The sequence below is a fragment of the Lissotriton vulgaris genome, chromosome 9, assembly GCF_964263255.1.
Source record: "Lissotriton vulgaris chromosome 9, aLisVul1.2, whole genome shotgun sequence".
NCBI classification, from domain to species: Eukaryota; Metazoa; Chordata; class Amphibia; order Caudata; family Salamandridae; genus Lissotriton; species Lissotriton vulgaris.
The window spans coordinates 947,330,831-947,402,919 of NC_141697.1; positions in this window are offsets into that span (position 1 = coordinate 947,330,831).

Here is a 72,089-nt window from a genome sequence, read left to right on the forward strand (position 1 = left end):
CAGAAAACGATATATATCCTGCAGATTGTATTCACACTGCTAGACACTAACAATGACCTATAAATGATATTGCCTTGCATGGAAGCGCACGAGCACCGTCTAATAATACTCGACTCCCTGCCCTACGTGTACTCAATTATTTCTTGAAATAAAAGGATAAAAGGTGCACCTCTTTTACTCTGAGCTTCCAAGAAACGTGAAGTTTAGTGTCAGATTTATCCTATGCTCGCATCAGGAGGCCTACAGAAAAAAAACCTTTATGATGAGAAAAAAGAACTGTAGAACAATGTTGCACATTCCATGGTTAATACGTAATTGTTTTAGAAGAAGACTCATTCAACACCCATCACAATACAAGCAGAATGTTTGGAATGCTACTAAATTGCAAGTGCTTTCGTGAAACAAATGCGGTTTTTGAGAACAATGTAATGTGAAAGTTAATTGGCAACAACTGTGAAAATATGAAAAAGAATGAATTCATTTTTACATTATGTCTATTATAACAAAGGAACCAGCTTTTGTGCAGTAGTTGTGTTTGTGTATCGATGGATACGTGTTCAGACAGATGAATCATGAGAGATCAGGAAGAATAGATGGATGAATGAATGCAAACGAGCAACAGAATGGAATAACAGATACACTGACGAATCAATGAATGACAGCATGATTATGGATGAGTGACAGTGAGGACTGATTGATGAGACTGGTGATTGATTCATGAATGGGAACTAGGGCGGATGGAGAACTGAATGAATGTGTCCACAAGGATTGTATAATTATGAATCAAGAAGCGAATTAGCAAGAGGGTGGATGATGAGTGAATGCGTGGGTTGGGAAATATGTGTGAAGATGGATGGATGATATTGGGTCCGGTCTACAGTGGACACCCGGTGGAAGTCTCCTGTGAACATTTGCAAAGATTGGGCAGGACTGTGCATTTCACTGCACACTTTTCCATGTGTATCAGCCAAGAAGTCACCGGATTTACAGGCAGTGTTGAAACAGGACATGACGCAATATTTCTCAATATCACAAAACATGTATGCATATAAATTACCACTGTGAGGCGAATGGCCAGTGTGGCAACAGTACCCATCTGATATCAAATGTGCCTAACTGGCAACAAGGGACCTTGAACATGATATACCATTAGAATTGACACTAGTTGTAACAAGCATTGGCAAAGACAATACATTTTGCCTCTGTGAAATCTATCGGCTGTGTATTTTTTTTTTTACTTGTTGCACCATTGTTTAAAGTTAAAAAAGGTCTACGACGGCGCCAATGTTCACCGCATCATACAGCTTTTTTTATACGTTAAGCCATGTTGCACAGCAGCCTGCGATGCTAAGCAACACGTTAAAAAAGCATTGGCAAAGCCAACGGACTTCTTATATGCAAAACCTATTGGCTCTGCCAATGCTTGTTTTGAGATTTTTCAAGCGCTGTGTAGACAGAACCTTTTTCTTGTATTAGGTGGAGGAAAGGGGAGAGTTGTGGAGGGGAGAGAGACAAGGAGAAGGGAGGGGTTGACAGTATGTAGCAGCGCTGAGGTGAGAGAGGGCAGAGGGAACAAATCAACCACGCCTCAGGGCGGAGCTTGTCTAGGAGCAGGGCCAGCTGTCAGAGTTGCGCGCCATGTTGCAGGGTGGCTTTAGCCCCCCCCCCACCCCCCCATGGTAGAGCATGCAGACCAACTCCACGGCCGCCTACTTGAGTGGTTTGCAAGCTGGGAGGGGGGGGGGGATTGGAAGAAGGGAGCCTGGCTCCAGTGTTAACAAAACAAGCAATATAAATGCAATAGGTCTCGTCTTCATTTAGGTTAAAGTAATTTTGTTTGTAGGTGGCTTTTTATTTTTTGCTTTTATTATTGTTTTTCAAACTTTCTTGTACATAACAAGCATGTGTATGCATATATGTATATGTATGCATGCATTCATATTTGTATTTATATAGATATGCAGATGTTAATATATTTATGTTTATATACATGTATGTAAATATATATGAATACTGACGAAGGGAGTTGTCTCCCGAAACGCGTTTGTTCTAAATAAACCCCCTTGCTGATATACTGCTGTGCTCGTGAGTGCTATTTTCCTGAACCCGGCTGGGTATTGGCAGGAATTTGGAGCTGTTATATATATATATACACATACATATATATATAAATGCACATATATACATATATATGTGGAAAGAAAGGGTTGCCCCATGGTGGGAATGCACTTACGGGTAGGAATTGATGCCACCGCAAGGGCGCGAGCCGCAAACAAAGTCCTTTTCCTGCCAGACGCGTTTCGGGCCAACACCCTCTTCAGTGGCAGACCATGTGACATGACGGCAAGCGGCAAACACCAGTAAATACCCACAGTAATTATACGCAGGTGTAACACCTGAAGCAATGCTTTCTGGGACTGGTAGTTTATAAGTAGAACCCAAGTGGGTCGCCGCCGCCATTCACATGTAAAAAAGTATTAAAAGGATTGCCAATGTCCCCGCAAGCACCACGCAAGTAAAAGGCACCTCCCGTACCACAATACGCTGCCCAAATGAGGCAGCTGTGGACCCGCAGTTTGTACGCGGTAGTGCAAACCCGCGACCGGGCCGGCCGCTAACAAATGGAAAGAAAGGGTTGCCCCATGGTGGGAATGCACTTACGGGTAGGAATTGATGCCACCGCAAGGGCGCGAGCCGCGAACAAAGTCCTTTTCCTGCCAGACGCGTTTCGGGCCAACACCCTCTTCAGTGGCAGACCATGTGACATGACGGCAAGCGGCAAACACCAGTAAATACCCACAGTAATTATACGCAGGTGTAACACCTGAAGCAATGCTTTCTGGGACTGGTAGTTTATAAGTAGAACCCAAGTGGGTCGCCGCCGCCATTCACATGTAAAAAAGTATTAAAAGGATTGCCAATGTCCCCGCAAGCACCCCGCAAGTAAAAGGCACCTCCCGTACCACAATACGCTGCCCAAATGAGGCAGCTGTGGACCCGCAGTTTGTACGCGGTAGTGCAAACCCGCGACCGGGCCGGCCGCTAACAAATGGAAAGAAAGGGTTGCCCCATGGTGGGAATGCACTTACGGGTAGGAATTGATGCCACCACAAGGGCGCGAGCCGCAAACAAAGTCCTTTTCCTGCCAGACGCGTTTCGGGCCAACACCCTCTTCAGTGGCAGACCATGTGACATGACGGCAAGCGGCAAACACCAGTAAATACCCACAGTAATTATACGCAGGTGTAACACCTGAAGCGATGCTTTCTGGGACTGGTAGTTTATAAGTAGAACCCAAGTGGGTTGCCGCCGCCATTCACATGTAAAAAAGTATTAAAAGGATTGCCAATGTCCCCGCAAGCACCCCGCAAGTAAAAGGCACCTCCCGTACCACAATACGCTGCCCAAATGAGGCAGCTGTGGACCCGCAGTTTGTACGCGGTAGTGCAAACCCGCGACCGGGCCGGCCGCTAACAAATGGAAAGAAAGGGTTGCCCCATGGTGGGAATGCACTTACGGGTAGGAATTGATGCCACCGCAAGGGCGCGAGACGCGAACAAAGTCCTTTTCCTGCCAGACGCGTTTCGGGCCAACACCCTCTTCAGTGGCAGACCATGTGACATGACGGCAAGCGGCAAACACCAGTAAATACCCACAGTAATTATACGCAGGTGTAACACCTGAAGCAATGCTTTCTGGGACTGGTAGTTTATAAGTAGAACCCAAGTGGGTCGCCGCCGCCATTCACATGTAAAAAAGTATTAAAAGGATTGCCAATGTCCCCGCAAGCACCCCGCAAGTAAAAGGCACCTCCCGTACCACAATACGCTGCCCAAATGAGGCAGCTGTGGACCCGCAGTTTGTACGCGGTAGTGCAAACCCGCGACCGGGCCGGCCGCTAACAAATGGAAAGAAAGGGTTGCCCCATGGTGGGAATGCACTTACGGGTAGGAATTGATGCCACCGCAAGGGCGCGAGCCGCGAACAAAGTCCTTTTCCTGCCAGACGCGTTTCGGGCCAACACCCTCTTCAGTGGCAGACCATGTGACATGACGGCAAGCGGCAAACACCAGTAAATACCCACAGTAATTATACGCAGGTGTAACACCTGAAGCAATGCTTTCTGGGACTGGTAGTTTATAAGTAGAACCCAAGTGGGTCGCCGCCGCCATTCACATGTAAAAAAGTATTAAAAGGATTGCCAATGTCCCCGCAAGCACCCCGCAAGTAAAAGGCACCTCCCGTACCACAATACGCTGCCCAAATGAGGCAGCTGTGGACCCGCAGTTTGTACGCGGTAGTGCAAACCCGCGACCGGGCCGGCCGCTAACAAATGGAAAGAAAGGGTTGCCCCATGGTGGGAATGCACTTACGGGTAGGAATTGATGCCACCGCAAGGGCGCGAGCCGCGAACAAAGTCCTTTTCCTGCCAGACGCGTTTCGGGCCAACACCCTCTTCAGTGGCAGACCATGTGACATGACGGCAAGCGGCAAACACCAGTAAATACCCACAGTAATTATACGCAGGTGTAACACCTGAAGCAATGCTTTCTGGGACTGGTAGTTTATAAGTAGAACCCAAGTGGGTCGCCGCCGCCATTCACATGTAAAAAAGTATTAAAAGGATTGCCAATGTCCCCGCAAGCACCCCGCAAGTAAAAGGCACCTCCCGTACCACAATACGCTGCCCAAATGAGGCAGCTGTGGACCCGCAGTTTGTACGCGGTAGTGCAAACCCGCGACCGGGCCGGCCGCTAACAAATGGAAAGAAAGGGTTGCCCCATGGTGGGAATGCACTTACGGGTAGGAATTGATGCCACCGCAAGGGCGCGAGCCGCGAACAAAGTCCTTTTCCTGCCAGACGCGTTTCGGGCCAACACCCTCTTCAGTGGCAGACCATGTGACATGACGGCAAGCGGCAAACACCAGTAAATACCCACAGTAATTATACGCAGGTGTAACACCTGAAGCAATGCTTTCTGGGACTGGTAGTTTATAAGTAGAACCCAACTGGTGTTTGCCGCTTGCCGTCATGTCACATGGTCTGCCACTGAAGAGGGCGTTGGCCCGAAACGCGTCTGGCAGGAAAAGGACTTTGTTCGCGCCTCGCGCCCTTGCGGTGGCATCAATTCCTACCCGTAAGTGCATTCCCACCATGGGGCAACCCTTTCTTTCCATACATATATATGTATATATATATATGTGTGTGCGTAGATAGGTAGAGAGAGAGAGGGAGAGAGTAGTAGAGAGAGAGTGGATAATGAGTAGTAGAGAGTGAGTAGTAGAGACTGAGTAGTAGAGAGTAGTAGAGATTAGTAGAGAGAGTCGTAAAGAGTGAGTAGTAGAGTAAGTAGTAGAAAGTGAATAGCAGAGAGTGAGTAGTAGAGAGTAGCATAGAGTGTGTAGTAGAGTAGTAGAGAGTGAGTAGTAGAGTAGTAGAGAGTGAGTGGTAGAGAGTGAGTAGTAGAGATTAGTAGAGAGTAGTAGAGAGAGAGTAGTAGAGAATAGTAGAGTGAGTAGTAGAGAGTGAGTAGTAGAGTGGATAGTAGAGAGTGAGTAGAGAGTTTTAGAGAGAGTAGTAGAGGAGCAGAGAGTGAGTAATAGAGAGTGAGTATTAGAGAGTAGTAGAGCATGAGTAGTAGAGAGTGAGTAATAAAGAGTAGTAGAGAGTGAGTAGTAGAGAGTGAGTAGTAGAGAGCAAGGAGAGAGTATAGAGTAGTAGGGAGCAGAGAGGTGTAGAGAGTGAGTAGTAGTGAGTAGTAGTGAATGAGTAGTAGAGAGTGTGTAGTAGAGTGAGTAGTAGTATAGTAGAGAGTGGGTAGTAGAGAATGAGTAGTAGAGAGTAGTAGAGTTAGTTGTAGAGAGAGTAAGTAGTAGAGAGTAGTAGAGAGTAAGTAGTAGAGAGTAGTAGTGAGTAGTAGAAAGTAGTAGAGAGTGAGTAGTAGAGTAGAGTAGTATAGATTGAGTAGTAGAGATAGATGTAGCAGAGTGAGTAGTAGATAGTAGAGAGTAGTAGAGCATGAGTAGTAGAGAGTAGAGAGTAATAGAGTGAGTAGTAGAGTAGTAGTAGTGGAGTAGAGAGTGAGTAGTAGAGTGAGTAGTATAGAGTGAGTAGTAGATATTAGAGAGTGAGTAGTAGAGAGTGAGTAGTAGAGGTTGAGTAGTAGAGTAGTAGAGAGTGAGTAGCAGTGAGTAGTAGAGTGTAATAAAGAGTAGTAGAGAGTGAGTAGTAGAGTAGTAGAGAGAGTATTTGAGAGTGATAGAGAGTGAGTAGTAGAGAGTAAGTAGTAGAGAGTGAGTAATAGAGAGTAGTGAGTGAGTAGTAGAGTGAGTAGTAGAGAGTAGTAGAGAGTGAGTAGTAGAGAGGAGATAGTAGTAGAGCGAGTAGGAGAGTGAATAGGAGAGCGTAGTGGAGAGTAGTAGTGATTAGAGTAGTAGAGAGTGAGTAGTAGAGAGTAGTAGAGAGTGAGTAGCAGATAGTGAGTAGTAGAGAGTGAGTAGTAGAGTGGTACAGAGAGTATTTGAGAGTGATAGAGTGAGTAGTAGTGAGTAGTAGAGAGTGAATAGCAGAGAGTGAGTAGTAGAGAGTAGCATAGAGTGTGTAGTAGAGTAGTAGAGAGTGAGTACTCTACTACGACACTCCTACTGAAACGTGCTGGACACTGCTGCTGAGGGCTTACCGTGCCTCTTCATCCAGACCTCGCGGAACCCGCTTCGCGGGTCCCGCAGCGCTATTACGGACTGCTGGGAGCTACGGACTGAGACAGAGGATCTGCAGTGAGCAGGCAGGCAAGGCTGCGAGCGTCAGGGGCCGGACTTCGTATCCCAGAAGTCTCGGCTACCCTCGCCTCCCGCCATCGGGCCGCTCTCCTTGCTTGCCACGCCCCACTCCCTTTGTGAAAAGGACGCTGCACCTGGACGCACCCGGACACTCCTACTGAAACGTGCTGGACACTGCTGCTGAGGGCTTACCGTGCCTCTTCATCCAGACCTCGCGGAACCCGCTTCGCGGGTCCCGCAGCGCTATTACGGACTGCTGGGAGCTACGGACTGAGACAGAGGATCTGCAGTGAGCAGGCAGGCAAGGCTGCGAGCGTCAGGGGCCGGACTTCGTATCCCAGAAGTCTCGGCTACCCTCGCCTCCCACCATCGGGCCGCTCTCCTTGCTTGCCACGCCCCATTTTCCCCTCATTAGCCCACATACTTAAGAAAAGACATTCCCCCGCGGCGCGGGAGCGCGCGGGAGCGTCCAGGGAGAAGCCCGGGACAAGGGCGGGACCGTCTGTGGCCGTCAGGGGCCGCAGGAGGCCGGGCTGGGCCACCCCTTTGATAAGTTGACTATTTTTGTGGGGTTCGGTTATAGTTAATTGTTACCCTTACTGGTTACTTTTGCTTGGAATCATAGATTGTTATTTTATTAATTTTATTATTATTATTTTGTTCTAAAATGTCTTCCTCAACCCCTAATTGCCTCCCTGACCGTGTGAGTATTTCTATACTCGGCCCTCTTGATACATTTTTTGCCAAATCAACTAAGGATATTGATCGTGAGTTATTACTGGCGGAAAGAAGGGCCGAACGGCGCCTCTCTGTTGAGGCACTTAAGAGACAGGCTCCTTTCTCTAGTAAAGTGACACTTTCCGCATCCACAGCAGAACAGGCGGAGATGGATGCAGAACTTTTTAATACAGATAGCATTCCTCAAATTTTCCAGGAAAGCCAGCCACCCTTGGGGGCCCGAGATTTGACGGTGGAAAGTTTGAGCGACTTGTCCACGGTAATATCAAACAACCTTATAGACCTTAACACCCCGTTGCCCCCGGAAATTGATACCCATTGTCATAGCAATGTTATACCTCCCCCCTTGAAGATACAAACAGAGGTTATTACGTTGCTTCCTTCCCCGCCCACCTCTATAACGACCAATGTACATCATGATCAAAAGCGTAAAAGTGACATATCTTCTCCAGTTAGGAAAAGAAGGAAGAAGGGAGGGAAAAATAAAAGTAGGTATACCAACCCGTGGAAACCTTCCGAGATGGTAGCCCCTAAACCAACCTTGCCAGTAGATATAGGCGATAAGGCAACAGAGGGGATAGAAGCAATACAAAGGAATGTAGACAGGGAGCACAAAAATATTTCTAATGATGAGCTCCTGGAAGCGGTTGAAAAACTGTTAAAGGTTCTTTTCCTTCCTCTTGTAGAAAGACTAAAAAGGTTGGATAAAAAGCTAGACTGCCTCCTTCCGCAGACTATGCCCCCAGAGAATGTAACACCAATTATCCCAGCCACTATAACTATGGAAAAAAACACTAATAAGCCAACTAGTCAACATAATTCCCCTAACAAATCAAAAATGTATCTACTAATAAAAACCCTGCTCCCACATCAGATACACCAGTAAACCCAGCTTCTAAAAACATGGCTAAAGAAAAACCTCCTGCTGTGGTCTTGAAGCCTACCCAAATTAATAAAACATCTACCTCACAAACAACTCACACTAATAAAGCTAAATTACACTACAAAAATACGGTACAATTACCGCCAGAGTCCTTTGGCTTTGTTATTGTTTTAACAGGAGTTCCAGTTGTTACGGAGGGAGATATTGAATCGAACACAAGCTTAAAAAATAAAGTGATTCATTGGTTGCGTATGAACAGGCCATTACCTGTACACTTGAATGGTGATATTGTATCAGTTAGAAGGTGCCAATGGGTAGGCATACGTCCTAAGGATATAGAGGGTGACCTGATTATAGTGAATTTTAAGGACCATAGGGTGGTATCTTATATAAATGATTGGTTTGTTAGTGGTAATGATGGTGGAGTTTCCACACAAAATCTGACATATTTCTATCCTGAAAATATGATGCTTCCTACAAACAAACCCCGGCAGAGATATGGCTTGGATTTCATCCATCATCAGAAACCACTCACAAACAACCCAACTTTCATCTACTCTAATAGAAATACTAGATTCTACCCTAGGGTAAACCACCCAAATTTGTACCCTAGTTCAAATAATCACTACCCCACTAATCCTAGGGAATTCTGGAATATTCCATTGTCAAACATGTTCTATCCCTTGACTCAAATGAACTTAAACGACTGACTGTATTTAACTGAACAACAAAATATATTAGTTGGGGATAATAGATCAACCTTTTCCCCTTTCATGGAAGATAATATGTCCATGCAGGTCTCGACCTATCACCATCGTATCCTAGGTAGAGATAGGAAACTAACAGCTAATGATGATACTAATTGCATAGAGACCTGTGCAAATCCTCACCTGGAGCAAAGATGGGGGGACAGTACAGATACTCGTAGAGTTGCAAACACGGGCGATGATGTGGATGTGGGAAATGATGGTAAAGATATACATACATATGAGGCTGTTGATTTGGGCACTAATGACATAGGAAATAGGGTAGATGAGTGTGCGCAAGCCCTTTCTCCAGATAGATTGCATGTGGTAAATGAGGGTAACTGTGAGAAGGTTAGCAATTTCCGTGTACTTTCTTGGAATATAGCGGGCTTTGGCCAAAGGTTGGAAGATCCGGCCTGGGTAGAATTTGTAGATTCTTTTGACCTAGCCTGCTTACAGGAGACTTGGAGTATTGTGGATTTGAGTTTGGATGGTTTTCAAGCACTTAACATCCCAGCAATACCATCGCAATCAGGGCGAGCTAAGGGTGGGCTTATGACAGCAATCTCTGTAAAACATAACTTAAGATATGTTAATAGAGTGGTGGAAACACTTTGGTACCAATTACTTATCATTAAGAATCTTTTTATTGAAACTGTTCTTCTCATTAATTGGTATTATAACATATTTGATTCTAATGAAACTGTAATTATTGATAATTTACAGGAAGAGATTGCCAATGTGAGAAATAGAGTCTTCCCTCTCCTTAATATATGGTTAGGTGATTTTAATTGTGAGTTATGCAAGTTTAGTGGGTCCAGGGCCTGTGGCATGATGGATTTAAATGACCATCCTATGGCCCATTTCTCTCACACAAAACAAGGGGAGGCCATAAACAGTATTCTAATAAACAATCATTTATGTATTCTCGATATGATTAGTTTTTCGGGTAATGCGAATATACCCACCTTCCAAGGCACGAGGGGCAGAACAAGTACAATTGATTTTGCAATTGTATCTATGGAATTTTTTAACTACTTGAAAGACTTTAAAATTGAGGCAAATCCAGCTAGCGATCATAATCCCCTAATTTTGAGTCTTACCATTGCTTCTGACCTAAAACTGTACCAGGAACAACCCATAGTATACTCTCAGAACCAGGGTGTCACTGTAAGGTGGAATAAAGTAGCCGTTAGGCAATTGGAGATGGATATTTTCAAGGATAACGTGGCCCAGATAGAAACCTGCCTATCATTTAATCTTGACCCAGTCCATATAATTACGAGTTTCGAGAAGCTAATGGAAAATGTAGCTACCCATCTACTTGTAAAGGTAGGGGGGAAGAATCATCAACACCAGGGGCCCAAATGGTTCAATGCTGAATGCTCTGCAGCTCAAACTACTTTAACTAAAGCATTGGCCAATTTCTCTCATCGACTCAAGTGTTAAAATCTTGGGAAGAGTCCTCTTAGGAAGACTGACCCTGATTTTAGAAAGGAAGGGCGTCCTATCTAACGCACAATATGGCTTTAGAGCCAAAAGAGGAACCTTAGATCAGTGCCTAAATCTAGAATTAATCTTAAATAAATATGTAACCGCCAAGGGGGGGCTCCCTGTACATGGCCTTTATGGACCTCTCATCAGCTTTTGACCTGGTCAACAGGGCAAAGTTGTGGAGGATCCTTCTGGCCATGGGCCTCGACCCCCCTTTGGTTGGATACCTAGCTGAGCTACATAAGGACCTCGTGACCTCGGTCAGAGTAACTAGGGAAGGAAGATGCACTTGTCACTTTAAGTCAGAGAGGGGGGTCAGGCAAGGGTGTATACTTGCCCCCTCCTCTTTACCCTTTATATAAATGATTTGGAGGCAGTCATGGCAACATCCCATATTGACATTCCGCGTACAGGCGAGACAAAGATACCTGTCCTCCTGTACGCGGACGATGCTGTTCTCCTGGCACGCTCCAGAGTAGCGTTAAATAAACTCCTCCTATCTTTTGGAGATTTTATGTCCTCGCTGGACATGAAAATCAACACAAAGAAATCTCATATAATGATTGCTGGAGCCGCAGGCAGGAAAAGAAAGTCGAAAACATTTTACTGTGCTGGTAAAGAGGTCAGGAGAGTCCCTTCCTTTACATACTTAGGAGTGACCTTTGACGAAAAGGGCACCTGGGGTCCTCAGCATTCAGCCAAAGCAACGCTGTTGCAAGAGCGGCAGCAGGGTTGCTAGGCTTTGCTAAAAAACTAGGCGCCCGTCCCATGGAGAGCATCATCATCATATCATCATATCATCAAAGTCTATAAAGCAAAATGCTTGTCCGTTGCCCAGTATGGCTCCGTTATTTGGGGGTACACTAGCTCTGATAAAATACAGAAAGTAGAAAATAAATTTCTGAGATCTCTGCTTTCTGTCCCCCAATCGACTTCGACCTTTGCACTACACACAGAGCTAGGATTGGGCTATATATCTGACATTCTAAAACTAGCCCCAGTGATTGGTTGGATGAAAACTTGGCTTAACCAGGAGCTTACTTTAAATCACACTATCTTAAAAGATTGTCTAGCCCTGGATAGAGCCCTTAACATCCCGTGGGTAAGACACGTACAAACGCAGCTAATTTTAGCTGGACGTCCGGAACTCTTTTCATCTCCAGATGTGATAAGTCACGAAGACCTTAAATCAGTTAAAAATACCCTGACAAATCTATATGCCCTGGAGAGGGAAGCTATAGAGCTAAAAAAACCCATGGTAAGGAAACACTGTATGTTGTCATCTGTTCCAGGAATGGAACCATATCTTTTCCTGGTAACTAATTCTTATCATCGTTTCCTTTTAACGAGATTTCGTTTTGATTTGATTCACTTTATCCTGGGCAATTTTAGAATCTGGAATAGACCCGATGATGCTGAACCATGTGATTGTGACGGATCACTGACATAATATAGAATGACAAAATATAGACTTACCAAAATATAGTCACCAAAATATAGACTGCCAAAATATCGAATTCCTATCTACAAACAGGTAAGTACAAAAATATCGAATCCAAAATATAGTCTGTAAAAAATATAGTCAGTCAAAATATCGAATTTTTTAAAATGTCTTAAAAGTAATTTAAAATGAATGAAATAATAAATATAATTAACTAAAACATACTTAAAAATACATAAATAACCTTAAAATTAAGATATAGGTACTTAATTTAAGTTATTAATAAAAAATGTACAATATTTTACTGTAGGATAGCAGGAGGGTAACATTTAATATTACCACTCCAGTGAGTGCAACAGTAGGGAAAGCGTTGGATAGCATAGGGGTAAAAAATACTATTCCCACTCCAGTGAGGGCAACAGTAAGGAAAGCGTTGGATAGCGTAGGGGTAAAAAAATACTATTCCCACTCCAGAGAGTGCAACAGTAGGGAAAGCGTTGGATAGCGTAGGGGTAAAAATTACTATTCCCACTCAAGAGAGTGCAACAGTAGGGAAAGCGTTGGATAGCGTAGGGGTAAAAAATACTATTCCCACTCCAGTGAGTGCAACAGTAGTGAAAGCGTTGGATAGCGTAAGGCTAAAAATTACTATTCCCACTCCAGAGAGTGCAACAGTAGGGAAAGCGTTCGATAGCGGGAGGGTAAAAAATACTATTCCCACTCCAGTGAGTGCAACAGTAGGGAAAGCGTTAGATAGCGTAGGGGTAAAAAATACTATTCCCACTCCAGTGAGTGCAACAGTAGGGAAAGCGTTGGATAGCATAAGGGTAAAAATTACTATTCCCACTCCAGAGAGTGCAACAGTAGGGAAAGCGTTGGATAGCGGGAGGGTAAAAATTACTATTCCAACTCCAGAGCATGCAACAGTAGGGAAAGCGTTGAATAGCGTAGGGGTAAAAATTACTATTCCCACTCCAGAGAGTGCAACAGTAGTGAAAGCGTTGGATATTCGAAGGGTAAAAATTACTATTTCCACTCCAGAAAGTACAACAGTAGGGAAAGCATTTGATAGCATAGGGGTAAAAATTACTACTCCCACTCCAGAGAGTGCAACAGTAGGGAAAGCGTTGGATAGCCTAGGGATAAAAAATACTATTCCCACTCCAGAGAGTGCAGCAGTAGGGAAAGCGTTGGATAGCGGGAGTGTGAAAATTACTATTCCCACTCCAGATAGTGCAATAGTAGGGAAAGCGTTGGATAGCGTAGGGGTAAAAATACTATTCCCACTCCAGAGTGCAACAGTAGGGAAAGCGTTGGATAGCGGGAGGGTGAAAATTACTATTCCCACTCTAGTGAGTTTAACAGTAGGGAAAGTAATGATTTAATATATTATTAAAAATAAATTAAATATCAATCCCAATAAAACATTAATTGAAATTAATAACCAATTTAATATTATGTAATAATTAATTAGAAATACAACTACATATTAGTTATTAAAAATTAATAACCTATTCATAATTATTTAACAACTAATTAATTTTCAATAACAAAAAATAATTAATAATACAAATTAATAACAATTAAAAATTAACAGTAAATTAATTATCAATACACAAAAAGTATTTTTAACATGTAATTAATTACAATTACATTACTTCCCAACCTATTCCCCTATAAACCCACATCCCACTACAGAAAATACATTATTACAATTATCATAATTATCAAATATTTAATTAATACAAAATAATTACCAATTAATAAAAATGAATTGCCAATTAATAGAAATTAATTACCATTTAAAAATTAATTAACAATAAATTTAAAATCAATACCAATGAATGAAAAAATGTATTTACTTAATTACAATTAAATTACTTCCCACCCTATTCCCCTATAAACCCACAACCCACTACGGAAAATAAATTTAGAAAAATAACATAATTAACAATTAATCAATTAATACAAATTAATTGGCAATTAATACAAATTAATTACCAATTAAAAAATAACAATAAATTCAAAATGAATACCAATAAATAAATAAAAATATTTAATTAATTACAATTAAATTACTTCCCACCCTATTCCCCTATAAACCCACAACCCGCTACTGAACTAAAAAGCAAAATTTAATTAAAAATTAATAATAATTGCTAAAAATTAATATTTAATTTATTATAATTAAATTACTTCCCACCCTATTCCCCTATAAACCCACAACCCACTACAGAATTAAATTACGCAAAAATTAAATAACATAAAATTCATTACTTAAAATACATTAAACATACATTACAAAAATTAATATACACTTTTCACACATATACTAACATGCTAAACACTTTAAAAAATTGATATTATTAAAAAATCGATATATTTAATGCCTATATTGTATACTTCGATATTTTGACTTCTATATTTTGAAAATCGATATTACTTAACTTAAATTCGATATTTTTAACCACTATATTGTGTCCATTCGATATTTTGTCCATTCTATATTTTTACTTCGATATTATGTCCATTCTATATTTTGGAATCAATATTATGACTGTTTACCATTATGAAGGCCATAACGGTACTAACAACATTTCTACTACTGCTAATACTACAACTACTACTACTACCATCACTACTACTAATAATAATGAAATATTTGCTGCACTTATATGGAGGACGCTGGTCTCTGGTATAGAGAGCCAACATTTTGTTTACACCTGCATAATCATACCTTTTTTCGAGCTTTTCATGATACACTTGTTATGCAAATGCCACCATTAAGACATGTTGAGTGATTTCAATTCCAATTCAATAAAAATCCTGTTGTGGGATCATGAACAACATGAATTGACAGATTGTAAATGCTAGTTGTTTGTGTCCAAGCAAATTTTGCATAAAAAATGGATCCTGGCGACCAAAAATAAATGTGATGTCACATTTCATGATACAAAAAATGTGTAAAATTCTGTGTGGCATTTTGTTTAATTTAGCATACTTTGGGGGAATTTTGTGTAATTTCTGCAAAGGAAATTGCAAGCTTAGTCTCTAAGCTCTGAGATCAGGTGTTAAGTTTTTGCTCTCAAAATAATTTGTAAATAATTCACCATAATCATTTCATCATTAAGGATGATCTTCAAATCAATAGCCAGTCTTATGTGATAGCTAACAATATAAATTAATATAATTTAATGCTAAACAATATCTAAAATTAATATATGTTTATTATGCTCTTAAGCATATTTTAACATTTTTTATTTTAAAAAGGATTGTTAGATACATTTACATTTTAGTAAAATATAATTAAATTACTTTTCATCAATTTTATAATTCACTTAAGCATTTCTTAATGCATTAAAAAATAATCTAACTTAGGTGAACATTTATTTTTTAATGTAAACTTCGCCAGAATATTGTTTAACATTTCCTTGTATGTTACCATATGGAGATCAATGATCTCTGTATTGTAAAGTAGATGGAACATTTAGAAATACATTTTTTTATTACACTTGGAAAAAGAGAGTAAAAATATTTTTGTTCAATATTATACTAAATTATAGCATATGTTCATTTTAAATGTAGAACAAAAGAAAAAAAATACCGCACTATTAACCTTATTTTGAATTACATCTTTAATTAATTGAAATATTTGACATTAAACTTCAATTATTCTGCTAAGTTTTAAAGAAAAAATTAATTCTCACCTAAAGCATTTTTATTATGTATTAATAATTATTGAAAGTAATGTATGAAATGAAATAAAGTAATTTAATTATGTTTTCTCAAAATGTAAACTAGCATTAATTTTTAAATTGAAAATATTTTTGGAATATTTTACAATTATATAATACAAATGTATTATTTTAGATATATTGCTTTATATTTTCAACTATTATAAAGAAGGTAATTTAATTTAATGTAACATTATTTCATATGGGTTTCTTTTTAGGTCTCGTGACCTACAATGCGCACAGTGTTTTTTGCGACGCAAACTCATACCGAAGGAATCCCGTTTGCAGCACTACTCATGGTCACATTAATTTTTCTAAGGCACAGGGACTTTAAGGGATCACAGCATGTTACGTCACCTCTGCGACTCGAACCAGGTTCTCGACTTCCAAAACTCAACTATTCTGGCAGTAACGCCACATCATCTGTTCAGCATGGGAAGCGTCAGGAAAAGTGCAGGCCTGATCAAAACAGACAGGAGTGGAATATATTCGTTGTCAGCCTTTACTTCTGGTAGTACGGCTGACTTCATGCAATCAATCATCTTCACAGCTGAGCGCTTTAACTAAATGAACATAGAAGACAGACTTTCCTCTCCGTTTTTAGTTACAACCAACCAAGTGCTGAAGCTAGGGGACGCATCTCGGCTTCTTCCGGGTACTGTATGCATGCCTAGCCCAATCACAGGCTGCCCATGTGGTGACGTCTACCGTGCGAAGGGCACTGCATGTCCGTGAGCAGCGGCCTCGGGTTTTCAGCGCGCGGATAGAGGTCGAGCCACCACCATGCTCCAGTGTAGGAACCTACAAAGGCTGCTTGTCCCAGCTCTGCGCGCTCGAAGTCAGTGCTCCAGACACAGGCCCCGCACAGGTGAGAGTAAGGCGCATTAATACCAAATACACTCCGCAAAGTGGAATTGGATTTAGGTGACCCTCTATGAATTAATTTCAGGTTCTGCAGATACATTGTAACAAGGACCTTGCAGTTCAAAAGGTTATTATAGCTGGTTGCTGTACAGGGCCCGTACAGGTGAATCGAGAGGCTATTGGTTAGAAGGAGCATGCATGTGGCACTGGCAGTAGGGGTGCGGAAGGTGCTGTTGCAGCACCCCCCTATAAAGTCTTGCAGGAATTCAGAAGGAGAATGTGTAATAAAAGGCATTTCTCTAACTTGTCCCTTTTGCTGAGTTCAAGACAGAGACGAAGTTTCATACAAAGGATTGTGACATTTAATATGGGTATTGGTATCTACTTTTCCTAGATTGCAAAGAGGGAATGTTTTTAAGGCCACTTTCAGCCAGCTATGATAGTGGGGGCAAAGTTAAAGCTAGGGTCAAATAAAATCCTATTTATTTTGTATCATATCATGCAACGGTATGACATTTGGCGTACATAACCATTGCATGTTTAGTTTACCCGTACTCTGTGGAATTTCATGCAACAGGGGAGGCAAAAACAGTTTAATTTGCTTATCTGCTACATACTCCCCAATCCCTGCTGGGCACAGCCTTCAGAAATGCACAGTACTGCCAAGTACCACGCATCATTGGTTAGACTAACGCTTTTTAGTGCTGGTGTTCGCATCCATGCACTTATGTGCATTAGTGATGCATACTGAGCCCTTAAAACGCTGTCTGGATCAAAAGGCACTTCAAAAGCTTCAGCCAGTGTGCTGTGGTTAATCAATGCACTGCCGGCGCGCATTCACGGCCGCACAGCACATCAAAGGGCTTCGCCCAGCGTGCGCTCTGTGGCTTCTCCTCCCCTAATTATTCATGGCCGGCCGCAGGCCGGCCGTACTTTCAGTTTCCCGGCCTCTCCTCCCCTAATTATTCATGGCCGGCCGCAGGTCGGCCTTACTTTCAGTTTCCCCGTGTTGTTCTCTCCCTTGTTGACTTGGCAAACAATAGTCAAATCGTTTGATTTGAAATACTTTTAGAACACTATTTCTTGCTAGGTAGTTACATTTACAAGAGCTTGCACCAGAGTATGGATATATAATAATAATGACTATTTGGAGGTCTCGCTAAGCATGGGCGAATTTTGCGAATCTGGCGTTTGCGAATTTTGCGAATTTGCAAACTAGCAATCCGCAAAATCCGCGAATTCTCGCGAATTTGCGGATTTTTTTTTCCGTGTTTGCAAGGATTTCTGCCAGTTCGCGAGGGTTTTGTACCAGTTCGCAATTGCGAACTTACATGTCGGCTCGCAACGGTCGCGATTATGTTGTTTCTACTTCTGGTTCATCATCACAGGTTCCCAGCACCCTCTGTTTCACCCCTGCCACCCTCTGTTTCACCCATGCCACCCTCTGGTACATCAATGCCACCCTCTGGTTCATCATCACTGTAGATTATGGGGGGGAAAAGCAAGCACACCTGCCCTGCTTCAACTGTCATGAATTAATTTGGGGTTGATTTATTAATGTGTCACTGTTTTAAAATTCCAGTCTGGCACCTGCTTCCTTATCTGTAATTTGCTTTCTGTTGCAGTGCAATTTTTTTTCCAGGACCTTTGTGGCCTACTTGTAGCTATTCTATGAGCCTGCTGTGAGGGTCAGAGCAGGGTCATACAATTGTTGCAACTAGCAACGGAACTCTGGAGGGGCCCCAGTCAGGAAGCACTACAGGGAATGGTTACTAATGATGAGTTTGAACTTTTGCACCTGCTGAATGCTTTCACTTTTGCAAAACTCGTTTTTCTGCAGAACAGCATTACAGCAACTGTAATGCCCCAAACAAGCTTACTTGTGAAAGTTGATTTATAATCCAAAAGTGATCCAAAGAAAGTCAAAAGGCCTCAAATCCAAAAAAGTGCAGGCAAATGTCAACCTGAGGAGTTATTCTGATAAAAATCATCATTTTCAGAAGGTCTATGCTGCTTGCTAGTGGAATTCTTGTGCAGAATTGCAATTTTTGTAATTTCGCGAGTGCGAGATTGTTGCTGCCCGCCGCACCTACATGTTCGCAATTGCGAACTTACACCGCACGCCGCAAAATTGTATCACCAAGAAAAAAAAATCCGCTGCGTGCGAATTTGCGGATTTTCGGTAAATCCGCGAGCGTTCGCGGATTGCGAATTTACCGAAAATCCGCAAAATCCGCGAGCGGAACGGATTTTCCCCCCATGCTTAGGTCTCGCAGTAGGAAAGTAGGAGCTATTACAATTGCAAATAACAATGCCTTTTTTGTTTTGTTTTCATTTTAAAAACATAAAGGGCTTTGTCATTTACAAAACCAATAGCTCCAACTTTCCTACTGCGAGACCTATTGGCAACGCCAGTGCTTGTTTTACTTTTCAATTCATTATCTCCATTCTTTTGTGTCTTAGGTTGTTGCAGTTCCAGTGGGTGGCCATGTGTGGTGCTAAACTTACTCAGCTCTGAACTGGAGTATTTTACTACTGTTGTGGGTTCATTTTTGCTTCAGTAACTTTAGCAATGCAGTTTCTAGATAGCAATGGACTTACTCTTTTGTGGATGGGTTTCTGTCCCTCTCTAAACTCCTACTTAAGCCTCCCCAAGCCTCTCTCATTTAGTGGGAAGTATGCCCTTTTTTAGCTATTCCTCCTGGTCCCTTCCAAATATACAACTATGATCCTGATTACAAGCATCTGTCCTATTGCACCTGATAAATAACAATATCACGAGGCATGTTATTTATTGGTGCAGTAAATAACACCTATCACAAGTTTGTGAGAAATAACATACAGCTTTTAGTGTTTAAAGCACCAAAATCCAAATGATATAGTAAATACTGTATACTTTTCCACTGTTAAATTTCTGAAGGTTTGACTTGCCAACATTTAACAAAACTTTAGTTATTTAACGCACCCAATAATTATTGGATGCGTTAAATAAAACCAAACTCGTAATTCCAACCTGTGTGTAAACAAGGGTTTATGCATGGGTCAGAATACATTGACCAACTTGTAATTATAGAGTCGTCAAAGAGCAAGGACCTAGCATAATAGTCTTCAATTGCTGAGGAGACAGTGGTAGAAGAGCAAATGTGTTAACAGAGGATGTATTTGTTGACGAGCTAATGGTAGTAGCAGTGAGGCGTCTATAGGGAGCTTTTTATTACTGAGGAGCAGAGGCGCAACTAAAGGCAAATTTTAGGGGGGGGCTACTAAAAATGTTGGGGGGAGCTAATTCTTCCAGCAATAGGCAGAGTGGAGATGAAAGGGTGAAAAAACAACAAAGCCTCGTTAACACGTAAATGGTCTACTGAAGACCTTTGAAGTGCTCCGGCAGCTGCAATAAGCTCAAAAATTGTTTGTGTGTGTGCCCGGGAAGCTGTCTCAAACCGGGCTAACACACATGAGGGGGGGGGCTGAAGGCCTGACGCCCGTTGAGCCTGCTGAGGAGTGAGTGGTAGAAGTGGAGATGCACAGGTAGAGTTGATAACTATTGAGAGAAAGAAATGGAGGACTCCACGAAGAGAGAAAAACACACAAGAAATATAAGGAGGAAGATTAGGAATTATGAACTGTGACAAAGGAAGAAAGCAGGAACCTGCAAGAGTGAGATACTGAGGCAGGGAGTGTCTGGTGGTCGATGAGAGCGACATTGAGTGGAATTAAGAGTGGGCAGCCTGGGGTTTTGGCACATCGACATTCAATAGTGCCAGATGTGGGCTTCTGAGCAATAGCTTGGGCATCAGAACTTAGGGCCTACTTTAGATCTCGGTAGACGGTAGATGGCAGACGGCATCACAATGGCGACAGAAATATAAATCCCATCAAATCCTATGGAATTTACATTTTGGCGGACACAATATCCATCACCGTTGTGACGGAGTATCCCGTCCGATGAGATCTAAATAAGGCCTACAATCTTTTACAAATAAATCACTACTGAGGGGAGAGTGGCAGGATTAGTGGAGTGGAATGGGGAATTCATGAAACATTTATAAAAGTGAAAGGCTGTGTGTGAACCTCCCTTTAGCGCTTGAAAAACTTGTCTCTACCCACATTTATTATTTATTTATTTATTTATTTAATGCGATTTTATATAACGCAAACTTTACCCGAAGGTGTCAGAGCGCTTTACATAAGAACCAGTTGCAAAACATAAGGACTGAGGATTACATGCGTTACATAAAGGATACAAACTGAAAAAATTGCAAATGTACAAGATGTAAAGTGACACAAAGAAGAGACTGGTGATTATAGGGAAGGGCTACGGATGGATATACTCTAAGAGTCACATAGGAATGGTAGAGAGCACAATGTCTACTGCATATACTAGTGATTAGAGTCAGGCGCGCAACACCCATTGGGCTGAACGGGCTTCAGCCCCCCCCCGTCGCCATCTTCAGCCCGGGCTGCCAAGGTTCAGATGACAGCCCGACACACTTTCCTGATTTACAATTATGTAAAAATAATGAAAGCATGAAAACCGTTTCTCCAGTTTCATTTGTATTGAAGGCTCCACTTTTATTCTCGGATGCTTTAGTATCCGAGATTGTGATTTAATGACCCCTTCTAAGAGGCCCAGAACCAGCCCGAGCCAGCCGCCTCTGATGGTTTCATTGACCCTCCCTGCCCCCTACCTTTTGTTTTCTGTAAGAAGGGTGCCACCGAGGTGATTTCCTTGCCTGAAGCAGGGATTTCACCTAAGCACGTTTGATGTGCGTTGCAGCATGGTGTGAAGATGTGCACAGCAGGGAGATATGACGCCAGCAGGAATTCCTTTACAAAGGAAAAGCGTCACCTGCACTGGCCATCCCTTTCCCCCTGCTGTGCACATCTTCGCACTCTCTGCTCCAAGAGTCCTGCTGTGTGAGCTTGTGTTTCATGACTCACCTCTCAAGTGAGGCCCCGCCTGCCCTGCGCATTTTGGACACAGCTTTTCGAGGAACACCTCAACTGATTTTTTTTTCAGGAGCTGTCCTTACTTGTATCCAGTCTGTACTTGGAGCATTGCTCAACCCGCAGATCTGCTCGAGGAGAGGACACACTGCAATGGTAAATGTTAGAGGGCTGTGTTAAGAGCACCACACTTGCGTCCTGTGGGTCCTGTACAGGCATTCTTCATGTGACCCGGCGCTGTACGCGCAGTACATCCCGGGTTTACACGCATCAGTTTCCCGACTGAACACAGTGAATAGGGGCGCACGATAGTGCTGCTCATTGCGTCCTATGGCCCCTTCATTGGTTGGAAGTGATTGTTGAGGTGGAGAGGAGCTGTGAATGTGCGTTAGCACGGATATAGCACCTAGTGGGTTTTGGCACTGGTGACAGTGCTTGTGCTGGCTATGAAAGCGGCACATTGAGGTAGGGTGCATGGAAGCACCTACAGTTGGTACCTGGGGTTGCGCTGTCGCCAGATGCTGGCAACAGTGGCCCAACTTCTAATAGGAAGGCGCTACCAGCTGAGCAGAAAGCAACTCTAATTTAATGCTTGACTGGTCCGTTCTATAATCAATCCAATGTTATTATTTTTAACAAATCTTGCCACTGGAGGGCGTTACTTGGTTGGAAATAATATGTTGGGCCCTGGTACCCCACAATGTTTGTGCATCGATGGATGCAGGTGCTTGGATTCGGTTTTTGCACTCCTGTGTGGGCTGTAGGGTCACATGGTGAAGTGAGAGCAGAGATCCTGCGTTGAGAATGATGGCTGTGAAGTTTTGCGACACCTGGTGTGTCCTCACCTTACACCAAAAGTGTAATGAAGGTGGTGGTCAGGAGCGCGTGCTAGGCCTCAGTTCAGCTGTGTGGGCTTGGGGCAGTGATGCCTCAGATACCTGCCCCCATGTCTGCTGAGTGGGCTGGACAGTGGTACTATGGAAGGGTGGTACTTGCAAGTGATGCTGTTGCAAAGCAGATCGTAGCCTCATTTTCAGCAAGTGGCCTTGAGGCGGTGGAGCCCCTAGCATGTCCTTGCAAGAGTTGCGATGCCGATGTGAAGCAGAACAAGCCCCCTTATCTGCTGAGTGGCCCGACCAGTGGTGCCAAAGGTGGGGGGGGGGGTCCCTGGGATGTTGTTTGAAGCATATGGGGCCCATTTCTAATACATCAAGTCAAGGGGTAGGTTGGCCTTTCTAAAGTAGTCCGCAGTACTGTAACAACAGATGATGGCCAAATATATCTACCATGTCCTTGGTTTGGATTGGTGGTATGTGTATTGTAATCAGGTTCGTAAGTTTATTTGTGGATTTTTTGTATATTTTCAAGTTTTTCTTCAATTCACCCTCTATCTCAATAAAGACCGATAATACCTGCAAATCTTAAACATTCACTGTGCAGTAATTCAATTGTTACATCATCATAATACACAATTTAAGAACATAAAAATAAATAAAACAAATTTTGTGCGCACTGCATTGCATTTGGCGATGCAGTGCACGCAACAAAATTCGTTTTATTTATTTTTATGTTTACTTACCTGTATTTGGCTGTATTCCATAGTTTACTACCCCCCACCCTGCCCCTTTCCACCCCACGTCACCGCCCGGCAGCACTCCCACCACTGACCGCTACTGGTTCTTTGTAAAAATTTCCTCCATCTGAATCCAGGCCCAATTTGTTAAGCTGATATATAACACCAGGCTTGTTCCCAGGCCATAAGTCTAGACTAGGATAATTACTTTTTCTTAGTTTCATTTCATATTTTGTTTACTAGACAATTTGGCTTGTGTGTGGTCTCATTTTGTTATTTTCTTCATTCTTCAGTATTATTTGGCCATTTGTTAAACATGTACGCCTGGAGCCTCTTGGTGCTATAGATATGAAACTGATAACAGATTCAGCTTGGTGGAAGGAATTATAGAGTGAAAATACAGGTTTTTTGCTTTTTCCTTTATTTCAGGCGGGATAGTGGTCTGTAATGTTACAGAATAATCTAACACCTTACACAAACACACAAGTACAACACCATTTGAAAGACTTAGTTTATTAAATGCAACTTTATTCTATATAGATTCCCTTCCTTATGCATTTAGATACCTTTCATGTACTTACGTATCTTTATATTGATTACTTTGCACTACCCTAGATCTCACCATATATCTCTCACAATATATTCCCTACCTCCACTCTGACTCATCTCAAACCTCTCTCTACTACTCTCTCCAATGCACTGCCCTATTTCTAACCCTATACCTCTATCAGTATATTCTCTACCTACACTCTTTCATTCATCCTAAACCCAATACTCTTCTCTCCTCTACCCCTCCTTCCATCATCTCATACCTCTTTTACTATTCAGATCTCCCAAACAAGCCTTTCTAAACCCTTCCCTCTGACTCTTCCACCTCCATCCCAAATCCCTTCCTACTGCTATGAACTCCCCAAAAAAACACATTCTAGACCCTTCCTTTTTCCATCCGTCCACTATTCCTTTTCAACACAAATAAAAGACTAAGATTTCCACCACTCAGATTAATTTCATATTTCCCTATATCAGTCCCTACTAATTCTGTTTGAGTTCCAGAGTAGCGTGCTACCCACCAAAACGCGCTTCAACACCTCACATGGGGTAGTAAGTGCAATATAAATGCAAACCTTTTCCCTCTTCTATCCCTGTGCTATGCTTCTCAATCCAAATAACAGACTAACATGTCCAGTGCTCAAATTACTTTCATATTTCATTATACTAATTCACCACTGATCCTCTATGGGTCCCAGAGTAGCGTGCTACTCACCGAAAAAGCTCTTAATCGCCTCATCAGGGTTAGTGAGCGCTATATAAATGCAATTATAATAGGAGCTGCACCAGCCGAAGAGGTGAGGACTGGAACTTTGTGACAGGGATACAATTACCAAGTTCTGTGTTTTTGCAGTATCAACAGCCTGGCAATTGACCTGTCTTTTGAAGAACAGCAAATGTAATATGATATTATCAAAATGTAAATGCTTTATTATTTCTCATGCACCCTCTGAATTCCAGCATGGTGATGATGGGGGTGCTGCTGCACAGCACCCCACCCGCCACTACTTCCACTGCCTATACATGAAAGCACCATGCTATAACATCTGTACTGCCAATAAATTAATGTTTGTTGGTGCTATAGTTTGTAACAACACTTCAAATGGACACATTGCAAAATCTCAAATTCCTTCTCTGTCTTTGCGGGGTGGACAGAGTCCCCTTTTTTTGTGTGAATTATATCTGTGAGAGAGTAGCATGTTGTTCTGGGCTCTTTTGACCCAGTTTCATGGGCATTCCATTAGAAAAAAGGTTGTAATTTTAACCATCTACATAATATCGTTGTGAGACAATTTAATGTATTTGAGTGACACTTTATTAAAAGATGAACTCATCCCTTGTCTGTTATATAAATGGTTCACATTACTCTCTGTTCTCCAATTGAATTCTCATAAAACTGATTGTTGTCTAGTTTCGAATGCAGAATTTGCCATTTCTTTTTCTTAGCTTGGCCTGAGCATTACCCGATCCTGATTGTCTGCCATTTTAGCCCCGCCCCCATTGATTAAGATGTTAACCACGCCCCTTTGTATGTCATGTTAGCCCCCCCGAACTTAAGACCTAGTTGCGCCCCTGATTAGAGTTATCTGGGTATCATTTGGGTTTACAGTTCATTGCCGAGTCCTTTAGCAAGCGGGATGCAATGGGGACCGCCGCAGCATTGTCTAATTACCTGCCAGGGACATACCGACAGCCTTTCTCGTTAAGGTATCCCCGGGGCTTTTGAATAAACCACCAGCGGTGCACTTTGCGAAAAGCTCAGCCGGATGGCTCTGTTTAACAGTGGCGCGTGAGGCTGCACGCGCACCGCTTGTCCCTTGGGCCGCACTCCCCCTTCCTCGCGCCGCTCTCAGAGCCAAGATGTCCTTCCGCCATCCCTTCCACCGTGGTGTTAAAACCACGGTGTCAGGAGGCTGCGGTGGGGGAGGACGAGCTGACCTGTTATCCTTGAGATTAGCAGAAACCGTAAAGCATGTTTTTGCCAGGCTTGCCACAGTTCTCACAGGGAGGAAAACAGCTATGTTTTCTGGCAATTTTCAATAATAATCCCATCGGTGACAAAAAGAATGAAAGGAGTAGCTTTCTTTTTTCTCAGTATTCAACCAATGCAAATAATTCGCAGAGCACGTAGGTGCGGTTTTTGTTGAGCGCATGCATACCGACAAACACAACATGCAGCAGAAAACCCTTTATACAGGCAGCGCAACACGGTGACAACCGTGAATGCACACTTTCAGACAACAATACACACAAACTAATAGAATTTAGGGTGCTCATGCAGAGTAAGCAGTATGCACCTCAAGACAGCCCAACAAACTCTAACTCGTAGGCAATGTTGCGCAGAGAAAAACAGACGTATAGCAAACCATGAAGAGACATAGGCAATTGAGTGCACAGACAAACATGCATAAAAGAAAAGATGAAGACCGTCAGACACATACATACCCAGGTCCACCCATACCAACGCATTTACATAAATACATGTACAAAGACACTATGCATGCGCACTCACAGTCACACACAACACATATTCAGTACTTAATTTGAGCAGGGGTTGTCGGTGGCTGCCATTTCACTAATTTTTGGGGACCGGCACTCATTTTTCTGCATCAGATGTTTACAGAGAGCAAGAGATGGAAAAAACAAAGTGGAAAGATGGAGAAAGAGAAAGGCGAAAGAAGGATGATAAAAGTAGGGCTGGCTGAGAAGTTTGCCAGGGCAGGTTTTGGTTCCCAGTACGGCCCTGGGCAGAGAGCGTCTAGTAATGGATTAAAGCAGCATGACATGGATTCAAGATTCTCAGCTGTGGTTTTGGGAGCAACAACATTTATTTGCACCTGCCACGGGCTTCTGAACAGAGTTTTCATCACTGGCACTAAGGGGCCTATTTATAAGGGGAGTGGAATCACTCTTGATCCACCCAAGGTGGTACAAGCATGATGCAAGCCTAAAATGTAATTTATGAAGCCACCTTGCGTGGCCTTGAGTGGCTTCATAAATATGGACTAACAAAACGCAGTACAAATCGCTGTGTTGCGTGACTCTACCTTAGGAAGGTGTTCCATGGGCATTTCGTGGGTGTTTCCACACAACTCCCACTGTTTATCATGCATTCTTAGGTTTAAAAGTGGTTGACCTGGGAATGTGCCAAAAGATATGTCTTCTCAGGGGAGGCATAACGAGGAGAAACATCTTTTTTTCTCCTCATTGTTTCCTTTTTCTATGTGTGTTGCATTATGCAGCACTCACAGAAAAAGGAATATGTCTCTCAGGATTGTTTTCGTGCAGGAAGATTCCTTCCTGTAAAAAAAAAACAATCCTGAATGCACCACAGGCACTCTTGCACCATGGTACATGAGTGCCTGCATTGGAGATAGGCAGCCAAAATGGTGATAGCGCATGGACAATGGCAGTAAAGCACCATATTCTTTTAAGTACGGTGCATTCCTGCTCTTTCCCTGTCAATCAGAACAGCAAGGTGACTCGCTGCGCTGTGTGACTTTGCTATAAATGTGCCCCTTATTCCTTTTACAAAGTAAGTACTGCATATGTGGGTACACATGAGTGGACAGGCAGGGATTAATCGATAGACAGAAGGATGGACAGACTAAAGAATGAACTGATTGATAACACAACTACAAGCACCCACGTACAAACAAACTAACACACACACAGACATCAAGACACACTAGCCAACATACATATAGCCAGCCATACGTGCAGACCAACCCCACAGAGGCAGCTATTGACACAGTTCAAAATTATTTAAACAGAAATACAGGTACCCACACACCCATGAAATCAGACTAACAAACGTACAGGGAACCTAGCACACAGAACTACAGACACAGATATATAGAATCCATGCATGGACTTGAGCACATAGACCAATAGGCATCAATCTGCCTATGCCCTAAAAATAAAGGCTTCCCAGCACAAACACAGACAACATATAGAAGCACATATTCACAGAATCAACACATAGAGGCTCACATGTAGCCTCACATGCACGCATGTGCAAAACACAAATAGGCAGACACAGAAGGACAGATGGACCGTGGAACAGCCAAACAGACAAAGGACTGGATTGACATAGGGAAGGATTGCGAGCCAGTTAGTTAGGTGACTATGGCTCCACAAACCATCACATCTGTAGACACCCTCTTCCAGACAAAAAAAGGAGGTATGGACTACGCATACACATAGTCCAAAAGACAAACAGGAGTTGATGCACACAGGATTGAAGACATAGAGACACTAATGGGCATACATAAACAGAAATACTGGTACACATGCCTCAAGATGTTGAGACACACAGGTGCAGAGGTCAGAAGACAGGCAGGCACCCTAATTTACGAACCAACACATCTTCGTGCACTTATACTCATAGATCAAAATACACATAGGCACACATGTATACAGATCAATGTACCTACTGGTAGTCCAGCAAGGAACAAGAAATGCTGGTACCAGGAATCCATGCACACATAGACAACATGCAAACAGTCACTAATGCATACAGAGGCACACACTACGACATATGAACAGTCAGCACACATTTACTGGCATACATATATTCAGATATAACATACAATAAAGATGCTGGGGCACCTGATTAGACAAAAGGATTGAGAGATAGTTGGAAGACCTAATTGACAGCAGAATTCTGGGGAGGAGGGTGCATGCATAATTGGCCTTAATCTCATCCCTTCTGCAGAGGAAATGATAATCATGGCCGAGAGAGTAGTGTAGTGCCACTGCCCTTTCAATCTTTGGCTTCTCCTTAGAAAAATTACTTCTGCTGGGAGATGGAATACTTCACTTCTTATACCTATCTAATACTTTCTCTCTCATCCTTAACCTCTGCTGACTTTGTTACTGCCCTGAGTGCAACCAGGCACAGTTTTCAGTCATGAATGATTTAAAATGGCATCTCTATTGGTGCAGTAAAATATGGATTACATATGAAGATGGAAAAAATGTATTGCAGAAAAATCTCCTTGACTGTAGTGCATTGCACATGCCAACATTCCAATGTGTAGAGCCTCATTTTGTATAAAAGATGCAGTGATATTATTCTACGGATCATTGTCAATTATAATACATATATGTGGTAGGATTGTGCCGAGCTGACTAGCAAGCCCCCTTGGACATTTTATTTTGCTTTTTAGAAGCAAACACACATAGCTGTGCTTTTAGAGCATAATAACATTAGACCTTATGCACAGGGGGCCTCATTTATGAGGCTGTGCGTCACTTTTACGCCGCCGTTGCGTCACTTTTTGTGACGCACCAGTGGCGTAAAAAATGCACCTTGTTGCCCCATATTTACAAAGTGACGCATCTAGGTAGATGCGTCACTTTGTAAACCCCTGCGCCACATTATACAAGGGGGGCGTATTGACGCAAGGAAGGGTCGTAGAAGTGATTTCACTGCGTCACTTTTAGGGCGCCGTTGCATCAAAATCTTGCGCCTGCTTCACAGCAGGCGTAAGACTGATGCAGGCCCTTTCACAAGGGGCTTGTCCGATGTGAAAGGACGCATTGCTGGAGTTGCGTCACTTTTGTGACACACTCCAGCAATGCGTCACTTTTGCGCTTACAGATACGTCAGAAATACTTACATATCTGTAACTCCTTGCGACATGATGCATCATACATTAAATTTGACGCATCAGGTATGTTGCAAGGAGTGCGCACTGAGAAGTGACGCATCGCTGCTTTCACGCAGCGATGCGTCATTTCTCATAAATGAGGCCCAGGGAGTTTACTTCCTCTCCCCCATGTCTTGCATAGTGGACCTGGTCAGGGAAACTCAGCAGCAGTGGCTCAACCTAAATAGGTCTGAACTTCAATAGTGTTACGAAGTAATTCTGTGGCTAACAGCAGTGGCGTAACATTAGCCCCTGCAGCCTTCGCTGTGTGGGTCGCTCGGGGGCCCACTCCAACACTGTGCACGGGCGGACCCCTGGTTGAGAGCTCCTGACTGGGTCCGGAGCATGGGGCACTCCCTCCATTTACTTTGCAGGTGGGTCCCCTCAAGTTTCGTTATGCCATTGTCTAACAGGCCACCTTGTCAAAGGTTTCAACAATGGAGCCAGCTGATACACTTCTGTTGGAATATGTTGGCTTCTACTGAGGCTTCCTTGATTTTAATACAGGGTTCATGGTTGGGGACTGAACACTTACGCACATAACACCTTTTCGGCATAACACTGGCTTTCTCTATTACAGAAAACACGTTAAACTCAGTAGCATCCTTTTTGAAGTCATTGTCCTATATCAACTGGAGTACCAAGTAAATACACTCTATAGCGGTGGCTATTCCAAGATTAGGGGGAACAGGGACCTAAGCGCCTTGATCTTCCTTGGTCCACAAAAGCAGAATTCTGTAGCCAATGATTGTTACAATCTGTCTGATGCCGCCAAGCCTGATTTTTGTGAAAGATGTCTTTAAATATTTAAATTTAGACAGACTTTCAAGTCACTTTCCATACATGAAATCTGCATGTTAGACGAGGAAGTGTCTCGACAGTATATTGGGAGCTAATATCTTTTAGTAAAACTATTTTAGAAATCGTATTTGTGTTCTTTCTGTTGGGTTTTTACCCTCTAGAAATGTTATTTATATTTGTTCCTCTACAAATTTGTTTATAAACACGTCTCCATCGCCCCCACTTCCGCTTCAATAATAGATTGCACTCCAATCTCCCATGACAGCTCTAAATCGCTGTTCTCTGCCTCAAGCGTGTATTCTGACTTAGGTCACCTGGCAACCAAGGAAGAATATTTCTTGTCCAATTCCTGTAATCTGATGTGGTAAACAGATGCTGAGAAGCTTCTCTAACTGAAATTCAGTACAGGCACAAAACAAGGGTGGGCGGGGGCGGGTCCTAGAAATTATGCCATAAAAGAGATGACATATATTGCCATTGGGAGTAAATAGATTAGTTCAACTGGGAGCCCATATCAGGAAGACCTAAAATGTGATGGTCTCCTAAACCATGTGTTATTTGCTGAAAAACAATGCATTTCTCCTACAATTCGTGGTTCTTTTGCAGAACTCTTACCAATTTTTCTATTGCTTCACTGTTCATTCCAGGAGTCGAACCTACTATTATCAGCTTACTTTTCGTGAAGATGATCAAACATGATTTACCCAACAGTATCTAAACAAATGAAAGTGGGGCTATTTGCTTTCATTTTTCCTTCAAACAACTGCTGTAATGCATTTCTCAAAACCTCCCAACCATTGTCTCCAACTAATGGAGGGAATTCTGGGAGTGGCTAAAAAGAATTGAGGTGTAGTAGTACTTTACATAATAAAGGCCTGAAAAATTAATTAGAGTGCTATATTTTACCAGAAAAATCCTATTCTACGCGCTATGTAAATGCTTCATAATGCATAGTAAATTAAGGACATGTTTTCCCCTAGGTTTTTATAAACAAAGTGAAACACACAACTGGCATTGGTTTTTTTTTGTTTCTTTTTATTGAAATATAAAAATAAGCAAGGCATGAAACATGTTTTACAAAGTGCAAGTCTATTCAAGGGAGGAAGAAATACAATGAGCAGCAATCGGTATAAAGAAAGGGGAGGGGGGAGATAGGGGTCTGATGTAATAAAATACAATAGAATGGTCGAAATGCATGGGTCAGGGGGAAGGTGGAGCATCAATCTTATCAACTGCAGGCGGTATATATATGTTTCCACGATAACTATTCCAAGGTCCCCACACTCTACACCACTTCCGGGGACGGCCCCAGGCCAGGTACACAGTCTTTTCCCTGAACATACACCAATCCATGTTTTCCTTCCATAAGTCTACTGTAGGAGGCCTCTGGGACCCCCACAACTGAGCAATATCTCGCTTGGCGATCATGGCCCCCAGGGATGCCCACTGAGTCTGAGCTACGTTATAGTCTGTAGGCTCCCAAACGTTCAACAAGCAGCGTCTGGCCTCCGGCAAGAGAGCAACACCAGTCACTTCCTTCATGACCTCATGGACCCCACTCCAAAAAGCAGCAATCTCACGACATTCCCAAATAATATGAAGAAAAGTAGCAACCTGCCCACATCCTCGCTTGCATAATCCCTCCTCAGAAAAGCCCATTCGGACCAGACGGGGGCCCGTGACGTAAATCCTGTGGAGGATCTTAAGTTGTACCAATCGGAGTCGAGCTGGAATCGCGACCTCCTTGGGAGAGGAGATCGCAGATTGCCAGTCCTCGTCATCCAATTCAAGACCGTCATGGGTCCACAAATCCCAGAGATTTAGCAGGAGATCAGGCCTATTATTGATTAATTTCTTGTAAACAAGGGAGATGGTACTGTCGGGTACATGGCCATCCAACAGCCTATCCTCAAGTGGGGATGATTCCCGAATCACCTCACCCGAAGGGAAGACCGACGTTAAGGCATGGCGAACCTGGATGTAGCGAAAGTACTCTCTGTCACCCAATTCAAACTCCGTCTTTAACATCTCAAATGATTTCACCTGGCCCTTAACCCAGAGGTCGCCCACCTTACTAATACCGATAAGGTCCCATCTATCGAACCCCTTGGTTTTCCACAACTTCCCAAGCCTATCCGAACCGAAGAGCGGGGTCGCTAAAGTCAAGCGATCTTTCCACCCCAGGGAAGTATTAGCATCCTGCCAAGTACGCACGCCGTCTTTGTAGGCCCAGACAGAGTCTTAACCACCGATTTTGAGTGGAGCGCCCTATAATAATTACCCCCAGGCAGCAGCCATCTATCCATAGCGAAAGCAGGATTCAATGCAGGACCACACATACCATGGGTGATGGCACCCAATTGAGCAGCCCAGTAATAGCGTTTGATGTCAGGGAGAGCGATTCCCCCGTCATACCAGGGGAGCGTCAATTTGGCAAGAGCAATGCGAGGTCTACCGTCCCATATCAACTTCCTCTGCAGGTCTTCGACAGCACGAAAATAGCTAGCGGGGACAATATCAAGAGTGTTTTGGAGAGATACAAAAAACGAGGCAAAGACATCATTTTAAATAGGGCTGCACGACCGAGCGGCGAAAGCAGAAGTTTACGCCAACCTGCAACTTCCTGTTTCAATCTAGCCAGAGGGGGGAGAAGATTCTGTTCATAACGGGCCATCGGATCCAACGAGATAAAGATACAGAGGTACCTAAATCTCGTCAGAGTCACCTGAATGGGGCAGGTACGTGGGAGAAGAGGGACATCACCAGAGAGAACGTATGAGTGGGATTTCTCCCAATTGATAATCAAACCGGAGTTCCTACCAAAGGAGGCCAGGACATCGCACAGAACCATCAATGGCTTCCGGGGTGAGGACAAATACAGTAAGATATCATCCGCGTAGAGCGAGATGCGATCCTCAAATTCAGGAGACCAATGAATACCCTTCATCGAGGGTTCCCATCGGATCCACGCAGCAAGGGGTTCTAGGGCTAGGGCAAACAATAACGGGGATAAGGGACAGCCCTGAAGGGTGCCTCTTCCAAGACTAAACTGAGTAGAAACACGACCATTCACGACAATTTGCGCAAGGGGGTCCTCATAGAGAAGCCGCACCCAGCCAATAAAACCAGGTCCAAACCTGAACTTAGCCAACACGGCCCATAAGTATGGCCATTCCACGGTATCAAAAGCCATCGTGGCATTTAACGACGCCAAGACGGCCGGCTCACACAACGTTGCAGCTCTCGCAAGAACGCTGTGCAGACGCCTGAGATTCAGGGCGGTATTTCTATGCGGAATGAAACCGGATTGATCCGGATGTATCAATTCACCGGCAACAGTGATCAAGCGGTTAGCCAGCAGTTTTGCAAGGATCTTAGGTTCGGTGTTCAAAAGAAAAATCGGCCTATACGATGTGCATCTGTCCCTCGGTTTCCCTTCCTTATGGATCACCACAATGGTCGCGAGACGTTGATCGCTGGGTAGAGAGCCGCACTCACGAGACTCCAAAAACATATCTCTTACATAGGGCGCTATCTTGTCAGGCCGTAATTTATAAAGTTCAATAGGCAGGCCATTAGGACCCATAGCCTTTCCCGAACGCAAGGAGCAAATCGCGAGGGCCACCTCATCTTCAGTTATTGGAGAATCCATTTGTTCCCTATCCAAATCAGAAAGACGCGGTAGAGCAATATCACGCAACGATAGATGTGAATCTTCCTCCGACCTATCCGACACAGAGGCATATACTGACTGAAAGTGATCTGCAAAATACTGAACGATCTCCTCAGGGTCAGTAACCCGACAACCGCTCGCCGTCTCGTTCACGGGCACCACACGACTAGCCTTATCCTTCTTGTCCAGCCACGCTATCAATTTGCCAGCTTTATCTCCTACGTCATAGAGCCGTCCCTGCTGTTCTCTACTCATTGCCTTAGCCGCGTCAGTAACTAACGCCCTATATTCCAACTGCTTGAGTCGCAAAACATGCGTCCTAGCACGCGTAACTTCCCGCTCCAGGCCGAGCTCTAGGTCCGCTATCTCCGCTTCAATCTTAACCACCTCCTCGTCTCTCCGTTTATTAACACCTGCGATAAACGACAGGGCCTGGCCCCTGAGAACCGTCTTGAAAGCCTCCCAAAGGAACACCGTGGACGAAACCGAACCCTCATTCTCAAGAAGATAGTGGTCAAGAGATTTCACCAGATCCGCACGAGTTTTAGGGTTTCGGAGGTACCATTTGTTGATCGGGGCTACCCGACCCTCCGTCCCAGGATTAGACTCCATGCAAAGCCATATTGGAGAATGATCAGAGATCCCCCGAGGAAGATGCTTAACCTCAGTAACAGACAGCGGCTGTGAAGCCGGGACCAAAATATAATCAATTCTAGAAAGGCTACCGTGCGCGCCCGAGTGGAAGGTGTACTGCAGCTGAACGGGGTGCAACAACCTCCAACAATCTACCAAGCCCAGAGTCTCAATGAAATCATGAAGCCAGTTCTGCGCCCCCTTAAGATTTCTAGGTGGGTGCCGATCAGTCATACCAGAAACCACAGCGTTAAAATCACCACCCAGTAGCAATGACCCCTTGGGGAGAGCGAGGATCACCCGTCCCAAGTCCGCGAAAGTAGTTGACTGTAATCCAGGGGGGACATAAACAGAAACCAGGGAAAGAGTTCGACCCTCCCACCTACCCATTAGAGCGACATAGCGCCCCCTGTCATCTAGGACCGTTGCATCATCTCCAATGGGAGAGAAACCTTAATCAGTATACCAACCCCCCTTGAGCATGAGGAAAACCCGGCATGGGCAACCAGATGATACCCCTTCCTATTCATGGCATGACAAGTATTACCTATCAAGTGTGTCTCCTGAAGAAGGACCACATCTGGGGAGAGACGTTTCAATAATTGCAGCACTACCCCACGTGTAATCCTATCCCCCAACCCATTCACATTCCAACTCCTCAGTTTCAGCCCCCTACCCCCCATCCGAAAGTGAAAGTCCCAACCCCAACAAGAATCCAGCACTTCAATCAGAAGGTCTAATAATACATTGCCTTGCAGAAAAACAAACACACACCCCAACAAAAAAAAAACACTCCCTCCACCAACATCCCGTTATGAAACCCCCCACCCTGCACCCCTGTGTAAGACTAAAAAGCCACCCTAACTTGCAGTGTGCCTGTCGCCCCCACATCAACTAAGCTACGAAAAGTAAGTCAGAGGAGCAAAGAGACCCACCAATAGCCCTGCAGCCCCCCCCGCACGTCACAACCATTCACATTGCAGGATTAGCGAACCACATTTCGAGGCCAACTGGGGACCTCAGAAACCAGTCAAAGGTGTCTATTCCTGCTGCATTGGTCCGCCTTCTGCCCCTCCGGATTGTTCCTCTGGCGCAGGATGGTTCGGTAGAGTGTCAAGCCAGTCGGCCACCGCATCAGGCCGATCAAAAAAATAAGTGCGCTCAGCGTGTTCGATCCTCAACTTGGCCAGAAAAAGCATAGCGCACTTAAGGCCGATATCACGCAGTCTCCTCTTTACCCCAAGGAAACCAAGTTTCTGCCTTTGAACAGCTTGGGTAAAGTCCGGGTAGAAGTTGATAGTAGTGTTCTCGAACTTCATAGGTCCACTCATCCGCGAAGCCTGCAGGATAGCGTCTCTGTCACGAAAATTGAAAATCCTTGCGATCAATGGCCGCGGTGGGGCCCCCACCTTTGGCTTACCACCCGGAACTCTATGACATGACTCGACCATGACAAATTTACTTAGTCCCTTGGGTGCAAGATGGTTAACAACCAAGTTCTCGACGAAGAGGTCAGCTGCAGAATCTTCCGCCTTCTCCGGGACATCAATAATGCGAACGTTGCTCCGCCGAGCCCTCCCTTCAAAATCCTCCAGACGACGGACGAAGAGATCATTGGAGGCCCTCAAATTGCGGACCTCCGTCTGCAGGTCAGCAACATCGCTCGTCAAACTGGAGGTCTTAATGTCCAACGACTTAACTTTCTCGTTAGTTTTTGTCAGGTCCGTACGGATCAGATTGACATCAATCGCTACAGTGTCAAGTTTATGGGCGAGGGTCTCCATTTGTTGCCCAAGGGAGGACTTGATCCCATCTATGGCGCCCATAAAGTCCTGTAGGGTCGGTTCGGTTGCCGAAGTCGGAACATCTCTAGTGTCCTCCAACGATCTGCCCGGTCCTCTAGGAGATCCCCTGTTTTGGGCATAACAGTCCATATTGTTAGTCTGGGTATAGCCACCCCGCCGAGTTGTCTTGAGCTTCTGCTTTTCACCCTCTGGTTTCCCCGCAACGTGAGGCAGATAGGCCAGGTAGGAAAATGGCGATTCCAGGACCTCAGGGCCGCAGGCCCAGCCTCACTCAAGAGAGCAAACGCCAGGTATCCTATCAAAATTCTCAAAGCGTTGAGGAGGTACACTCGGATGTGGCGTAGAATAGCCGACCTCGGCACCAAGTGGCCGCTTGCAGTCGAATCTCCCTAGGGGAAAGACCAAATCGAAATTGAAAGTCAACCAGACCGGTCGACCCCACCACCTCAGGCCGATGTTGTTCAACTACAGCTCGGGCACTGTGCCAACTCCACAGCCGGGCATCTACGGATGCGTAGGCCGCAATCTTCAGAGCACCACAACTCCGGTCTCTGGGGTCCGATTTGGAATCTGAAAGCAGATCTCACCTCACCCGTGGTTCATCTTCACGGATATGTCGATGAAGGACAGGATAAACGACAGGATAGATGATGGAGGCCTCGAGGGTCTCGGGAGCCCTCTGCTCACGCGGCCATCTTGGTCACACGCGAAGCTCCTCCTCCACAACTGGCATTGTTGATTGCAGAGCCAAACACTACTGTAGCAAACAGCAAAATACCTTTTTCAAAGAGTCGCTGCTAGGGTGAGCTGGCTGCTGTTAGCAAAAGTTGTAAAAATGCAGAAAACAAAGGATCATTTTGCTAAAATATACAAGAATTCTTAGAAGGTAATACAGGGCAATGAGGCAAGCTCACAGTTTATACTGTTGCACTTGAAGAGGGCAATGGTTTACTGGTGATTTATACATTCAAATTGTAGTTCGGAAAACCACTTTGAAGATTACCATTAATATGCAAGAAGTAGCCTAACACCGTATTATTTCCTTAAGATGTCAATATACTGGCATTTGAAGGGAACAAAATATATGTTAGAGTATGTTTGTGAGAAATTATTAGAATGAAGACATTTTCAGTAAAGTCTAAGTTGCAAATAATGTTACAATTCTTTTTTCCTAATTATTTTTATTGAGGTATTTTACCAGTATAATGAAAACATTGCATGTTTATCAGGATTGACATATGGAAATATGAACACATCAATGGGGGAAGGGGGTAAGCCGCCATGGACCTCCGAAGTTGTGTCGCATGGGGGGCTACGGAACACTGCTAGAAGAGGAAGAGTGCAAGTTAGCTGTACCTTCTGGGCAGACTGTTTGAAGAAGTGTGTTGTACCATCACATCATGTACATTAACAGGTACCTCTAAAACAGTGAACTTGGGGTGGGAGTGAAGTGACATGGCAGTGGGAGATTTAGGGTGCTATTGTGCAGGGGAGGAAGTATGACAGACCCAGGATGTACCAGACCAGAGTGCAAAAAGGTTACAATATATTGCCATGCGCTACGGCTAGATACAACATATTCAGTTTCTCTCTTCACTTTAGAAAATCATGCGTTACAAGTCAGTTTAGAAGCTCATAATGGGGTATTCAAAAATAAGATAGGCTTTGTCAAAAGTTTTGGATTTAAATCATACTTGAAGAGTTTGCTGTGTCTAATTATCATAAAGCACACAATGTCTCACGCAATGTTAGGAGCACAGTTACAAAACCATGTTGATCAACTTGAAAAGGACGATGTGATTGAACCCATGAATACCTAAGAATGGGTATTGACAGTTGTTGTAGTGAAAAAGAGGTCAAGGGGAAATCTCAAACCCTTGAACAAGAATATTCACAGCGATTGTCACCCCAACCAAATATTTTGAAGATATTGCTCAGCTGGATAATGCTCATTATTTTTCTATCATTGACTTGATAACAGCATACCGCCTAATTGAAGTGACAGATTATTCCTGATCATTGGCTAGGTTTTTCACACTGTACGATTTGGATTTGCCTCTATGGCATCAGTTCTTTACAAATATTTCCAGATACACACGATATACATGCTTTTTGGGATGACATCTTGATTCATGTTTGCTCTGTCGAAGAACACACTTACATTCTGGATCAGGTAAGAGGCATTTTAGAGAAGCAAGGAATCACTCTGAAGAAGTGAAGAAATTCTTTAAAGAAAAAATTGAGTATTTAGGTTTTTACTTAAGACCTGATAGGATTAAACTAAAATGGGGATTTGTCCAGAGGAATATTTGATGCTAAACCTGTCATGTTGGAGCATGTGAAATTGTTTTCGGAATTCCGAAATTACTTAAGGGGCCTTAGCTTATGTTTTTGAAATTGGGGATGTATGTTTGGTGTAGTAGAATTTTGTTGTGCACTGATCACAAACCTTTAATGTATTTGTTGAGAGAGAAAGGAGTGGGTAAGACTTCACCAAGGTTGGCATGGTTGTTGCACAGAATTCAAAAATATGAATTTGAGACTCAACATATAGCAAGTAAAAGTGATGCTAAAGCTGACTTTTTGTGTAGGTTACCACTGGAGCTCCAGAATGTAGAGAATTAACTAGAAAAATGGAATGTGCTGTTGGTTTTGTTGTTGGATTTATTGGGACAGGAAAACTGATCTCTTTGGGAGCGTTGGTTAGTGGTTCACAGGCTGTCAAGATTCTGTGTGAAGTTAGACATTTTGCATTTAATGGTTTGCTTAAATAGAGACAATTGTAGGGTAAACTACAGAGTTTCCCAAAATTGATTAATGTTGATCACAAGGGGTTAGGGTTTGATTAATGACACAAAAAAGATTGTGTGAACACGATTGCTGGCCCTCTCTTGATGCTTCTGTATAGTTGCTTGTTAATTCATGTGAGGTGTGCCAGAATCTTAAATATGTAACGTGCCTATGAGTTTGGTGGAAGTTTCATAGAATGCATGGGACTAAGATTGCCACACATTTTGTTGGTTTGGTTCATGAATTGCCAAATGGATTGTAGTTCTGGTTGATTGCCATTCCAAATGAGTATAGTGATATGTTACCACCCATTATGTTATAACATTTCTTGAAGATGTGTTTTCCGTTGAGGGTTATCATAAATTGTTGGTATTGGAAAATGGTGTTCAATTTGTTTCACAACAAATGAGAGACTACTTAACTAATGCTGGAATTAAGCATTTCACACTTTCTTGTACAGTTCACAAAACAACAGGATGGTGGAGAGAGTAAATAGAATAGTTAGGAACACTATTCAGTAGTTGGCAAGGTCCTAAGAGACAGGTTTTCAAACTATCATGTTACCCTTTACTACTGTTGTGAGTTCTTGCCAATTTGTTTCTTCAGCAAGGAGTCAGTTTCAAAGTTTGTGTCAGATTACATCAAATAGTGGGCTCACAAGAAATATGCAGTAAATCAGGGATAGAGCGGTTGAGGTACAGATTAAAGGTAATCAGAAAGGTATGACAAGGTGAAAAATGCCAAAGTTGTTGGTTCCATGTTTTGAGATTGGGTCACGATTGACACACCTTTCGTGACTCGGAAGAGGAAGTGAAAGCTTTTCAAGCTACTCCTGTTATCAATGAGAACAAGGGCTGTGTGAATGTTCAGAATGGTATATGGTGGAGCAAGAGATTTGTATCTAAGTTTAAAGGGAATGTGGGTGCTAATGATATTGCTCCAGTTTTGTGAGTTTTCCAAGTAGGAGTATCGATTTCTACGAGGTCAATGGAGGTACTGTTGATGCACTTGCCAGAGTGGTGAGAATGTGAATCTGATTGACAATTAGTGTGAAGTTGGTTCCAACCAGACTACAACACCTAGTGTGAGTGGTATTCACCAGACTTTTGCACAACGAAGCTCTACTTCCCAGGCACCCATGACTTTAACTTCTGAGGCAGTCATGTCAGGGTGTTGTGATATAGGTGATTTTGTGTTAAGTGAAAACTCTATGGTTTCACAATGATAGAATAGACTGATTCAGAAACCAACCTATTTGACGGACTGTGTTGTTCATTGATGTAGTCATATTTGTTGTAGACATAATTTACTACAAATTAAAAAGGTTCTATTGAGTATTAATTTCTGAGTTGATATATATTTGTTACCGCTATGTATTTACAATGTATAGCTTTGCAGATTGTCAATCGGGTTTTTAGGGAGGGGGGGTTCATTTGTTTTTATTGGTTAATGCTATTTGGAAACTTCTGTTAGTATTTTCACTATAACAGAGTTAGGTAAATAGCTTTAGCACAGTAATTTGTCCTGCTTTCATTTCTATTGTGGAATATATGAAAAAAAGAAACCCAAGGTATTGGTTTCCGGGACCTAGCTTGTGTTGTGGCCTGTTGACCAATGTGGTCATGTAGAGCCAATAAAGAAATAAAAATGTATTTCTAGAGTCCCCTCACTCACCGGGGTTGCCCCACAGTGACATGCTTCATCATTGGGGACTGCACACTGATCCCACCTCCATTACAGGTTGGAACACAGTGTTCTACCCCATTTTTAATATACCTAACCTAGGAGCAGTAATACATTTGTTGAGGCCCACTAGCAAGGTATTTATGATTCACTCACACCCACTCCACTACACTTTGCACAACACATAGTCCTTCGAAAAAAGTGCTCCTACGTAATTCGCAAGTCGCAGCACGCCCCTTTTCGTAGAGAACTGGGATGGCCCCAATGATGAAGCATGTCACCGTTGGGCAACCCCGGTGAGTGAGGGGACTCTAGAAAGAAATTTTTCTTTCTTTATTGGTTCTACATGACCACATTGGTCAACAGGCCACAACACAAGCTAGGTCCCGGAAACCAATACCTTGGGTTTCTTTTTCCACGTTATGTCCTAGGAGGGCTACCTAGTCTTCTATCCCTCCTTCTCCGCCTTTTTTGTTAATTATTGTGGAATATAGCAAGCATTTGAATTTTGTTGTGCTTTTTAGTGTGACAACAGAGGTTAGCTAGTCACGAGTAGCCGGACAAGCATAGCCTCTTTGCACAGTTGGCATCATTAATATTGAAGACACCTTAAGTAAAAAAGAAGCCTTTTATGTGTCTGGTGATCAAGGGGACATAGAATAGCATCTGTGCTTGCTTGGAAGAAAATTGAAATCAGTTGGAGAGTCCCTGGATAGAGTAGCCTCAACAATTAGCATTGGTCAGTGGAGGAAAGTACACCAGTGGATTGTCTTCTGGATTTTGCAATTACTTAAGAAATCAGTAGATGTTCCTTTAGCACCTATTTCTATTTAAAAGTATTTTAAATTATCACAACAATGCATGGACGCATATTTGTATTCCCTGACAAAGAAGTGGCCCTCAAAGGCTTTTTGGTTTCAAAAGAAAGAGTCCTTTTATAACCTCCTTCATTTCATAAGTATAAACCATGTAACAATGGTTCTATGCATGCCAGTGGCCTTCAGCTACATGTGAAGCTATGTCTCCTCTCTGTAGAATATGTCTGCTACATTCAATGGCATGTGGTTTGCATCGTCAGAAAATACTGGGATTTTGATTGTATCATCCACAATCAGGATGGTTCAGAGTGATTCTGTCGTAAGAGTCCATGTTGATCCTTGAAGTAACTATGTCTCTGTCATGTTAATTCTACTTTTTGCAGCCTTCTGTTGAAGTTTAGTTCTCTTGGTATGTTAGACTAGAAAACATGCACAATAGATAATGTATGATATTACGTATATGTGGAGGGTGGATAATGTAAGATTTACTCACATTATCAATCACTCAAAGCTGGTCCACAATCTAGCAAACAAGCTATGTCTTTATTCCAGCAGTCATGACTGGCAACCCAAAGCTAAACACGGATACTCATTGTTGCCACTGATCCACCATGCAAGGCCAGTCCTTAATATGCTACAGGCTAGTCCCTTATTTCACCAGTTAAGGATGGCCCTTAATACACCACCTGATGCAGGTCCTTGATATAAAATGTGATGCTGGCTCTTAATCCAACACATAGTGTGACCACTTTGTTCACCTTTCTGGGTATTTAATTCACCACATAAGACTGCACTTAATTTAAAAGGCAAAAATGGCTCTTAAGCTACTACAAAAGATGCCCTTTAATCCATCACACAATTGAGGTCACCAATCCTTCAGATAAGTTTATCCCTAAACTACTGCACAAGACTGACACTTAATTCACAATCTTAAAGGAACTAAATACTCACACAAGACCTACACTTAGTCTACTACACAAGGCTGGCTTTAATACCACCGACAGCTCACACTACACTCATCTTCATTTCATGGATGGAAAAGAAAACCTCATACTTGCCTTTCCCTTACTCAAGCATACAATAGTGATCATTAATCCTCTGTGCAAGGCTAGCACATACTCCTCCAGAAAAGGTATACACTAAATCTACCACAGAAGAATAGCCTTGGCCTTTAATCCATCACAAAATATGACTGGCCATAATCCATCACAAATGCCCTGATCATAATTCAATAGACAGTGCCGGATTCACCCACCAACTGCTACTCACACATAAACCATGTAATCCATCACACAAAGTTTGCATGCAGGACTGGCCCATTATTCACTATGCATCGATAGCCCCTACTCTGTTTTACAAATTGATCTATAATGACCACCACATGGCTTGCAATGCAAATCACACATCCTCTAAATATCTGCCAGACAAGTGTGGATGATGTTATACCAAATAAAAATAAACCTTTAATTCACCCCAAGCAGCTGCAAATCAATTATGAATCCAGTGAGACCGGTATCCTCCAATCCAGGGACAGTTCTTTAGCCACCAAATCAATATTGTCTCACACATACACACACACACACACACGCATACACACACACACACATGCATGCACACACACACACACACACTGCATAAACCAGCTAATAATACCAATATAAGGACACTGATCATGAACACCAAGTCAAACTTCACGGTGCCTGTAACATTTTGACCCCTAATTTAGCGTGTTTTTAAAAGGGACCCTGGTCCATGCCATTACTCCCACACTTACTTTGCTTTCTAACTACAGTTAGCTTAGTTTAAATAATCATGACTGCTGCGGCTTACGGGCAGACATCCTGTATATATTAACAGTTTCAAAATGTGTTACATGCTGCAGCAATGTCCTGTTTCCATCCCTGCATGGGGTTATAGATAGTTCGCTTTGGCCTTCCATTCCAACTTTGAAAACAGATTTCAATAAGCTAAGCAGACTCAAAGCACTATTGTTTCAACAAGAAGTGGTTCTTACATCAGCTCGTGAGACCTTCGAATTGCAGGTGGCAAGAACTGCAAGTGAGGTTCAGTCATTGCTAAACACGAATCTCCCACGCCAATGCGTGTAATACAGAGGGCCTCGCCAACTTTTTTAAACTTGTGGGATCCGGACTTGTCACCTCCTTTCAGACTATTTTGGGAGTAATACCTGCTTTTATTCATTCTATTTTTTCCAGCACCTTTGGAGGGTTTCCTCTGGAGCACCTGCTAATTTGCGGCAAACTTGTACCTGTATTGCTGCTCTGCAATGGCTGCTCTATCTGTGGAGCTGCCAAACCCGGTCCAGTTGCAGCTATACCGTAATCGGATACACCAGCTTTTTGGTTCAATGCCATTAAAGGATCTTAACATCAGCTATTGGCTGACCTTCCGTTATGCCTACTTTACCTGCGTGCAACCTGTGTTCTACTGCTTCCGGTGCCCTTTTCAATGGACCCTGGATGTCAGCCTCTCCAATACAACACACGCTGCACTGGATTATGAACTGTTAATGGGTCAGTTGAAGGCCCATGACTGGAATGTTTCATGGGTAGGTGCCTGGTGTGTGATCCTCTACTTGGACCAATGGCTGACTTGAGTACCTGTGCTCTGGCACAGTGCCTCTTGGATTGGAGTTTCATTGAAGTTAATGCAGGTTGTCCTAATATGCTCCTGATGGCCTTTGGATGTGAGGAGCTTGTGTGCTTGTTCGACTTACTTAGTTGGATGGCATACCTTTTTATTATGAAAGGTTCAGACTACATACTGGAGTTTATGGCACTCCGCTTTTCCCGGGACAGTTCGGCATTTGAGGAGTAGCTGTGAATGGATATGTTTTGGGTATATATTTTTTAATTTTGAAAAAAAATACTTTGGGTTCACAAATATTCTAATTTGGATACTATTGAGAAGCTTTGCCTCTGCGTACCTCTGATTTTTGTTTTATGTCAGTGCTAATGACCTGTCCAGGAGGAGGGTGTCACATGGCCCATGGGGACATTGTCGTTTTCTCAAAGTTAGCATGAGCACTCTGCAGCTTGCCTGCTGCTTTGAGCACATTACTACACAACTTTATTTTTGCAATAATTTCTATTGCTGTTTTCACATGAGAACTCATTGCTGTGTTCACTCTCTGCAAGTTCCTGGGATTTCGACTGAACATTGTGAGCAAGGTCGAACAACAATGCCCCTTGTTATTTTGTTCTGGCCAGCTCTTAGCCCTTATACAACCCATACCGATGCAGCTGCAGTTTGGACAACAAACTATGGTCTTTTTAGAATACACAAATAAGTAGTGCACACTTGGAGAGGGACCCTCCCAGGTAGAGAGCCAGACGGCACCTATGATGTAGATCTACTATCTATAGGCTAATGTATGGAGTCTGCTGACAAAGGCCAGAGATCTTCTCATATATAATAATACTGCTTCTTAGCCAGGGGAGGGAGGTTAGGCTCTATTGTCTTTTCATGAGGACATCTCCCTTCATGATATATGGTCTAGCTACTATGCTGACTGTATTTGTACTATGCATTTTCCTGCTTGTTGTGACACGTCGTACTGCCTGTTAGTTAAAATAAATAAATGTAAACTGTTTCGTTTCTCTGTCAGATCTTATTGTGGACAAGTACAAGAGTACAAGCGAAAGGGTGTGTCTAGTAATCCTGGGTGGAGTTTGCGTAGTCGCGCTACGCAGAGTTCCGCGAAGTGGTAAAAAAAAACTCCATGAATTCCGCGAGCATGCGGAGTTGCTTATTCTGCCCGTTCGCGATGCGTTTTTCCTGTTCGGGAATGCGTATTGTGTGTTTGGGACGCTGTTTGCGTGCTTGGGGGAAATATCTTGCGAACTTGCCTATGCGGTCGCCAATGGGCATGGCCATCTAGTTTTTCACTTGTCCCGCCAGTTTACAATACGTATTTCCTGTTCTGGGACGCGTATTGCGTGTTCACGCCCATTCCCAATGCGTTTTCTTGTTCACAAACGAGTTTTACGTGTTCGCAATGCTTTTTGCGTGCTCAGGGGAAATATCACGCAAACTTGCCCATAAGGTCACATAAGGGCGCGGCCATCTTGTTTTTCACTTAATTGCTATGGTTCTGGGTCTGCTTTTCTATCCTCCCTCTGTCTTTTCAATCCATTGTTTTTGGAAACTTTTTAAAAAATCTTTTTTATTTACTATCTCTCTCTCTATTTTCCTGATTTTATATTTTAGTTTTTTTTCAACTTTTTGTGTGTTTTTCACTACTTTTTCACACTTTTTCTATTACTTGCTTTTTAATTTCTTTTACTTACTTTTTTAATTCCTACCTTTTCTTTTCTGCCCCCCCCGCCCCCCGAGTACCAGAACATGGCAAAGGGCAAGGCGCGTAGCCGCAGCCAGTGCCGCGACGCCAAAAGGTGTGAAGGCACGGGCCTTATTTGGAGAGGTGGAGGTGGCCGCACTTGTTTTTTTTGTGCAGCGCCACCTCCCCTTAACCCTGGCAGCAGGCGGCAGGCCTGGGTCCAGGTACGGGCTCCGTGAGCGTCACCAGCAGTGGGTAAGGGTACGCCAGGCAGTGTTTTGCTGCTCTGGGGTTCGGCACTACTAATCTTATTTGTTTGCAACTTTGCGCTCGCTTGGGCTGATTATGTAAGAGTTTACTTTAGAGAACCTAAGTTAGGTATTGCTAGAGAGACTCTAGTCCTTCCTTTGTCCTCCTGCCACTAAGAGATAGTGGTTGATTGATAGGTTTAGATTAGTATCAGTTCGTAATTTTTTAGCTGCTTACCCACGTCCTTAGTAGAACCTTTTGTTGTTTGTTTAGTGAGTGGTAATAGGCTTAGCACTAGTAGAACATCAGTAGCAACCAACCATCAATTTGGTGTATACAAAAAAGTTTGCATGTGTCGTCCATCGATGCATTTTTGAAGGCTAAAATATATGGAAATGCAGTCTTAGTGAACAATTACCTCGTCTGGAATAGGTGGGCTAGGTCAGGTGGTACATAGGCTTAGTTAGTCAATGATGAGAGGTTTAGAATCGCTTCAAATCTTTATTTCTCATTAAGAGATTAGTACTGTTTTTGTTGTTTTTTATTCAGGTTAGTCAAATTACAGCTATATCAAGAAAAGGTTAAGTTAGAATCAGTATAAAATAGACAGCGTGTTCAATAAAGGAATTAGGGCCAGATGTACGACCATTGTTAATTGGGCCTCGTAATTTGCGCTCGATTGTGAGTCGCAAATTGCGAGTCGCAATTTACAATGTACTACAGTGTCAGAGACTCTGGTTGCAATTCCCAATGGGGTCGCAAAATGCGAGGCTCATGGATAATATTGAGCCACTCGCAATTTGTGACTCCATTGGGAATGGCAGGCCTTCCTAGGTATGGTGGCCTGCTGAGCTCAGAAGACTACCATGTCTGGGACTGCTTTTAAATAAAGCAGTTTTTTTTAATGCAGCTCTTTTTCCTTAAAGGAAAATGGGATGCATTTTAAAAAAGAAAAATGAAACGCTTTTGTTTCATTTTTTAAGGGCAGGTAGTGGTTTCTCGGACCACTGCCTGTCCCTAAAAAATATTTTCGCCAGCATTTGCAAAGGGGAAGGGGTCCCCCGTGGACCTCTTCCCTTGTGCAGCAGGGGATCCTTCCCCCTTTGCGAATGCATTACCACCCTCTTGAAGAGGGTGTTTTGCGACCGCAAGTGAGGTCGCAAAACATTCATGGCTTTGCGGTCGCTATTAGGAAGGGAATGCCCCTTCCTAACAGCGAGTCGCTAAACACTATTTTGCGACTCGCAATTTATTTGCGACTCACAAAATAGTGTTTGTACATTGGCCACAGGTATTTAGCATTCAAACAGGTCATAAACCCGTTTTGACATGCTAAATATCGTCGTACACCTGGCCCCTAGTCCCTATCCTAATCTGAGAGTCCTATACTTAATTAGGAACCCATGAAGAGTCCTTTCAGAAAAGAGCAAGATTCTAGAGCTTCTTGTTAATCAAAAAATTAACTCCCCATAAAGAGCAGTTATGAAACTCAGCCGAGTTCCCCAATAAGTTGCAGTAGCAACTTGTTAATTAATCAAAGGAAATGTAATCACAGCAGTAGCTATGATCAACATAAGGAGAAAATCTCCCAGTAAAAAAGTCAGAGCAGTAGCCTACAGAAGTCTGGGCAGGAATGAATTAGAATAATGCATCGAAGGTAAGGTAGCATGGAAAAAGTTGGGGTTGAAGAGAATTGGGTGCCTTTCTAACTAGGAACATACATATATGAAAACATAAAACATTTGCAACATTCAGCACGGTTAAGTCATCTTCGTCGAATGGAAACAAATCTTCCGATGGTCTGTTGTCTGTCCTACAATTTCCCACTGTAAACATTCACACCAGTGAGCATTTATCTAAAGTTTGTAAGTTGTCTTGCACTAGATACATGAGGGAAGGTTCTCATGAGAACCTTTACTGCTTTTAAATAAAGCAGTTTTTTTTAATGCAGCTCGTTTTCCTTAAAGGAAAATGAGATGCATTTCAAAAAAGAAAAATGACAGCTGTTGTCAGTATCCCATTGTGTGGACAAAGGGCTAGTCTAAAGCAATTAAACATTTCTATCAGTAAGTCTTTATGAGACCACGCAAATCAATATCTTTAGTAAACCTACCATTACTAATACACTATTCATTATAAAATATAGCAGAATATGTTGTTTAGTGAAATGAGTAAATCATATGGTGTTAGTAAATTATAGAAATACATTTCTCTTGGAGCAGCACATTTTAAAGTGATGAACGATTTTGCAGACTGATGATAAGATCAGCAGTTCTAAAAGGCATTTTATTTAAAAGTCAAGCAGAAGTCGAAAGAAATGTTCAGGCCTAGTCGTTTAAGCACAAGGGCGGGCCCGTTTGTGCCCGTTCGTGACCGGGCTTGACCGGACCGGGCCCCCCCTCTTGCATCTGTCGTCACCCATTCCAACACTAGTGAGGGGAGATGTCCTGTCGTGAAACAAGGATCAAGTCCTCTCTAGCCGGAGGCGCTATAGCTGGAGGTATGGAATTTTTTTTGATTAGAGCCAATACCCCAATTGACACTGAAATAAATGTCCTTGAAAAACGCTTATCAAAGGAACTATCGGCTATAAAGAGATCATCCCTTGGAACATTAGCTAATGCCAAAACCCCCGAGCGGCCCACTGAGTCTATTATTAATGATGCGGTTGGCCAAGCTACAATACCCAAGGAGGATAATCCGGGGGCTCTTGATTTGGACATTCTGGTTAATGAAATTCTCCCTGAAATTGATATAGTTCTTGACAACAATGTGTCCATCTCTTCTGAACCCAAAGATACGTGTAATAACATGTCTAATGGGGTTAAAGAAGGGGCAGCAACCAAACGCAAGAGGTCCTATAACAAGAAATGGGGTGGAAAGTCTAAATCAGCCAAGCATAAACACGATATCTCCAATTCCACACTAAGTCAAACCCAACCCCTGACTAGTAAGGAGTTAACATTAGAAAACCTGGGAGCCCTATTTAAATCACTTCTATTCCCTTTAGAGTCCAAAATGGAACGGATAGAACTCCGACTTACTAACATCGAAAAAATCACAGCTGCCATCTGGCTAAATCCACCAAGCCTAACACTCTGTGTAACCCACAAATTACTCCCACCATCCCTGGTCCCCCTTTAGCGAAAGACGCCCCCAACCAGCCCTGTCCCCCTATAGGCTCTCTAGCCTCAACCCATCATAACAATAATAAAATTCCCCCCTTGCTACCCTCAGGGCCAGTTCAAACATTGGCTAATGCTAACGGGGTAACGGTTGACGGCCAAATAGATTCCTCAGCCCCAGAACTGAGAGCCCCTAGACCGCGCCTGCCAGACTTGCCGCCAGAAGCTAATCGCTTCATGGTAGTTTTGGCTGGAGCCCCCCCGCTGGAAGCCGAGAACTTTAAATCCCTCAAAAGTAAAGTCGTTAGATGGCTGAACTGGAACAGACCCCTCCCGGCCCATCTTCACAACGAAATCATCATGGTCAGAAGGGTGCCCTGGTTGGGTAAAACCATAAAGTCTATAAATGGGGACTGTATAACGGTCAGTTTCAGAGACCCTAGAACGGTCTCACATATTTGTGCGGGTTTTAATAGATCTTTCGACTCCACCATTCAGACGCTACCAGTGTCTTTTTTCTTTCCTCCCAACCACCTGTACCATGACTGAGGAAGAGACGAATGGACCAGGGTTGAGTGGAGGGGTAGATATAGAAGATTTGATGCAAGACCGGTTACGATGCCCCCGGACACCCCTTTTTGTGATTATAACCGGTTCAGCTGTCTAGATGGTTTAGATGGAGTCGACTGACTACCCCTGACTCATGTTTCAAGCCCCCCCCCCTCCTGGCACTGGAAATAGTATACGAGAGGCTAAGGGTAATAGTATACCAATAGACTCAGCCCCTATAATGCCTCCCACCCCTACCTATTTTGTACCCCGGGACATTGGCCCTTATGCCACTTACCACCCACCAGCATCTACGGTCACCCTTGATGAAATCTCACCGACCACTGTGTCCATTAGTGCCCCTGTGACTATTGATCCTACAACGTGTATCTCTGGCTTCAAACTTGCTAGCTGGAACATCGCTGGTTGGAGTCGGCAAACGTTGTCCCTGGGTTGGAGTTAATCCCTTTCCCATTTTGACGTACTATGCTTACAGGAGACATGGGTTATGACAGATATCTTCTTTGATGGTTTTGTGTCCTATAATAACCCTGCACAAAGGTCTAACATGGGTAGGGCCAAAGGTGGGCTTGTAATTTTACTCTCTGTGAATTTCCCTGTACGTGTGATATCGCATTTGACTGTGGGCCTCCACTCACAAATTCTAAGATTGGAATACAAAAGGGGTCATGAAACTTTGTTGATCAACCAATATAATAACTTGTTTGATGCTACAAATACCTCTGTTGTGGATGAGCTCGATTTAGCTGTGAGGAAAATCTGTAAAGATACCCATAAGACCTATGATATCGTTTGGGGAGGGGATTTCAACATCCGTACTTGTCCCCATTCCTTTACAAATGTATGTGGGTTTGACGGGGATAACGGGGAAAATCGGGCACATTTTACCCACACACCCTACGGCGACTCTCTTAACTCCCTTATGCTAAACCTTGATTTGTTGATCCAACACCCGGCTACAGATAAAGAGGGTAACATTATACCAACTTTTGTTGGAAGGAATATGGCGTCTGTTATTGACTACCTACTGGTATCAGTACATATTGCCCCATTTTGTTCAGTCCCGATTGTCGTAGACTTTGGTAACAGCGATCATAATGCCATCACAATGTTGACCTCCATCTGGGGGTCCCAGCCCAGCGATAAGCGCATGATAGTAGATGATATAATTCCTTGCAGGCAAAATGGTATTCGTATTAAATGGTGTGGAGATAATTCGGAGAAGCTGATGCGTAAAATTGTGGGAGCTGGGTCGGAAGTGATATTTAAATGTCTGGACTATGATGCTACCCCCGGTGCATTATTGCTGATTTTGAGAAACTTGGCACTATATAAAAAGGTCCCTTACCATCACCAAGGGTTTATCCAAGAGGGCAGCCGTGGGCTGGTTTGACAGTGCTTGCACTAAATCTCTACAAGAACTAAAGCGGGCTCTGTCAAAACAACCCAGAGACAGGGAGGTTATCACACTCCTCAGGTCGACCTATAAACAGCAACTCATCTGTAGAAAACAGGAGTTAAGGGAGCAAGCCTGGGATAACCTGACAAAAGCGGCAGAGCTGCGCGACAGTAAGCTTTTTTGGAGTACGGTCAATAGTCCCTTCCTTCAAAAGGAAGATTTCCCAGTACTAACTGCCCAAGTTAGCGAGGACAACTGGGTACAATATTTCACAGGAATCTTTGATCCGGCCAGGGAGGCTCATGATAGCTTTTCTGCCACCCCTATTAAACCTAAGTTACCCCTGGGGATTACCCTCCAAGAAGTAGATATTGCCATCAGTAAGAGCAAAGGGGGGAAGGCACCGGGACCGGATGGGGTCCCGGTTGACCTGTATAAAACCAACCAGGCACTTTGGAGCCCACTCCTGACCCAGGTGTTCAATGCATCTGTTAGTGATAGTACACCATCTACCTGGAGCGAATCCATAATCCTGCCGATCTACAAGAAGGGAGATAGAGGAGAGGCTAAGAACTATTGCCCTATCTCCCTCCTGGATTCCTCACTTAAAATCATGAGCAGGGTCCTACTAGCGCGGTTGGTGGAATGGGCAGAGGACAATAAAATTCTTGCGGATTCTCAATTTGGTTTCCGCAAGGGCCTTGGGACAATCGAGCAGTGCATCAACCTTGATCTTATCATAGGGAAATATACCAAAGCGAAACAGGGGTCATTATTCCTCTGTTTTGCTGACCTCTCAAGTGCCTTTGATCTGGTGGACCATACTCTTTTATGGTCCACTCTACTTGAAATGGGAGCCCCAACAGCAATAATTTATTTCCTGGCCAGACTATATAACAAGCTCTCAGCCCAGATTCGCTTTGGCCAGGCAGGGGAATGCACCAAGAAGCTCAGAGTTAAATCCGGTATAAGCCAAGGATGTGTGCTGGCCCCGTTACTTTTCTCCCTTTTTAGGTCGAGGTATATCCGGTTTTGCCGAAGGCAAAACCGGATGTAAAGAGATCTTATGCTGTGTAGTAGGGCAGTTTAGACCCGCCTCTTAGCTCCGTTCGCTTTCATTGGCTGGCTTCCTAAACAGAGGCCAGCCATTGGAAGAGAAGTGAGTCATTCCAAACAAGCCCCGTCTTTTTCGGATTTGGGGGCGTCATTTTTGCTGTTCTTTAGCTCGTGACGTTGTCCGTCACTCAGGACAGCAAAACACGCCCCCAAATCCGAAAATGGCCGCTCGTTTCTCCAAGGCATTTTCTCCTTGCCTCGGAGAAACGTGGTGGTGTTTTTGGAGCTGCTCGCCTCCCTAGAAGCTGCTCGGCTTCGCTCCTCTCCTCCCTTCCCTCTGCCCTCCTCGTCGCGCTCTCGCCTCCCTCCCCCCCACCCCCGCCACCCCCGCAGCTCTCCTCCGTCGTGCCAAAAATCACATCGGACCGCATTTGGTCCACTTCTTCACTCCTCCCTAGGAGCTGCTCGGCTCCGCTCGCCTCCTCCCTTACGGCGGATGGGGCTTCCGCCCAGCGCCTCGGAGCCGAGCTGCTGTCTTTACCGCCCACACGCAACACAAGGAGAAGCAAATTGCTCCTGCCGCTTCCTTGCACACACGCTGTGCTGATTCAGAGGCTATCGGCTCTTGCCGCTTTTCCACCCACAAGCGGTGCAGAGGACCCGGCACTCCCCCCGCCCACACACTGCCAAGGCTGTATCTCTAGCAGCCAGTCTGGGGACCCGTGCTGGTGCCCTCTCGTGTGCCAGCTGCATTCAGAGTCACCCGTGTTCCAGTCAGAGGCACCCGCTGTACCCTCTTCATTCATTGTGAATGAACCTCCCATGCCAGGCCCCCCAGCCCCTTCCCAAACTCCTCTACCCCTCTCCGTAGTGCACCCCGCCTTGCCACCTCCGGCCCACAGTCTGCCCAACTGGGCACGTCTGTTCTCTCAGACCACAGTCTCCCTCTTCGTCGTGTGCCCTCCCCCACCCCTCAGTCAAGCACCTTACCACCCCAAGTATTCTCAACTCAGGCGCACCTCATACACCCCTAAACCATATGTGCCACCCGTGATGCCAACTCTTTACCATCTCACCCAGTCCTGTGTTTGCAACCTGGCTGCACAGGGCACGCCCCCCCCCTCCCAGCTGTCACCTTTCCACCTGCACCCCTTGTGTTAACGAATCCTCTACACCTCGCCGTACGCGCCCATCTGCACCCCGTTATCACCAATGCAACTGAGCCCCGTGTTTACCACTCCGCCTTCACCCCATTTTTTATCATTTATCAGTCCGCCTGCCCTGATACTTGAGCTGATGCGCGTGCACCCGTCACCTTTCCATCAATGTACCTGCATCGCACCTGCCGCTCAACTCCCACCCCCCCCCAAAAGTACCATCCCACCCGCCAGCTTTAACCAGCCCATGTGAACCCCACGGATTATCAATGCTTCTGTGTGTACCCCCTTTATTATCTCGCCAATTGCCCCCTTTTATTTCTTGCAGAATCAATCCACCCATCAGTCAAGATTCCACATGCCCCCTGGGATGTTTCCTTTATTGGATTTTTTTGTTTGTTACTATTATTACCGTGGCTGTAATACATTTATGCAATAGAGTAGTTTATCGCTCAAGTGCACCCATTTCATCGCCAATCCATCTGAACCCCTCCTGCTCGTGTTTCCATCCTCTGCACCCCATTTCGTTTCAGTTCATCTGCACCGCATTAGTTCTTGCTCCCCCCAGCACCCCTAGAAGTGCCCGACCTTCTGCGCCTCTCTCTCCCTGCCAAGGCGTCTGCCCTCCAGCCCCCCTTGGCAGCCCCTCCGGCTCCACGCCCCGTCTTTGACCCGGCAGCATCTTCTCTGGGTGCAGTGACGTAACAGTACCCCCCACGGTGCGGGGCGCCCCGGAGTTCCAGGGGGCCCCACTGGCACCGCGCACGGGCCCCTGGCCCTAGAGCTCTTGGCAGGCTCTGGAGCGTGGGAGGAGGGGGGACCTCGCCCTCCATGCACTGAGCAGAGGGGGGGGGGGCTCACGCTTCTTTACGCCACTGTCTGGGTGACACGCTGGGGTAGGGCACATATATGGCCCCTGGATGGGTCACCATACCCCCCCCCCGCCCCCCCCCCCTCGAGTTTCAGTCTCGAGGCTGCAGGGGGCGTCAGGCCAGCTTTAATGAAACACAAACTGCCACCCAAACCCTACCCGCCAAACGACCCCACCACCTCCCGATGCAAAATTCAGTCACCCTCTTAGAAATGATGGCCAAAGGGCCAGTTACATTTTTTACAGGAACAAAATATGTTAAATAGAAACGTAACTAGACGCTTCAGACACCAGTGACCACGGTCAGAGGGCAGCTAGAAACCCCCGGCGCTGCTCCCGTGGCAGTTCAATACACACCCAAACCATTATGGCAGTAGGGAAACCTGTTTGAATTGGTCAGCCTGGCAGCCCCGGGGGATAGGGTCATGACCCTCAGGTGTGTCAGGCATGCCCGAGTCTTATTTGTGAAGGGGGTCGCGGGCGGCCTCCCCATGGTGCCAGCTTCGATCTGAGCATTCAGATTGGAAGTGTAAAAGAACGCTTACTTGCATAGCGCTTCAGGTCTAAATTAAGACCTTTTTTTTCCAAAGCGCTGCTGTTTTGCCCAGAGATAGATCTGTGAGGTAATTTGCTCAGGATCACCCAATGTGTCAAATGGGCGAGCTGGGTTTAGCACCAGGTCCGTACCCACCTCCCCGAGCGATGATACACCGTGGAAACCATCCTTTTCTAATCCTGGAAGAGGGTGTGAGGTTGAAATACATCCCGGTGGTCTGTGGGTATTTATGCCCCTTTCACTCTGGGTGAATTGGCAGATTCATGGCGCGCGCACAAAGCCCTGTGTTGGGCCGGTGGGGGAGGGGGGCACCTGCTTGGCTGCTCCCAGAAGCGCCGCAGTGTGAACTCCAAGTGCCGCTCCCGCACCCCGCTCTGGGCTCCCACGTGAAAGAAACGGCCCGCCAGGCCCCCGGTTAGAGATGGGTCAGTGCCTGCCTCCCTCGGGTCTTCCCAGCCTCCCCAGCGTGCAGATGCCAGATAGGATCTCAGTCCCCTGCAGTTTCCTCGGTTGACGACGAAAACAAGAGCCGCTTCCTCTGCTCTGGCGCGGGCACGGGCAGTCAGATAAGTTTTCTTTAAATTTATTTTTTAACCCCCGCGCGAGTCTAGAACCCCCCCCCCCCACCCCCGCGAGTATTGTGTGGGTGAAATTAAGCCCTTGATTGAAAAAAAATGTTCTTGGGTCTGCTTTTGCTTACGCACATTAAACGCAGATATAAATATGTTTTAACCTTCCTATTGGTTTCTGAAAGAGAGATCGCCTAATGTACAGTTTAGATGTATTGGATTGTTTTGAATGGTTATCTGTAGTCTTCAGATCTCAAATGTATTCAGCGTTGTTTTTGCCTCTTTGCTTATAAAGCAGCCAAACAATTGTCTGCCACACTTTAAACAGCTTTTTGGAATCCATGACCAGTGTTGGTATGTAGATTCAGTGATTCCACGTACAACCAAGGGGTCGCCCACAGTCAGACCACAGCCAAGTTAACTGAATTGTTTACAGTGAGACCAGCATCTGATTAGTGTGCTAATCAAACCACAGTCTCTATTACTAGAGTACTTTTAGGTTACAAGGTGATGGACCGGATCGACTCCTCTTTCCTTCCCTATGATACCTGCACTTTTTAATTTGTTATACCTTCAGTTTAATACATGCTCCAATATATGATCTATATGAAAGAAAAAGGTGATGAAATGAAAGGAATCCCATGCATTGCACTTGATACATTTTTAGAAGTTTAGAAGTTATTTTGAAACCTATTCATGTGCTATTGGCAATGTAAATGACAATGTCATTTATTTGTTTTGTAGGTGGCTCTATGTGTGGGTGGCTCTGTCTGTGTGAGGGTGGCTCTGTGTAGGGTATAGCTATTGGCATTGTAAATGACAATGCCATTTATTTAACGATTAAGCTATTGGCAATGTAAATGACAATGCCATTTATTGATGATTTAAAAAAAAAAAGAAAAGAAATGTCATAAGCAGTGCCAAAAGCTCTACCTTTAATGATGCCGAGACCATTGCATTGTAAATGCTTGTTATAAATTCTATGGAGTCCGAACTAAAGAGGGTTCAAGCTGATTCCCCGCAGATAGACGGCAACCCAGTCCCGGTCCTGCTATATGCAGATGATACGGTCCTTCTCTCGAGAACCCCAAATGGTCTCCAAAATCTTATGAACTATTTTTATGATTTTACTCAGGGGAGAAAACTAAAAATTAATAACTCTAAGACTTTTATCATGGCCTGTGGGAAAAAGGTGAAACATCTTAAACCATTCCAGTTTAAGGAACACAGAATAGAGGTTGTGGATAAATTCTGTTCTCTTGGCATAACTTTTAACAGTAGTGGGTCATGGGCATCCGAGATAAATGTGAAGGCCAAGATGGGTAAAAGCTCCTCTGGAGTATTTCGTTTTGTTTCAAAATTGGGCAGTCGCCGCATCCCAGATATGTTAAACATCTACAGGCATAGATGCGCATCCATTGCCCTATATGGCTCAGGAGTATGGGGATACTGTAACCATGGGGATCTGCAAGTAACAGAGAATCAGTTCCTCAAAAGACTTCTGTGCCTCCCCTCTTCGGCATCCACCGAACTGACCCATAAAGAGGCTAGGCTGGATCATTTGACAGATTTAACGGGCTTGAGTCCCCTTATGGTTTGGAGGTCAATCTGGGCAAAGGACGAAATAGGATTTACCAGGCGAATTATCCTAGATTGTCTTCGGCTGGACAATGTTTATAAGATCCCCTGGTTAAAATACGTTTTTACGTCCTATAAAGAAATCTTCAATCTGGACATTTTTGATGATCCTTTAAGTGCTGTTAATTTACCCAAACAGGAGGTTAAAAATGTTTTCTTGGTGACCAAATCAAATATGTGTAGAGTCCAATGTAGCCACTTTACAACCCATGTTTTTTACCATTCCAACAAGGAGGTTGGCCAGGGCATGCCTATGTATTTAAAAGCAATTACCAAACAATCACATCAGTTTGTTCTCACTAGGCTGAGATTAAGCGTTGTCCATAATTTGGTGGCATTCCCACGGATGAAAATATATAGTTCAAGCCCTTGCCCGTGTGATGGCACCACCAAACAAAGCACACTGCACTTTATGCTAATCTGCCCATTGTACTTGCACATCCGTCTATGTTATCTTAAACCTGTTTTTACGACATACTCTGTGTCTACTACTGCCCATGCCATGAAATTACTATTTGCACTTGACACTTTGGATATCTGTTTTTTTACCGCTACCTTTATTCTAAAAGCTGTGTCCCATAGGAAAAGTCTGTTTTTTTTAGTCTGATTTATCTGTAAAAATTTAATTGTGTGGTCGAATACTTGTCCTCAATTGAGCTGCTGCATTTTATTGTGACCTATACTTTTTTTGTGTATTTTATCATGTAATCTTTTAACACTGTATGCTTTTATGATTGATCATCAATATTCGAATAAAGCTTATGAATTGAATTGAATTGGCAACATATATTCTTATGTGCATGTTGTTACGTAGCTTTCTATGTACATATTTGCGTACACGTTCGTGGGGCAGTACACACTGGACAGTGTGTACAGATGACAAATACACACAGACACAAACACACACTTCTGTTTCCCAGTCACATTAGTTTGTATGAATGTGTGACTGACTGAGTTTGATCATATTTTCTTAAATGTTTTTTAGGGATAGGTGTGTGTCTGTCTCCTGTTCCTGAACTTTACATTGTTGCTTCCAATGCTTCAATGTGCCTCGGAAATAAGAAAAACAGGCTGTTTCTAACTTTCATTAAAAAATGGCCCAATTTAGCATGCTTTTGTAAAAACTGCCTAATGTTTTGTCTACATCCAGGGCCGGACTGAGAACATATGTGTGAGGGGGTGCTGGTGGGAAACACTGCTGCTTCTTTTGTTACAGGGGGTCGATATTGCAGCACTGCTGCAACACCGGCCCCCAGTAACAAACAAGCATTTACAATGCAATGGTCTCGGCATTATTAGAGGTAGAGCTATTGGCATTGCTCATTACATTTTTTTTCCATTTTTTCTTTTTTAAACATAAATAAATGGTATTGTTATTTACAATGGCAATAGGTGAGCATTAGAGAGTAGTAGAGAGTATTCATGGACACAGAGCCACACAAACAGAAAGCCACACACACACAGAGCCACACACACACACACACACAAACAGAGAGCCACACACAGAGAGCCGCACACACACTCAGAGACCCACACACACAAAGAGCCCCCCTCACACACACACAGAGCCCCACACACACACACACAGAGCCCCCCCCACACACACACACACACAGAGCTCCTCACACATAGAGAGCCCCGCACACACACACAGAGAGCCCCAACAAACACACACAGAGGGCCCCCACACACACAGAGAGACCCCCACACATTTACAATGCAACGGTCTCGCCTTTGCAAAAGTTAGAGCTATTGGCATTGTAAATGAATTTTTTTTTTATTTATGTGTTGGTTTTGAAAACATATAAATAAATGGCATTGTCATTTACAATGGCAATAGCTGAGCATTGATGTGTGTGTGCTCACACTGCTCACTTCTCACTAGTGGAGAAAATACGGCATGAGAGTTGTAGGGGAAGGGGAATCCTTTAAAGAGAGTCATTTTCTCTCTAGATTTCCTTTCTCTTTTTGAAACTAAGGAGCAGCAACATTGTCTTGGTCATTGTCTTGGTGTCACCAGGGCTTTAAGCCGAAGCTTTTCCAATATTATATGCAACCCATAGTTGCTGCTTATTTATCTTATGTAACTAACGACTATTGACACAGTCATTAGTTTTGACGTGTTGCAGATATGTTACTTTTATAAATATATCTGTATGTAATGACAGAAACAGCAAAACATAGGCCGGAAACACACTATACTATTAAGCACAGACTTTTAGTTTACATGTTTTTAAGCCATGCCCTTAATTGTATTGGCCACGCCCTTTTGAGAGACCCCCAGTTTCTTTCATCCCACTTAAAGCCCAGTCTGCATGATTTACTTCTTGCCCCCCCCCCCGCACCCCCCCCAGAGAAGGCTATTTCTCTGCTCTGATTACTTTGTCCAACCGTCACATGCTGCTGCACTCACGCCCGTACCTGCACACTCCTCCGGGTTCTTCTCCTCAGTGTGACTGCTCGCCGGTATGATCTCTGTGTCTCGGGCGGAGCAGCCTCGGAGATGGAGAGGCACGGAGAGGGAGAGAAACAGTGAAGAGGGCCGGGGAGGAAGAAACAGAGGCGTATAGCAGCCACTTGTGCTCTGGTCGATCATGATGAGTATTTTTAATGAGAACAGCAATTAACTATTTGATGTTCCAAAGGAGCATAATTTCTAGAATTTGGCAAATCATTAAATCAAGCTTAACATCACACCTCCTTCTTTTATGGTTCTTTTATTCGTAAGCAGGAGATACATTTTACATATTTTTCCTTCCTAAAAATCCATTCTCCCTATTGTTGGAAGGCACCCATTTATATAGTTGTAAAGTAGGACGGGGGAACAAGTTGTAAGTTACCTACCCATAGGCTTCTTTTCATTTCAGAACCCAGGTTTTTATTACCATATTCAAATATACTAATTTTGTCCTTGTAACCTGCAGAAATGGGTTCTAATCCTGGCATCAGCACAGGACCCAAAAAACACAGTTGATGGACACAGAGATGAGGCTGATCAAAAACGTACTACTTGGGCCATTTTGTAAAAAAAAGAAAAGTCTCATGCTTTCGTGCCAGAAACAGGAGTGTATTCTCACCAGAATTTGAATTCTGCTAGGGGAAGTGACAAAAGGCAGTACAGTTAGAAAATTTGCTCTAATGAGACTTATAAAGTAAGCCAGAACGGTTTTTACTGAAGCTTTTCACCTTTTAGCCAATTTCTTTGCAGAGGAGAGGTTGTAAAAATAATGAATAGGCTGACTGTGCCTATCTCTGGCCCGCTGGGCTCCGCCCACCATCTGCCGCCACGTTGTTCTGGCTCCTACACTGCTTTTTTCCTTTTCCAGCACTATATTTCTCATGCAATATAATTAAATTATTAATAAATCATTCAGTGTAGATTAGGTGCTCCTTTCATAGTAAATACACCAAGAATTCTGAATGAACTGAAAACGTTCTAGTATCAAAGGTAATGTCAACTGAGCAGCGTTTGTATGTTTGCTCACAGAAAATCTACTGGTAAGAAAATAAAAATTTGACGTGATGTTTAAAAGTGAGGGGACAGTGATGAAGGAGTATGATCCTTGGCCGATGCACTGTGATCACATAAACAGACTATAACTGGAAATATCTTGAGAACATGGTTTTTGGAAAGAATTATTTGAAATAGAACATCTGTTGTAAAATACGTTTTTAACAATGCTCCTTAAATCACTTCGGTTTCAAAATGTTGTAAATAGCCAGTTTTATTCTTCCCAATAAAATGGTGATCAAATTACCGGCACGTTAAAGATGAGACATTTGGCGTAGGTCGGATTCGAACTCGTGACCTGCAGCTTGCACCAGATGCCAATGATGACCAACACTTCACAGGCGTGCACCCCAAAAGAAGAAAACAATCGGCAAACTCCTTCTACAAGCATAACCATGCACACAGTATCCTGCAGAAATACATAACAGGATCTAGCCGGCCCAATGCAAGACCGTCCTTTCAGTAAACAATGCATACCCCATTCTAACCAGGCCGGCCAATATCCAATAGAATCATAATTGAATCAACAGAGAACAAGGAAATGCAAAATGCACAGAACAGTGTGCCTCTGAGCGAGCACCTCAGCACCGTAAAGTGTGCCCAGATTCCAAAGGAGGTGCTGCACTATACAGATGGGTATTATGGGCTATACAAATGCATGGAGCATAACATATTTAAGAACAGACGTCTATACCCTTACACACGTTGATTGCCTTCTACAAACGTTACCGTGCTGAAGTCTATTTAACTTTCAAACGGCATACTTTGCCCTTCGTTTGAAGTCATCCCTGTATTTTAGAAAACAAAAAGTATTCCGGATGTACGGTGAGATATACTCTCTAAATAACATCTGCAAAAATATGTACACACATTAATATTAAACATCACCCAACCTGCGTCAGCTGGTATATGTGTAGTTCGGGTTCCTTTAATGTGTGCTGTGCAACCGGCTGCACACAGGGCAACTTCCTCTCAGTGGTGAACTGTGGTTGTACTGTTTCCATATTCACAGAGCTTTGTGCAGCGAAAGGTAGAATTGGCGGGAATACCAACATGAAAGCAATACCACAATTTATTCCTCAATCCTCGCTGAACTGCACAAACAGCAGTGCACCCCAACAACATGTTAAAACGAACAGTGACGTAGCAAGGGAGTCATTGGCCTATTATGCAAGGAAAGAAACCGTGACTGTCTGCAGACAGTTTGGTAAAAAAAGGCAATCATGATTTGTTGTCAGACTCATACCTCAGGTTTCCGGTGCCACTGCACCTGCTGCACTATTGGTAGCCAAGCCCCAGAACCGAAGGAAACGCAAGTTCTGCAGCACACCTGCTCGCCGTGGACTAGTTTGGAATCCACTATGCTCATCACGCTGTCTGTCATGTACAAAGTCCAGGGGTAGGGCTAGACAAACCAGCACAGCACTGTAGAAGTGAGAACGTGAAAGAATGACACGGGTGCCTTCTCAGGTACAATGGGAGACATGTTCCTGTGTGTGGAGAAATACAGTAAAATTACGTTTTTGCAACAAAAAGCTGAATGTGTTTCTGAACTCAGCATTTTAGGAGGATGTGTAACTTTTAGCACAATTGTTGTGAGGGAACATGGCAACCTATTTAAGCCTGACCTCTTGAGCATCTTACTGTCAGATCAATTGTTGCGTATAGTATAAAAGATATGTATATGGGGGACTGAAAGCATAGTCAATTGTAAACAATGTGAGGACGGTCAGCAGCACCATCAAGTGTACATGTGCACCAGAGGATGAGTCTGCAGTCTGAGCGCATGCGCACCACCGCCCTCGAGATTACTGCATAGAGGGCTCGAGGGAAAAAGTGAAAATGTTAACTTTTAGCAGACTCCTAGACTCGCAGTTATCTGTCAGACTGTCAGCTTGAACCCTGGTAATTGTTATCAATGACTGACCTCAAAGTGACCCCAATTACACAGGTGCTGCACCCCAGGCGGTGGGAGAGCAAATTATTCATCCCAGTCTATGTTGCCATGTACTTCAAATTGCCCAGTTACACTTTGGATAACGTGTGATGGGGGGACAGTTATTGCAAATTATACGCGTTCTTGCAAATTATGAAGTGTTTCCATTTATAAATGAAGTTTGAAAATAGGTAGCTTGGCAGACGGGACGGCACATCTGGTCAGAAAGCACAGCACATCTGCACGTGTGTAAACAGGTGAGGCGGGCCCTCCCTTCAAGAGCAGAAGCTAGGTCTCCACAAACTAATAATCTGTTTACATTATTTATAATATCCACATTCCTTGTTTTGGAGGTGGTGCAATTGCTGAAGGACCCGTGAGACAATTCTTTTCCAAAAGCGGAACAGACTCTGCCCTATTCCCCAAATTCTCATCACTTCAGTGGAACGTTTACCCTGTACCAGAACTTCCAATGTCAGGTAACTCTGATAAAAATCCCTGGTAGGTTGAGAGCTATCTAAACTTTACCCACCCCTTTCCAGGTAATCTTTGTCATTATTAACTCAGCAACCCCCTTTACCCAAGAGTACAGCCGCCTACAGGAGTCCGGCTGCAGCTGTACCCACACTCTGCCGCCGCCCGGTGTCTGCCTTCATCCCCGGGAGGGGGCCAAGCATGTTTATCACGAAGCATCCTGCAGTGACAGACGACGTCACAGGGCTAAAGAATGCAAAAAATCACGCCCCCGAATCCGAAAAAGACGGAGCCTATTCGGAGGGGCAGCTCTCTCCTCCAATGGCTGGCCTCCATTTAGGAAGCCAGCCAATGGAGGTGAGAGGGGCGAGGGAGGAGGGTTCCAAATCCCTACTAAGAAGCATACGATCTCCTCCCGGAAGCTGGCAAGCCAGCATTTCCGGTCCGAGACCGAAAAAACGGCCCCACTGGCCCAAAACCAGCCCCCACCTTTCCAGCCCACCGGGAAAACACCCAGTGCCCACTACGGCCAGTTCGGCCCTGTCTACATCCATCAGCTTTGTCAAGGGAACGTGGTTTAGGGATGTGAGCAGATGAAAACATGTTGATGGGTGTGTTATTCTCTGTGTATAGCTTTCTGTGAGCAAGTGATCTGAGGCTGGATGTGTTCATCTCTTGGGCATTGGGAAACTGTGAATGTGTGGATTTCTAGTCAAGTCAAGTCATACAATTTATATAGCGCACTACATACCCAGAGGGTTTCAAGGCGCTTAGGAAGGGGAGGAGGATTATTTGTCAAATATCCACGTTTTAAGCTGCTTTCTGAACGCTAGGTGATTCTGGGTGAGGCGAAGGTAAGCGGGGAGTGAGTTCCATGTTTTGGCAGCCAGGTAAGAGAAGGATCTGCCTCCCATGGTGGTCTTGTTGATGTGAGGTACAGTGGCGAAGGCTTGGTTGGAGGAGCGAAGTAGGCGGGGGGGGAGTAGAAGGACAGTCGGGAGTTGAGGCAGTCTGGTCCGATGTCGTAGAGTGATTTGTGTGCGTGGGTGAGCAGTCGACAAGTAATCCTCTTATTGACGGGTAGCCAGTGGAGATCTTTAAGGTGACCAGAGATGTGTTCGTTGCGTGGGATGTCTAATATGAGTCTGGCTGAGGCGTTTTGGATTCGTTGTAGTTTCTTCTGGAGTTTGGCGGTGGTGCCTGCGTAGAGGGTGTTTCCGTAGTCCAGTCGGCTCGTGACCAGAGCATGGGTGACTGTTTTCCTTGTTTCGGTGGGGATCCAGCGAAATGTTTTTCTGAGCATGCGAAGAATGTTGAAGCAGGAGGAGGATACGGCGCTGACTTGTCTGTTCATTGATAGTGAGGAATCCAGGATGACGCCAAGGTTTCGTGCGTGGTCTGTCGGGATGGGTGCATTTCCGAGGGCTTCCGGCCACCAGGAGTCGTCCCAAGCAGAGGGGGATTTACCTAAGATGAGGACTTCTGTTTTGTCTGAGTTCAGTTTCAGTCGGCTTTGTTTCATCCATTCGGCGACTTCTTTCATTCCTTCGTGAAGGTTAGTTTTGGCGGTGCTGGGGTCTTTGGTGAGAGATAGGATCAGTTGAGTGTCGTCCGCGTAGGAGATGATGTTGAGGTTGTGTTGGCGGGCGATGGCCGCGAGGGGGCTCATGTATACGTTGAAGAGGGTGGGACTGAGTGAGGATCCTTGTGGTACTCCGCAGATGATTTCAGAGGCCTCTGAATTGAATGGTGGGAGGCGGACTCTCTGGGTTCTTCCGGTGAGGAACGAGGTGATCCATTCCAGTGCCTTTCCTTGGATTCCGATGTTTCTGAGGCGATGTAAAAGGGTGCTGTGGCAGACTGTGTCGAAGGCTGCGGAAAGATCGAGGAGGATGAGGGCGACTGTGTCTCCATTGTCCAGTAGAGTACGGATGTCGTCTGTTGCTGCGATGAGGGCGGTCTCAGTGCTGTGTTTGGCTCGGAATCCAGATTGTGAGGGGTCGAGTGAATTGTTGGCTTCGAGGAAGGCGGCGAGTTGGTTGTTGACAGCTTTCTCGATGACTTTGGCCGGAAATGGAAGAAGCGAGATGGGGCGGTAGTTTTTGAGTTCGGTGGGGTCTGCTGTTGGTTTTTTCAGAAGGGCGGTGAGTTCAGCGTGTTTCCAAACTTCTGGGAAGGTGGCGGAATTGAAGGAGCAGTTGATGACGTCTCGGAGGTGCGGAGCTATGACGAAGTCTGCTTTGTTGAAGATGTGGTGAGGGCATGGGTCTGTGGGGGATCCAGAGTGGATGGAATTCATCAGGCGGATGGTGTCCTCCGTGGAGATGGGGTTCCAGGCATTAAGGGTGTTAACGGGGGGAAGATGGTCAGCTGATGGTAGGGTGGGTTGGTTTCCGGGTTGGTTGTCAAAGCTGTTGTGGATGTCAGCAATCTTGTTGTGGAAGAAAGAGGCTAGGGAATCGCAGAGGGTTTGAGAGGGGGAGATGTCGTTGGAGTTGGCCGAGGGGTTGGAAAATTCCTTGACGATGTTGAAAAGTTCCTTGCTGTTGTGGGCGTTGTTGTCAAGTCGATCTTTGAATGCTGTTTTCTTGGCTTTTCGGATCAGTTGGTGGTGAGTGCGGATGGCGCTTTTGAATGCGTCCTTGTTGCTGGTGGATGGGTCTTTTTTCCAGGCCTTTTCAAGGGAGCGGCACAGTTTCTTGGACTTCTTGAGGTCATCGTTGAACCATGAGGCCTTCTTGATACCAAGTTTGTGTTGACGTTTTTTCATTGGTGCTAGGGTGTTGGCGGTGTTGGAAAGCCAGAGGGTGAGGTTAGATGCGGCTTCGTTGGCGTTAGAAGAGAGGGCTGGGGAGGTTTGAAGGAGCGATGTGGAGATCTGCTCCGTGGTGATTTTGTTCCAGTTTCTTTGTAGAGTTGGTTGGAGGTGGGCGATGGGTTTCGGTTTGTTGTAGGTGAAGTGAACGCAGCTGTGGTCAGTCCAGAGGAGATTCGTAGTGTGGCTGAAGGAGACATGGTTGCTGGAGGTGAAGATGGGGTCGAGTGTGTGACCTGCGATGTGGGTGGGGGAAGTGACTAGTTGTTTAAGTCCAAGGTTGGCGAGGTTGTCCAAGAGGGTGGTGGTGTTGCGGTCTTTGCTCTTTTCAAGGTGGAAGTTGAGGTCTCCCAGAAGGATGTAGTCTTTAGAGGGGAGCGCGTGTGGGGTGATGAAGTCCGTGATGTCTTCACTGAATTTTGCGCGGGGACCTGGTGGTCTGTAGAGGAGGGTGCCTCTGAGAGTGGTCTTGGGGTCGATGTGGATCTGGAAGTGAAGGTGTTCGGAGTTAGCGAGGTTGGCGTCAGAGCTGGTCGAGATGCGGATTGTTTTCTTATGGACGATAGCGATTCCGCCTCCTGTATGGTCCGTGCGGTCCTTGCGTGTGATCTTATAGTCGTCAGGGATAGCGATGGCGATGTCTGGGGCGGAGGAGGCGTTCATCCATGTTTCCGTTAGGAAGGCGACGTCAGGAGAGATGGTGTCTAGTAGGTTCCAAAGGTCAATGGCGTGCCTGTGGACCGAGCGGGTGTTGAGAAGGATGCATTCTAGGTGGTTGGGGTCGGGAGTCTGTGTTGTGGACGCAGCGGATATGCTGTCGGTGCCGATGAATCTGCAGGAGAGGCAGGAGAATGGGCCATGGGTGCGTCCAGGAGCGGCTTGGACGCAGTTGGGGGTGCGACCGGGGTTAAGGGCTAGGAGGGTGGCAGCATCGTAAGTAATGCGGGGGGGTTGGGCAACGCGAGGGGCAGGGGGTCTGGCGCTGGGCGCGGTCCAGGCGCGGACGGGCGTAGACGGGCTTACCTTTGGCGCGCCTTCGGCGCGGATTGGGCGCGGTCGCTGCGCGTAAACGCTGCGCGCAAAAACATCTGTCATATATGGATGGAGGAAGGGGAGGGGCGAGGGCGTCTCAGCTGGGAGGCGGGGCGGGTCACGAAGGAGGACAACAACAACTAAAATGGCTGCGTAGGGGACAGCGGAGCGGAGCGCTTGGGGCGAAATGCGCTGGTGCAATGTAAATGCCTTCTAACAGTGCAAAAAGTAAAGCGTTACAAAGATCAGCGTTACAGAGCGGCAGTCAGGCGCGTTATTAAGCAATTGCAGACAAAGCGGCAATCAGGCACGTTATACAATACTTTTACACAGAGCGGCAAGCAGGCGCGATCTTAAATAAATAAATAATTTCACCCAGAGCGGCAAGCAGGCGCGATATCGATTCGATCTTGTCAGAAGCGGCAGGCAGGGCACGCTGCAGGTCTAGAGTGGGGGTAAGAACACACAGCGATACCGTGGATCACCAGGGAGGCAAGGGAGCGACCACTCTGCTGGGGAGCGAAGCGAGTCACAGCGCGTGGAGAGCAAGGAACGCTGTATTAGCGTAGTGGGAGGGCGTCTCAGCTGGGAGGCGGGGCGGGTCACGAAGGAGGACAACAACAACTAAAATGGCTGCGTAGGGGACAGCGGAGCGGAGCGCTTGGGGCGAAATGCGCTGGTGCAATGTAAATGCCTTCTAACAGTGCAAAAAGTAAAGCGTTACAAAGATCAGCGTTACAGAGCGGCAGTCAGGCGCGTTATTAAGCAATTGCAGACAAAGCGGCAATCAGGCACGTTATACAATACTTTTACACAGAGCGGCAAGCAGGCGCGATCTTAAATAAATAAATAATTTCACCCAGAGCGGCAAGCAGGCGCAATATCGATTCGATCTTGTCAGAAGCGGCAGGCAGGGCACGCTGCAGGTCTAGAGTGGGGGTAAGAACACACAGCGATACCGTGGATCACCAGGGAGGCAAGGGAGCGACCACTCTGCTGGGGAGATTATGTGTATTTGTATTTTAGGATCTGCTGGGTGATCTATGTTTGTCAGAGCAGGAAAGCTGCCCATGTCTGCAAACGGATTCACATCCACACAATGAAAATAGGCATGGAAATGCACCGCACCTTTCATGTGCAGACTTCCGTATGTGTTGGGTGGATGAACTTGAACATTTTAAGTGGAATGTTAGTATTGAAATGTCCCATGCATTGCTCAGGAGAGTGTGCACTACTTCCCCAGGTTCCCCACAACATCTTTCTAGTGGTTTTTCATTTTGTTGCCTCTGCAAACATGGCAATCTTGCATGTACATTGAAGTCTTGAAGTGACGCGAATGAAACTCATATCTGTGTTCGGTAGTCTAGAAGGGCTCAAGTGCTGTGCGGGTTTGTTTCCTTTGATTAGCAGTGCTCAGGTCCCTGATTAATAAAGGTCTTCTGCGCACACTGTCATGGGTCAATTGAGCCTAAGTGTGACCTTCTCCCAAATAAACACGCTCCCAGGTTACAGAAGTGTAGCGTAAGCAGATTTAAGCTGATACTCTACAGGGCAGCTGTGTACCCTCATGTCACGACTGTAAAGCTGCACCGACAAAGCCAATAGGTCTGGTTTTGGTTGTGGATCTTTTGCCTTTACCAATGCTTAATTTGTGAAGGTGTTTTTGAGGTCGAGCCTACTGGACAGCACATATGCTCAAGTGGTCAAGAGCTTCTTCTACCTCAACTGCTGCTATGCAGGGCCGGAGTGGCCGTAGCAGGCACCAGGGGCCTCATTTATGAGGCCGTGCGTCACTTTTACGCCGCTGGTACGTCACTTTTTGTGACGCACCAGTGGCGTAAAAAATGCGCCTTGTTGCACCATATTTACAAAGTGATGCATCTAGGTAGATTTGTCACTTTGTAAACCCCTGCGCCACATTATACCTGCGCCAGGTATAATGTATGCAAGGGGGGCGTATTGACGCAAGGAAGGGTCGTAGAAGTGAAGCAGTGAAATCTATGAGATTTCACTGCGTCACTTTTAGGACGCCGTTGCGTCAAAATCTTTCACGCAGCGATGCGTCATTTCTCATAAATGAGGCCCCTGGTGTTTTTTCCCAGTGGGCCGCCGGGGTGGGGGCCATTTTTATTACCGGGTCGGTTTTTCAGTATAGTTGCAATATCAGCCCACTGTAACAAAGCAGCTGCAGTGTTTTCCAGGCGCACTCCCACCCCCTTTAACCCCACCCTCCCCGGCTGGTCCGACTCAATTGCCTGGGCCGGTTTACATTTCCAGTCTGGCCCTGCTGCTATGTAAAAAATATTGTGTACAATTAAGCAATGAATCAAACCCTGTTTGGTACAGTCAGGTTCCTCAGTGCCCTTCCATTTCCGGTTCTTTGCAGCAGTGTTGCGATCTTAGAGTTTCTTGAGCTTAAATGGATGTAATTTCTGATATTTACATGTTTCCTTCGTCTTCATTGTTTGATTTTGCTCACGAGAAAGTGTCACTCATAGTCATTGAATGTCACTCATAATTACACTGAAGTTATGAATATGTCACACATAAGCAATCTATAACCTTGGCAGCTATGATGGTGACTAAATTGAAGGAATTTGAGGGCTTGCATCCTACGTCATACAAGGAGGGACATAGCACCAAAGGGTAGATTACAACAGTAGGTCTGGCTTTAAAGTAATGACTCATGGTAATGTGAAGAATTACTAGTAGGTAGCATGGAAATGTATATGTATATGTGCAGAATAATATTTCTGTAGGTTGAATGATCAGGTGACAGTAGCACGTTCCAGTCAGACCTAAACCTCCATTTAGTTTAAAGACTAAATAAAAGCCTTTCTAAACCACTCCCTCTGACTCTTTCCCCTGCACCTCCCCTTTACTCATACCAAACCTCCTCCTACTGCTATAAACTCCCCCCAAAACGAAAATCTAGGGGCATATTATCAAGGGGGTTTATCTCCGCTTTTTTGGCTTTAAAACCCAAGAAAGCGGAGATAAAATTATCTCCCTATTACCAAGCTGCTGCTAACACCAGTTAGCGACAGCTAGTAGGAGATAGCTACCATCTTGGGCCCCACTTTGCATGTCAGTGATATTTATCACTAATGAGATGCAAAGTGGGCGTGCCAAGATGTTAGAGACTGAAAACAGTCGCTAACATCGCTATCTCCTATTACCAACTTTTGGAGATATTCGCGCTAAGCGGGAATATCTCCAAAAGCTAACACCTGCCCTGAGCAGTTCTTAGCCATGTTATCCAATGGGAGGTGGATAACATGGCTAAGAGCATTAGCTCGCTAATGCATGAATATCGCTGACTTTTCAGCGATATTCATGCTTTGCGGCGATTTTTACCGCATTTGCGTTAAACCTTGGTAATACCAAGGTTTATTTGCGGTAAAAATCGCCGCAGTGCTGCGGTAAATTTTTGTCTCTAACCAAGCAATAGCGATAATTATCGCTATTGCTTGGTAATATGCCCCATCTAGACCCTCCCCTCTTCTATCCCTCCACTATTCCTTCTCAATCCAAAAAGAAAGTAAAATATGTCCACCAGTCAAATTAATTTCATATTTCCATAAACAAATTCCCCACTAATCCTGTTTGGGTTCCGGAGTAGCGTGCTACCTGCCAAAAAGCACTTCAACACCTCATAAGGGTAGCAAGCTCTACATATCTGTTCCTGAGGCTCAGTCGGGAACTTGCACACACATTGAAACTGACCCTGACATTCTTTTAAAAACTCATGTTGCTATCACGCTGCTATCTAGATACCTTTTAAACACTCACAGGGTGATTTACTACCACTGTTTGAATTTTTAGATCTGGCGACTTGTGCGATCCTAGGCTCTCACCTCTGACGACTTGGGCACAGTCACCATTGCTTGTAAAATTGTGTATGTGTTAATGTTGTAATTCCTGCGTGTGGAACCATTTTCTTGGCATTACCTTACTCCTCGATGTCTTTTGGTCGCGGATTGTAGCGCGGCCGCCATCTTGGGGGAAGTAGGTTTGCACGCTAGTGTTTGGAGTCAGGTGATCCACCTCCCTCCCTATTTCACTAGTATGGCCCAGAGGACGTGCAGCGGACGAGTGCAGCGGGCGCTCCTTGGGCGCGCTGAAGTTGCTCCTAAGTTAAGCCCGTCTGCGACCGTCCGCGTCCCAGAGGCGCCCTTGCCCGCAGCAGATACGGTTCACTTAAGCCCCACCCCTGAGCTTATGTACAGTTATGATTTCGCTACTCTCTATGGCCTTAAGGGAAATGCCGGTTGTGAGTGCTCTGAGTCTGCATGTGATCCCGCAACTGCCATCCTGAATTGTGTGGAATGCGGATGGACGACCATTACTCCCCCCTCAGGCAAGATACGGAAGGCCTGGCAATTCCCTCAGACCCCGCTGTGGCTAAGGCCCAGCCCTACTCCTGTATGTTGTTAAACACTCGATCTTTAGGCAAACATGCCCTGCACCTTTTTAATCTCCTTATGGAGCAGAAACCGGCATGTCTTTTCCTCACAGAGACCTGGCTATCCGACACCTCTAACCCTGACATCTCGGCTGCCATTCCCCCTAACTACTACATTGTGAGGAAAGATCGGGAGGTGGGCAGGGGAGGAGGCGTCGCCATTGTGGTTGATAGGCAATTCACCTGCGCAGTGGTTGAGACTGAGACCATTACAGGGGTTGAATCAATCGGGTTCTGCCTGTCTTTTTCCTCGCACCATTCGTGCGCTGGCCTATTGGTGTATAGGCCACCAGGCTACCTTAGTTCTTTCTTTGAAGAGCTCCATCTGGCCCTGTCCCCGCTTATTATGAAATATAAGCATTGTTTACTTCTTGGGGACTTCAACATTCACATGGATGACGCTGAGGCAGCGGACTCCATGAAACTCCACGATGTTACCAGCACTTTTGGCCTCTCTCCTTATATTCTCTCGGCAACACACAATAAGGGTCATCTGCTAGATCAAGTGTATTCCTCCATTCCCATTTTGTCCTCCCCGCCAATACCCTTGATCTGGTTGGACCACTGTCTGCAAAATTTTGACATTCTGGGTCTTTCTAAATCTACGGGCAGCGGGATAGACTCTCAGCCTATGGCCTTCTGCCCCTTTCATCGAGTTACTAGCGACATGCTGGAGCAGTCCATGGCATCCCATCCATGCCAATTAAGGGGCAAGCTAGAGAATGATCTTTCCATCTTTCAGTCATGGCTTATACAGCGC